The 53100-nt window shown below is 41.4% G+C and overlaps 1 protein-coding gene across 2 annotated transcripts; it reads right to left on the bottom strand.

Annotated features, from left to right (window-relative positions):
• Positions 1-7042: 7042 nt before the first annotated feature.
• LOC106573912 (homer scaffold protein 3) lies at positions 7043-51630 on the bottom strand. 2 transcript variants are annotated; one of them, XM_014149366.3, is made up of 10 exons: positions 51067-51630; positions 50393-50443; positions 44553-44709; positions 36334-36465; positions 36118-36225; positions 21453-21589; positions 19853-20009; positions 13547-13660; positions 10357-10437; positions 7043-10143 (listed from the first exon to the last, which is right to left on the bottom strand). In XM_014149366.3, exons 2-10 carry the CDS (start codon positions 50413-50415, stop codon positions 9958-9960), a joined length of 1095 nt encoding a protein of 364 aa, XP_014004841.1. In that variant the 5' UTR covers positions 50416-50443; positions 51067-51630; the 3' UTR covers positions 7043-9957. The 2 variants fall into 2 exon arrangements, with proteins under 2 accessions (XP_014004841.1, XP_082818872.1); XM_082962746.1 differs by lacking the exon at positions 44553-44709.
• Positions 51631-53100: the final 1470 nt, after the last annotated feature.

The following is a 53100-nucleotide window of genomic DNA, read 5'->3' as shown; positions in this document are numbered from 1 at the left end:
CGAGGGTGTGACGAGCTTGTGGAGGCCAAATCGAGCTCCATTCTGCCAACCCCAATTTTGTAACAATATGGAGGGCTCCATATAGCTCAGCATTGACTGGTTGACGGTAGGTGGGGGCGGTACATCACTTCCGTGACAACAAACATGGAGAACTTTGACAAAAGGCTATCGGAACAAGTTAAAAAATATCTTTGTGATGCTTCGTGTAGGGATTTAAAATACACATCAGTTTGAACTCCTGGGAAGAGAGTGGGGAGGTAATGGGGATAGAAGCGGTAAAGAGATCAATGGAATGCACAGTGGGATAGGATGCTGGATTGGCACACATTCAACAAATCTGATCTAACAAAGTGGATATTTGTCATCTGTCATGTAACAGGCCCAGAATGTGGTTACTAAAATCACTGCAAACCATTTAGAAGTTGTCCTTTTCAGATTTAGAAAGACAGTGCTAAACGTTAACTCCCATTTGTATAAACTGGTAGCATAGCTAGCATACAGAAATCTAGTAGTCAAAAGTACAATTTTAAAGAGTTACAGTTCATAAGGAAATCAGTCAGTTGAAATACTCATTAGGCCCTAATCTATGGATTTCACATGACTGGGAATACAGATACCAAAAAAAAAGGCCATGGATCAGAAAGCCAGTCAGTATCTAGTGTAACCACCATTTGCCTCATGCAGCGCAACATCTTTTACATAGAGTTGATCAGGCTGTTGTGGCCAGTGGAATGTTGTCCCACTCTTTGGCGGGAACTGGAACATGCTGTCGTACAAATCGATCCAGAGCATGCCAAACATGCTCAATGAGTGACATGTCTGAGTATGCAGGCCATGGAAGAACCGACATTTTCAGCTTCCAGGAATTGTGTACAGATCCTTGAGACATGGGGCCATGCATTATCGTGCGGAAACATGAAGTGATGGCTGCGGATGAATGGCACGAAAATTGGCCTCAGGATCAAGTCACGGTATCCCTGTGCATTTAAATTGCCATTGATAAAATGCAATTGTGTTCGTTGTCAGCTTATGGCTGCCCATACCAGAACCCCACTGCCACCATGGGTCGGTCACTCTGTTCACAATTTTGACATCAGCAAATTTCTAGCCCACGTGACGTACAATTGAAACCGGGATTCATCCGTGAAGAACACACTTCTCCAGTGTGACAGTGGCCATTGAAGGTGAGCATTTGCCCACTGACGTAGGTTACAATGCCAAACTGCAGTCCGGTCAAGACCTTGGTGAGGACGACAAGCACGCAGATGAGCTTCCCCGAGACAGTATCTGACAGTTTGTGCAGACCCACAGTTTTATCAGCTGTCTGGGTGGCTGGTCTCAGACGATCCCGCTGGTGAACAAGCCTGTTATGGAAGTCCTGGGCTGGCGTGACTACACGTGGTCTGTAGTTGTGAGGCCGGTTGGACGTACTGCCAAATTCACTAAAACAACGGAGGCGGCTTATGGTTGAGAAATTAACGTTAACTTCTCCCTCAACAGCTCTGGTGGACATTCCTGCAGTCAGCATGCCAATTGCACGCTCCCTACAAACTTGAGACATCTGTGGCATTGTGTTGTGTGACAAAACTGCACATTTTAGAGTGGCCTTTTAATGTCCCCAGCACAGGGTTCACCTGTGTAATGATCATGCTGTTTAATCAGCTTCTTAATATGCCACACCTGCAGGGTTGGGTAGGTTACTTTCTAAATGTAATCCGTTAGTTCCTAGTTACCTGGCCAAAATTGTAATCAGTAACTTAACTTTTGGATTACCCAAACTCAGTAACGTAATCTGATTGTTACTTTTAGATTACTGAACCCCTTAAGAGGCATTAGAAGACAAATGTATGTTACCAATTGAGCATCTATTTCTGAATAAATCAATGTTAAAGTTGACATAGCCATATATGGAGGTTACATTTTACTTTATGGGTTGGTTATGTAGGCTTCTTCTAACCAATCGCTTTCTACTACATAGACTAGTTTTTAATATAAAGATATTATATCAGAATTTCAGTCATTCCAATATGTTATACCCCTTGATCTTCAAGAATAGGACTTGGAAATATTGATTAGCCAAATTGTTTAACCTGAGCATAACCCCAAAACTAAGGATTTATTAGATTTGCACACACTATACAGACTTTTCTATTGTGTCGACGACTGTACGTTTGTTTATCCCATGTGTAACTGTGTTTGTGTCGCTTTGCTTTATCTTGGCCAGGTCGCAGTTGTCAATGAGAACTTGTTCTCAACTGGCCTACCTGGTTGAATAAAGGTGAAATAAATAATAATTGCCAGCTCTGTTTATGATTTGTCATGGATGACTGATTGGGGTCATTGATTAGAGTTGAAAAATAAATGCTGTGATCATGGAATGGCATACTTTCAGTACTACTGAAGTGCTATTTACATGTGAAAAATGAATATCATATGCTGGATTGTTTACCTTTTTATTGGTGAGACTTTGATATCTTGATAATATGCATATGTTTAAAGGCCAAATATACAGATGAAACAATAACAAAAACAGTCACCTCGCCTCTGTTTTGGTAAAAAGCTGAGGGATGGGCCTGGAGAAATGTAACCACTCAGATTAATAAACAGTGCTATGGATGCAAGGACTGACCATCCATCCCAATTATTGTTTTAACCATGTTATGAGGCTATACAGTGTTTGTTTACAAACAGAGAAAAACAAGTTTATAATTTGGGTTCTCATGGAGAGTGACTGTTGAACTAAGCTCATGAGGCATTAAGTTATATTCTTCAAGAATCAATGGCTATACAGTACCAGTCAAAAGTTGACACTCATTCAAGGGTTTTTCTTTATTTGTACTATTTTCTACATTGTAGAATAATAGTGAAGACATCAAAAGACATGAAATCATTTAAAAAAATCCAAATATTTTATATTGTTCAAAGTAGCCACCCTTGATGACAGCTTTGCACACTCTTGGCATCATCTCATCCAGCTTCATGAGGTAGTCACCTGGAATGCATTTCAATTAACAGATGTGCCTTGTTAAAAGTTAATTTGTGGAATTTATTTCCTTCTTAATGAGTTTGAGCCAATCAGTTGCGTTGTGACAAGGTAGGGTGGTATACAGAAGATATCCTTATTTGGTAAAAGACCAAGCCCATATTATGGCAAGAACAGCTCACACTTAAGCTATTGTTTGTGTATTTTACACTATGTTGAGGTAAAAATCTGAGTATAATGCTTGTATGGATGTCAACCCCAATACATGTTAATTTCGTCATCAATCCGGTGGCTGTACAGCATTTAATGCGATGCGGCCTCTGCAGAAGTCAGAGCATTCATACTTCTTGTGCTTCGCAGAGCTGTTGTCAAGGAAGTGAGTATGTGTTTATACAGGATCTCCTGACCCCACCTACCGTCAACCAATCATGTCAATGCGAAGCCATTTTTACCAAATATGGGAGGCGCACGGCGATGTGGTACAGAGCTTGATTTGGCCTGTGTAAACCTTCGGTAGCAAGTATAAATTGGCAGTCGAAACGGTTTGCAGGTATATTATGATGAAATTGACGATTTGGACTTTGGCAGGGGTTTTCGGGTGTTCGTGCACAGCATTTTTTCTTTAGGCAAGGCTTAAATTCGGTAGCCTAAGTATACGCCCCTTCATAGGTCGGGGTGCCTTGTAAGGATCCAATGGCGAGTGCATAATTCGCCTCTACCGTCAGTCCTATTAGCCAAAGTGCAATCATTGGATAATAAAATGGATGAGCTCCAATCAAGCCTATCCTACCAACGGGACATTAAAAACTGTAATAACTTAGGATTCAACGAGTCGTGGATGGACGACGATGACATGGATAACATACAGCTGGCTGGGTTTTCGGTGCCTGGGGTGGCAGTCTGTGTCCATTTGTAAATAACAGCTGGTTCACGAAATATAATATTAAGGAAGTCTCAAGGTTTTACTCACCTGAGGTAGAGTATCTCATGATAAGCTGAAGACCACACTATTTACCAAGAGAGTTTAAATCAACATTTTTCGTGGGTGTCTATTTACCACCACAAACCGATGCTGGCACTAAGACCACACTCAACGAGCTGTATAAGGCCAAAGCAAACAAGAAAATGCTCCAGAGGGGGAGCTCCGAGTGACCGGTGACTTTAATGCAGGGAATCTTAAATTAGTTTTACTTAATTTCTACCAGCCTGTTACATGTGCAACCAGATGAAAAAAATCTCTAGACCACCTTTACTCCACACACAGAGACAAGTACAAAGCTCTCCCTCACCCTCCATTTGGCAAATCTGACCATAACTCTATATTCCTGATTCCTGTTTACAAGTAAAAACTAAAGCAGGAAGTACCAGTGACTCACTCAATACGGAAGTGGTCAGATGACGCAGATGCTAAGCTACAGGACTGTTTTGCTATCACAGACTGGAATATGTTCCGGGATTCTTCCGATGGCATTGAGGAGTACACCACATCAGTCACTGGCTTCATCAATAAGTGCATCGATGACGTCGTCCCCACAGTGACTGTACGTACATACCCAAACCAAAAGCTATGGAGTACAGGCAACATCTGCACTGAGCTAAAGGGTAGAGCTGCCACTTTCAAGGAGTGGGACTCAAACCCGGACCCTTATATGAAATCCCGCTATGCCGTCCGACGAACCATCAAACAGGCAAAGCGTCAATACAGGACTAAGATTGAATCGTACCACACCGGCTCCTACGCTTGTTGGATGTGGCAGGGCTTGCAAACTATTACAGACTACAAAGGGAAGCACAGCCACGAGCTGCCCAGTGTCACGAGCATACCAGACGAGCTAAATGACTTCTATGCTCGCTTCCGGGAAGCAACACTGAAGCACGCATGAGAGCATCAGCTGTTCAGGACAACTGTGTGATCACTGTCTCCGTAGCCGATGTGAGTAAGACCTTTAAACAGGTCAACATTCACAAGGCCGCAGGGTGTGACGAATTACCAGGACGTGTACTCCGAGCATGCGCTGACCAACTGGCAAATGTCTTCACTGACATTTTCAACCTGTCCCTGGCCGAGTCTGTAATACCAACATGTTTCGAGAAAACCACCATAGTCTCTGTGCCCAAGAACACCAGAGTAACCTGCCTAAATAACTACCGACCTGTAGCACTCACGTCTGGAGCCAGGAAGTGCTTTGAACGGCTGGTCATGGCTCACAACACCATTACCGCCTCAAAAGATCAGAAGATTATGCAATCTCTATTGCACTCCACACTGCCCTTTCCCACCTGGACAAAAGGAATACCTATGTGAGAATGCTATTCATTAACTACAGCTCAGCGTTCAACACCATAGTGCCCTCAAGCTCATCACTAAGCTAAAGGCCCTGTGACTAAGCAACTGGATCCTGGACTTCCTGATGGGCCGCCCCCAGGTGGTAAGGGTAGATAACAACACATCTGCCATGCTGATCCTCAACACGGGGGGCACTCAGGGGTGTGTGCTCAGTCCCCTTCATGACTGCATGGCCAAGCGTGACTCCAACACCATCATTAAGTTTGCCGACGACACAACAGTGGTAGGCCTGATTATCGACAAGGATGAGACAGCCTATAGGGAGGAGGTCAAAGACCTGGCAGTGTGGTGCCAGGATAATAACCTCTCCCTCAACATGATCAAGACAAAGGAGATGATTGTGGACTACAGGAAAAGGAGGACCGAGCACGCCCCCATTCTCATCGACGGGGCTGTAGTGGAGCAGGTTAAGAGCTTCAAGTCCTTGGGGTCCACATCACTAAGGAACTATCATGGTCCAAACACATCAAGACAGTCATGACAAGGGCACGACAAAGCCTATTCCCCCTCGGGAGACTGAAAAGATTTGGCATGGATCCTCAGATCCTCAAAAAGTACAGCTGCACCATCGAGAGCATCCTGACTGGTTGCATCACCGCCTGGTATGGGAACTGCTCGGCCTCCAACCACAAGACACTACAGAGGGTAGTGCGTATGGCCCAGTACATAACTGGGGCCAAGCTTCCTGCCATCCAGGACCCCTATACCAGGCAGTGTCGGAGGAAGGCCCTAAAAATTGCCAAAAGAAGGCCCTAAAAATTGCCAAAGATTCCAGCCACCCTAGTCATAGGCTGTTCTCTCTGCTACCGCATGGCAAGCGGTACCAGAGTGCCAAGTCTAGGTCTAAAAAGATTCTGAACAGCTTCTACCCCCAAGCCATAAGACACAGCTAATCAAATGGCTACACAGACTATTTGCATTGCCCCCGTTATGTTATTTTTGTTATTTATTTTTTACTTCAGTTTATTTTAGTAAATACTTTAACACTTATTTGTAAGAAAGCATTTCACTATAAAACAAAGTATTTTATTTTACAAATATTTCACTGGATGTTTAAATGTGACGCCTCCTCTTAGTTTCCACTCACAACCAGAGAGGAAGCTCACTGGCGGGCAGTGGGAGAAGATGGAACGAGATGGATTTTGACCGACATTCTGCAAATGTTCTCATCAATTAAACATTTGATCTCAAAACAGTTGTCTGTTCCCAAAACTAGACTCTGTTAACAGAGTGCACTTTGTAAACCCTTTACCCTTTGTAAACGTTTTTTTTTTTAAACCGCGTTGTTTAGCAGTGCAAATACGAATTGAGTTGCACACGCGTACTTGCAGATAATGCGAGAATGTACCAATAGGATCTCGCTAGCTCGTGCTTGTTCTGCCCACTACTGCTAATTTGTTCCCATTAGACCACAGCCTGTCGTTTCCATCTTGGTGTTGTTATAAAAAATATTTGACAAAGCTATGCTAATGTCAATCTGATTAAATCTAGACCAAAATGTTTTCTTGGGACAGTCTATTGAATTGATGTTGACTAGACTAGAGAAACTTTTTGTTAATTCAAAATTCAGTCCTTCATCGGAGCATGGACTGCTCCAAAAACATTGATTAACAGATAAATCAAGGTGACAAACAATTCATGCAAAACAATTCATGCAAAGGAAACCAACAAGCTGACAAAAGGCCAATGCTTTTGTGCTTGATGATCTTGAGTGCAGTAGACATGATTTTTTATTAGAGATTGAAAAACAGGGCTCATGTTCAAAACTAAATGGAACATCTATCCCAAATTACTGGCAAGTCAAATATTCAGACCCCTAAGCTAAGGGGAAATCATAAAAAAATAATCTGTTAAATGACTGATGTGGCAGTCAGTGTTTGACTTGGACTGAAATAGTTTCTGGTACTCATTTTGGGTGCCGGTGCGGTTTATATTTAGGTGCAGGAGCTCCACAATACTTTTGAGCTAATATTCTATAAGAGGTGTAGGAGCTCTAGCAGAAGAACATTTAGGTGCCGGTACTCAGCTCCGGTGAGCTCCTGCCCAAGTCAAGCACTGGTGTCAGTCGATTATTTTCTCAAGATATATGTAGTTCATTGTTAATTGGCTACTACAACATAGCATTGAAAAATAGAACCACATTTTTGCAAACGTTTAATGTTGAACTGTACACAAAGATTTTAGTTCCACAATATTGTCAAGTTCCACATACAATAACTTCAATTTTCAATATTATAAACATGGATTCCTCCTATGCTGAAAGTAAAGTAAAATCAGGCAATTGTGTTGTTCAGTGAGATTAGTAAGGCCCTGTTTTAATACTGAAAAAACTATTACTTTACTCCCTTGTGAAATTACAGGAAAATACAACAAATATACACCACCTTTCACCTATCCAATAATGTTTCATGATTACTCCATGGGGGGGGAATGATCATTTTTACGGTATTTGAACACGCTCAAACAGTGGATGAATTAAGAAATCCGTTTGCTGAGGTATTAGTGGTGGTCAATAAAGCCCCATTTCCACTGGCACTTAAAATTAGGGCCAAATTCGAGCTGGCTCGAATGCAATTCTCAAATTCAAGCCGAGTCGAGGGAAACTCGGGCTAGCGCAGCCAGTTTCACAACTGGTACCAGCTCGACTAGAATTCAGGCTGAATGCATTACTATGCAACCACCAGCTGACCACTGCTGGATGCTGACACCAAGTTGAGCTAGTCTGGGCTTGTTCCTGTTAGCTAGCACATGGAAAAGCAGTACTACAGTAGTCAGACATGACACGCATTATCACCATATCTGTATCCTTCATAATGTTTTTGCACTACACAAACTTTCATGAGAACAATCAGCCCTCAAATGCTAGCGACTTAATGTTAGCTAGCAAATCAGAGTTGAAACAAGCTAGCTAGAAACTTTAGCTGGCCAGGTCGTATTTAAAGCTACATTATATCTAACCTGTCGTCTGGTTTGCTAGCTAGCTAATTGCCAATGCCATTGTAAGCGAGGTAGGAATTCAGCTAGCTAGCCTGTTATGCTAGCGATGACACTAACCATTTAGCTAGCTAGCGTTAGCAACCTAAATACAAGGCAGAGTCTGGCTGGCACTGGCAGGAGTATGGTGAAACGTTAGTTACAGCATGGTGAGCATTAATTAAATAATTCAACATCTTGCTAGGTAGCACGGTGAGCATGAATACAATTATTCAACATCTTGCTAAAGCTAGCAACATTAGCAAAGCCAGCTGCACAGTCAAACATTGGCTACCTAGCAACATGGCACCATTTCGAATTTCTGGAGGCATGGAAACGCAATCCGAGCTAGCACCGTTGCCAATGGAAAACGGGGCTTAAATAACTTGTGAATATTAAGAGGATACGAACACTACAGATCCTAAACTCAATTTTAATGACAGAAAAATTCCATAGGCAATTCAAGTTATTTTATTTTTTTCATTATCTTAAATGTATTGTGCAGTCCAGTCAGTACAGAACGAGTGTGCTACGTGGGTAAGAAAAGTAAGTGCATCTTTGGTACTGCATTTTGTATTGTTAAAAAACATTTTATGGCCACTGTTTTCTCCAGAAGGTTAGAGATGGGCTAGTAAAATGTAAAACGACCATGTTCCAAAAACTAAGAATATAGGCATCATGACGTACACAGAGCATGTGAAACTTTCCGATTATCCACATCAATTGTTAGATTAAAACTGATAGTCAGTAACACTTCTAGGTAGTCAATGTGCATTTGAAGCAAAATGAGAAACCACATTGTTCAACAGAATACAATTGCAGTTTGTATAAATTAACAAGAATATGCTTTGATGATGCTACATTACCTACAGAGTACTTGTCAAAAAATAGTATTGCTAATTCAACACTGATTTAATTTTATTTGTATTTAATACCAAGAAAAAATGCCTCAAAGTCGAGGTCAGAAGAAAATCACTTGGTGTACATCAGTGAAAGTTCAGATACCAAGTTAGCTATATGTATTGACTCAAGTACAGGAGATATTTACTAATAACACTACTTGTGCTTTTAATAAATCTATTTGTAAACGATTGCACATTGGATAATGCGCATAACTCACATTACTGTACTTGGCAAGGTTCTTTGCTGAGTTCATGTAGTTTTGGTGATAAGTCCTCTGCAGCTCATCATTCTGCAGTAACGTCTCTGTAGGATCACCAAATCATTATCATGGCAACTGTTGCTGTAATACAATACATAAGACAATAGAAGTTAACTTATTAATCATTCATAATATTGACAAACGTAAACAATAATTAGGCACCTACATTTTTAAGTGCAACCGCAGATTCAATTCAACTACGTTTGAAGTTTAAGAACCTCTATAAAAGGACAGAATCAAAACCTAACTACATTTACATGAAATGGTGTAAAGTTCAACAGAACAACATTTAAATAGAAAAACTGACCCTGTGGGTTATGCTCCCAGCCTCCCACCTAACAATATAACTGGTTCTTATGTACAGCTGCAACAGGTGAAGTCAAGGTGCTACTCTCATTCACTGCAGTTATGTGCTTAAGAAAACATTGTTCTGAAAGAGCTTAATTTTCCTTCCTTGTCCATCGCCCTCAAAACTTCTATCATTGTGGTGCGCTATTTGCTGATGAGCTTGGCCAAGCTCTGTCGCAGGTCATTCAGGTCGTATATCTTGACTTCGAGGACGTCGACGACCCGCTGAACCTCACTCTCCGCCCGTTCCCGCTCCTCCAGAGTGGAAGCTAGAGTCTGCTCGATGCTCTCCACCCGTTGCTCCAGTTCTGCGTTTCGTGTCTCCAGATCCTAGAAAGTCCACAAGTGACAGAGGACTACAGATCAATTCATGTTAAAATGGTCAATGTCATATCAATTGTTCCCCCCCCCCCCAACCTGCTTTTTTGCATACCATTTGAAAAATCTCAGTGCCCCTAAAGCGGTTGATAATCACTGGTGTTCAGTATTCACTAGTGTAGAGAAGCCAAAAATGCATGTTCTACCCCAATTCCCCAAACTCACCTGAAGTCTCTGAACAGCCTCTTCTCTCTCTTTCTCCAACTCATGGATATCTGATTTCCTGCTATGTAGATTGTGGATTATCTAAAAAAAAAAAGAGACCACAAATACAGTAATCCTTTGGTTTTTTATTAGGATACCCATTAGCTGTTGAAACCAGCAGCTTGGGCTAATCATTAGCCAGATACCAAACAGATCCCAAATGTGATCTTTTGACTAGTTACAACCAGGAATACGACTTTCCCAAATTGGATCCTTTGTTCGTACTCCCCTGGGCAATTGAACTGATTCCAGAGGCTGACCCAAAACATCGCCGGCAGAGGTACTCGGAGTGGACTTCTAGTCCGACTCAGGAGACCCGCACACCGCCCACCGCTTCCGAGTATATTACTCGCTAATGTTCCGTCTCTGGATAAAGAAGTTGACGAGCTGAGGGCGAGTTCACCCGACCTAGAATACCTCACAATCAAAAAGCAGCAGCTACTGTTGAAAGCAGCAGCTACTCTTCCTGGGGTCCACAAAGGACCCCAGGAGTGTAGTGGTTAGAGCGTTGGGCCAGTAACCGAAAGATAGCTGGTTCAAACACCCAAGCCAACAAGGTGTACAAGCTGCCAATGTGCCCTTGAGCAAGGCACTTAACCCTAGTTTGCTCCAGTGGTGCTGTAATACTATGGCTGACCCTGTAAAACAACACATTTCACTGCAACTACAGTGAGGGGGAAAAAGTATTTGATCCCCTGCTGATTTTGTACGTTTGCCCACTGACAAAGAAATTATCAGTCTGTAATTTTAATGGTAGGTTTATTTGAACAGTGAGAGACAGAATAACAACAAATATATCCAGAAAAACACGTCAAAAATGTTATAAATTGATTTGATTGAACGCCACAAGGAAACGGATCAATTTAGATACAGTGCCTTCAGAAAGTATTCAACCATCTTGAGTTTTTCAAAAGTTTGTTGTGTCATGTTCTTCCACACCGATCTCGACAAACCATTTCTGTATGGACCTCGCTTTGGGCACAGGGGGCATTGTCATGCTGAAACAGGAAAGGGCCTTCCACAAACATTTGCCACAAAATTGGAAGCACAGAATCATCAAGAATGAAGCGTGATTCATCACTCTAGAGAACGGGTCTCCACTGCACCACTCCAGCCGACGCTTGGCATTGCGCATGATGATCTTAGGCTTGTGTGCAGCTGCTCAGCAATGGAAACCCATTTCATGAAGAAACAGTTATTGTGCTGACGTTGCTTCCAGAGCCAGTTTGGAATGCAGTAGTAAGTGTTGCAACCGAGGACAGACAATTTTTAAGCGCTACGCGCTTCAGCACTATGGGTTCCCGTTCTGTGAGCTTGTGTGGTTTACCACTTCCCGGGTGAGCCGTTGTTGCTCCTAGATGTTTCCACTTCACAATAACAGCACTTACAGTTGACCGGGGCAGCTCTAGCAGGGCAGAAATTTGACTTGTTGGAAAGGTGGCATCCTATGACGGTGCCACGTTGAAAGTCACTGAGCTCTTCAGTAAGGCCATTAATTTGTCTATGGAGATTGCATGGCGGTATGCTTGATTTTATACACCTGCCAGCAACACGTGAGGCTGAAATAGCCAAATCCACTAATTTGATGGTGTCCACAATCACTACATGGCCAAAAGTATGTTGAATAAACCAGGGAGGTTTTCCAATGCCTTGCAGAGAAGGGCACCTATTGGTAGATGGGTAAAAACATTTATCAGACACTAAATATCCCTTTAAGCAGGGTGAAATGATTAATTAGGCTTTGGATGGTGTATCAATACACCCAGTCAATACAAAGATACAGGCATCATTCCTAACTTAGTTGCCGGAGAGGAAGGAAAACACTCAGGGATTTCACCATGAGGCCCATAGTAATTTTTTAACAGCTACAGAGTTTAATGGCTGTGATAGGAGAAACTTGCTAATGGTTCAACAGCATGGTAGTTACTCCACAATACTAACCTAAATGACAGAGTGAAAAGAAGGAAGCCTGTACAGAATACAAATATTCCAAAACATGCATCCTGTTTGCAACAAGGCGCAAAAGTAATATTGCAAAGAATGTGTCAAAGAGATTCACTTTTTTTCCTGAATAAAAAGCATTATGTTTGGGGCAAATCTGACACATTACTGAGTACCATTCTTCATATTTTCAAGCATAGTGGTGGCTGTATCATGTTATGGGTATGCTTGTCATCAGCAAGGACGAGGGGGATTTTTTTAGGATAAAAATAAATGAATAGAGCTGAACATAGGCAAAATCTTAGAGGAAAACATGGTTCAGTCTGCTTTCCAACAGACACTGGGAGACAAATTCACCTTTCAGCAGGACGGTAACTTAAATCAAAAGGCCAAATCTAAACTGTTATTGAGTGGCCTAGTTACAGTTGACTTAAATTGGCTTGTAAATCTATGGCAAGACTTAAATTGTTGTCTAGCAACAATCAACTTGACAGAGCTTGAAGAATAAAAAAAAGGGGTAAATATTGTACAGTCCAGGTATGCAAAGCTCTTAGAGACTTACCCAAAAAGACTCACAGCTGTAATTGCTGCCAAATGTGTTTCTAACATGATTAAATCAAGATCAGTGTTTTATTTTTCATTAAGTTTTTAAAATTCTTCTTCCACTTTGACAGCGTATATATATATATATATATATATATATATGACCATTTTTTTTTTTAATGCAACAAAATGTGGAATACTTTCCGAAGGCACTGTAAATGTGATGCCCTATTTTCAGATCGTTTTGGGCGTTGTCATTACTCATAGCACTCTTGAGCAGTAGACCAAGTTTGTAGCTGCTCCAAAATAATACTGGTCTTTCTCAAAATCGAATAAATCTGATTGTTTGGATGACTGACAGTTTTTCATAATGCAGCTGGGATTCATTTAATCCACCCAATATAGATATACCTAAAGCAATTTCCTTTGAACAAGAGGTGGAATTTATAGTATGCAAAATACCTCTACCAAGACTTTCTGCTTCCAGATGGGAAGTGCTTTAAAAAAAACTCAAGAACAACTAGTTTCTTGAGATTCTCAAGCAAAAACCTTTGTTTATACCTCACTAGTTTCTTTCAATGGCACTGTCTAGAGAGACTAGAAGCCTGGCTCCTTGAGGCTAGCAGTACCTGGTTGCCTAGAAGAGGGTCAGAGCCCTGAGCCTTACCTCGTCTTTTGCTTTGAGCAAGGCTTCCAGCTCCTCCAAGGACTGGGTCAGCTCATCCCTCGTCTCAGACCCACTGGGACCAGGCCGTCCACTCTGAGCCTCCAGCTCTGCCACCTGCAAACACACAACAACAGAAAGTGAGAGACGGAGGGAAAGGAAGAGAGAGAATAACACTAAATAAGGAGTTTTTCAACCCTTGTGTACATGCAATGACAGTGGATGGTTGAGCATCAGTTCCTCTCGGCGGTCAGCTATGACGTGTTAAAGGATCACAATAACACAGAATACATCACTATGCAGACATTTTACTAATTGGCAGAAGGGTTTTAAATTAAGGTTTGCAGATGTAGACATTAATTTGACCTGCTTGTATGTGTTTAGCATAGAAATTGACTGAAAAGGTCTGAATTCCACAATTACTCATGTGGTGAGTTGTGATTTAAAAAGGGAGGATAAACCATTTTCCCCTTGAAGTCATAACTCCACAACCATTCCCCCCCCCCCCCCCCCCCCCAATTATTTTGACTTTAACAGATAAGAACATGGTTAGAATCGTACAACAACAAACTGACTTGTTTATTGAAAACTGACTAGAACTTTCATGGGTTTGTGCTCAGCCTTCGCAATTACCATCTCTTTATTTGCATCTCCTCTGCATATTCATAATGGCCCTTTAAGATTCCATATCATGCCATCCATCGGAGCTCAAGAAAACTGCTGTAGGGGTATCTTGAATTCCTATAGGACCCAACTCCATCCTATCAAATCCATGTCACAATAACTCCCAGAGGGAATGATGTTACTGCTTGCGCACAACTGCCCTCATACCACCGCTGACAACATAGAAAACAGACCTACTGATAAGATTTCTAAAACAACTATCAGTTGCCTTGCAGGAAAATTATTAGGAGCCTTTACCCACCTAGATAAGAGCAATACCCATGTAAGAATGCTGTTCATTGACTACAGCTCAGCGTTCAACACCATTGTGCCCTCCAAGCTCGTCACCAAGCTTAGGACTCTGGGTCTGAACACCTCCCTCTGCAACTGGATCCAGGACTTCTTGATGGGCCGACCCCAGGTTGTGAGGGTGGGCAACGTCACCTCCGCCACGCTGATCCTCAACACAGGTGTTCCACAGGGGTGTGTTCTTAGTCCCCTCCTGTGCTCCCTGTTCACCCACAACTGCGTGGCCACGCACAACTCCAACACCATCAACAAGTTTTCTGATGATACAACGGTGGTAGGCCTGATCATCGGCGATGAGTCAGCCTACAGGGAGGTCAGTGACGTGGCAGTGTGGTGCCAGAACAACAACCTCTACCTCAACATCAGTAAGACCAAAGAGCTAATCGTGGACTACAGGAAACAGGCTGTAGTGGAGCAGGTCAATAGCTTCAAGTTCCTCGGTGTCCAAATCACTAAAATGGTCCAAACACACGCGCATAGTCGTGAAGCTGGCGTGACAGTGCCTCTTCCCCCTCAGGAGGTTGAAGAAGTTTGGCATGGGCCCTCAGATCCTCAAACAGTTCTACAGCTGTACCATTGAGAGCATTTTTACCTGCTGCATCAGTGCCTGTTATGGCAATAGCACCGCCCTCGATCGCATGACGCTACAGTTTGCCTTGCAGCATTGCCTTGCAGAGGCAGTTGCAGTGCGTTCGGTGTGGTGCATTTGTTGGATTTATCGAACGTGTGTGTCAAACTGTATGCGTAGACAGCTTGACAGAAATGGTGAATGTTGAACTTTTGTTGCATACATATCCAGATGATGCTGCGTACTATTTTGCGCAATGATGCTGTCGGTGTGTTCGAAGCGTCACTGGGGCCGAGCTCCCTGCCATCCAGGACATCTATATCAGGCGGTATGGTAGTAAGGCCCGGAAAATCGTTAAAAATATAAGGGTAAGGTGGCAGGTACCAACCAGAATCAAACCACCCAAGCATAGACTATTCTCTCTGCTTCCGCATGGAACGCAGTACCGGTCAAGTCTGGCGCCAAACAGGCTCTTGAACAGCTTCTGTCCCCAAGCAATAAGACTGATAAGTAGCTAACAAGATAGCTACACAGACTGAGTTAACCTTGTATCTTTATTGACATTTTATTTTTGCACTGTCTCTACGCACACTCACTGGGCCCTACACACTCACTCCATCATCTGCTCACTCTCATACATTTATAATGACTCTACACTCACGCACACCCACTCACATACAAGCTGCTGCTACTCTATTTTATATCCTGTTGCCTAGTCACCTTACCCCTATACATACTATATCTACCTCCATCAATCCAGTATTCCTGTACATTGTAAATATGGTACTGGAACTGACCCTCTACATAGATAGTATGCTTACTTACTTATTGTGATCTTAATATTTATTGTGTGTTATTGCATTGTCGGGTTTTGAGTTTGCAAGAAAGGGATTTCACTGTACTTGTGCATGTGACATTGAAACAAGTAACGAATACAATATGGTAAAATGAGCAGAAAAGAGCTTGTATGGCCATTGTTAGCATTGTGAGAGAACCAACAGATGGGCTTTTAAAACAGTGTGTGCTCTACCATCTCTTGAGATCGTTTGTCTTTACAGAGGACGTACGCCTTCGCTCCTACCGCGTCTCAGCTACAGAAGTGCAAGGCAAGACATGAGAGAGCAGGCTGGGGACCAGAGCATCCCTGCAGTGTCAGAGAGAACCCCGAAAACAAATCACCAGAGCCCTCATTTAACAAAACTAGTCTACTGTTTCGAGAGCCTGGAGAGGAAAGGGCTTACTAGCCAATGGCTTCCATAGCCAATGGCTTCTCTGTTCTTCCTCTCTGGTGTTTTGTCTTTTCCTCCCCAACTAAGGCAAGGGAGAAGTAGGGTGTCCTGTCCTAAAACTGCCTTCCAGCCCTGGAGAAATGGTCTAATTCCAACCACCTGGTTGACTTTGTTACAAAAGGCGATAACCTTCACTTTGTTGGACTGAGATGGATGTTGTTCCCCTCAGTGCCTGGAGCTAAAATATGACTGTTGACAGCCATTTTTTCCAGGCAGATTTGTTGCCGTGGTACTTTAATCTGCCACATGAAAGAACCTCATTAAGCTTGACCAAGGGCACATTTCTATTTTTTGAATTAAATTATGCAAAACACATTTCACCCTCTGATTATCGAGGCACGTCAACAGTGATATCCCAGGAAGGAATTAACATTGTATCAAACCAGTGGTGTCCACAGCTCTGATAGGAAAAACATTGGATGCCACGGAATGAAGGGTACCGTAACAGTTTTCCTTGGGTTGGGTTCATTTCAATCCTGCCCACATGCCCAGAGCTGGCAGCACCCAAGTGATCATCAATTCGCTCATGGTCAATATGTTTTGACATTCGATATCCCTATGGGACTAGTTAGGGACCATCAGTAAATTACACAATGTACATAGGACAATATTTTAAAATGTCAATACAAACTATAAATTGTCAAAAATATACAAATATTGAAAGCATTTCATGAAACTACTAAAAGTTGTGCAACATGAAAATATTGGCCCCTAACTTGCCCCAGAGATAGGCCATCTAATGTTAAACACATTCTGCCATGGCCCCACACACCAGCCTGCTGAAGCTAATTGGTGAAAGAAGTTGGCTAGCATTAGCTAGCCTAGGCAACTTCAAGACCAGATGGGTACTATAAGCTTGTATCCTCATTGACCTTTTTATTTTTTGTCTCTATGCACACTCACTCCATCATCTGCTCACTCACACAACCTGCACATACATTTATACTAACGCTACACACATGCACACCCACCCACTCACTCACATACAAGCTGCTGCTACTCATTTTATCTTATATCCTGATGCCTAGTCACCTTACCCCTATATCTCCCGCCATCACTCCTGCACATTGTAAATATGGTATTGGAACTGACCCTGTATATAGTATGCTGAGTTACTTGTTGTGTTCTTCATATTTCTTCTTATTTCTTTTTTTTCCCAGTATTACGTTGTTATTGATTATTACATTGTTGGGTTTTCAGTTTTGAGTTTGCAAGAAAAGCATTTCACTGCATGTGACATTAAAACTTGAAGTTGATTTCCTTGGTCCTGTACTGTGATGTCTTACAAGGGTCTTATGAGATCAGCTTCAATATTGAAGATTGTGGGTTCTATCAATCAATGTAATTTTTTACCATAATTTTAATCCCCTTTATTTATTTTATACCCCCCCCCCCCAACCTGATTGGTGTAAACAAACAGACGACAACACTTCATGTACACAGGACATGTAGTTAAATAATTATACATACATTCCTAATTTCCTCTTTCTGCAAGAGTCGGATTTTCACCCACAGTGGCCAATCCACCATTTGTTGTGATCTTAAACTGATATTACCCTAAAAATAAATGCATTACCCAAGGGTATAATGATATTTCCTGTTGACTGATTGTGGTTTTTCACATCCCCTAACAATACAGTTTGCAGGTCCATCTGAACCCTGACATTATGACATAACAACCATTCCGGGACCAGACTCCAAAAGCAATTCACCGATGAACAGTACCAGAAAATATGTTCTATTGATTCTGTTTCCTTGTAGCAGGCTCGGCACAAGGCTGACTGTTCAATGCCCCATATATTGAACGTTCTTTTTGTAGCAAGTATTTGTTATAATAGCTTAAATTGAAAGGAAAGGATTGATGTGTAAATTGTTGTTTGATATTGTCTCTTCCAATTTTGTGGCAGAGCCACGATGAATTGGATATAATTTTGTATTGAGCATACACCTCCACACTATTAGTTGCTTGTGTGACAATTATACTATCCCTGTTTACAATGTCCTTTATAAATATTATACCGTTCTAGTACATGTTTTCCAAGAAAGACAAAATAAATACTATCAGTACATTGGAGTTTAGCCAGTGGGCTGTAATACTAGATATCCCTTTTCTGGAGGATGAAATTTCATTTTTTGCCAACTCTGTATGACTTTAAAAAGGAGGATACTTTAAACATTGGCAATCTACCGAAAATGTAAAGGTTTTAAATCGGCAAAAAGGCAAAGAGCCCACTCTTAAACATAGGATGGGCCTCTCTTAGTCCCTCTTTTTGTGTCTGACAGTTTGCCATTTATATATGAGTAATTAAAGCATGATAGTAATGGATCTTTCAGTAGTTAATCAAAAGTTTGATACATCTCTATTGGAATGCCATTAAAACAAGGGGTTTCCCCCTTCTAGATCTGAAGGATTCGTTGCCATAGAAATGTAACTGGCTAAAAGATGAGCCATATTTGTGGTACCGGTTATCTCAGATTTGACCAAAGTTATCTTGCTAACTCCTCAAACTACATTCATAGCAGTTGCGGTCGGTACCGTTTAAGATGAGAGGACAATTTTTTATGACCATGGCCTTTTTTCTATTACTGCATATTGGACAGTGGAGGCTCCTCAGAGGAGGAAGGGGAGGACCATCCTACCCAGTGAATTTCATTTAAAAAAAAAAAATGAAACAAAGAAAGTTAGCCTTTTTAGATATATATATATATATATATATAATATATATATATATACTAAATACACTGAGCATACCAAACATTAGGAACTCCTTCCTAATATTGAGTTGCGCACACCATAGTCTTTCTCTCTCTTTGAGTCAACATTTTACGCAGTGCTAGCTAGCTGTAGCTTATCCTTTCAGTACTAGATTCATTCTCTGATTCTTTGATTGGATGGACAACATGTCAGTTCATGCTGCAAGAGCTTGATAGGTTGGATAATTGTTCCGTAGTCATCATAATTACTGTGCAAGTCTATGGAAAGGGGTGAGAACCATGAGCCTCCTAGGTGTTGTATTGAAGTCAATGTACCCAGAGGAGGAGAACGGAAAATAGCTGTCCTCCGGCTACACCATGGTGTTACCCCAGAGAGTGCTGTTGAGGCTACTGTAGACCTTCATTGCAAAACAGTATTTTAATCAGTTATTTGGTGGTGTGATTATATTTAGTATAGTTTTATCTAAAAAGGATAACTTAAATTTTCCACTATTTTTTAAAAATTCACTGAGAAGGACACCCACATTAACCCCCCCAATCAGGAAATCTAGCCCCTTTAACTGCCACGGGACCACTGATCTTAAGTAGATCATCTGCTGTTGCTTTGAGAACAATCTCTCTCATGGTCAGGATCCTACTTCTAACACCAACGTGGCAAAAGGTTACCCATTCTTAAACCTAATAATCAACCATTATGCATCTAGACCTTTTGTAGCTGAGACGCAGACAGCCAGAATAGCAGTAGCCTGTCGCCATAGTGCTTACCTGATCTCGGAGCCTCTCAGTCTCTTCCTGATACTCAGCCAGCTGTTTCTTCCACTCCACCACACCAGTGTTAGCCTCGTGAAGTGCCGCCACTAGCTTAGCGTTGCTATCCTGCAGGGTGAACAGCTCTGCCTCCAGGTTAATCTCACATATGGACCTGGCGGAAAAAAACAATCAGAAGATAAGTGTACCATGATTAGACAAATCAGGTCATAGTCAGGTTTAAAGTATTGCTCACCAAGTGATATACAGAGCTATTCAGGGGCTTTAGCATGCCTGAATGTGGGACTATTAGATTCAACGGACAAGAGCTTTTAAATAACATGAGGGAGATGGGAAAGTTACACCAGTCTTCTAAGACCACCATCTATGGCCACAGGCAAAAACACCCTCCATACCGTTTCTAACCGCCTGCCAACTACCAACCAACTCACCATAGCAACAGGCACTAAAAAACATACAAGACTCATTACATGCAAGAAAACGACAAGGAGGGGCTGCCAGAGAACATGGGGTGTCAAATTGTGTTTTTGTGTGCTTGTGCGGGATGGAGGGCAGGCTGGTGTCTGAAATGCTCTGTGGTAGAGCCTCATTAATGACCTTGTTTTAAGTACACATGACTCAGCCTCATTCAGTAGTCAGTGGGATCCTGTCAGTGGGTTCAACCTCCCACTGATAACAACCTCCACAATAGGAGAAACCGTACCGCCTTGAGCCATGACTTGATTTAGCTAGTACATTTCCACAGCTAAAACACAGCCCATTCTGTACATCCTATATAGAAGTTATTATCTAATGGTTTGCTTAAAGCAGTAATCTGCTTTTCTCCTGCCATGCATGCTCCAGCAACGTGTGTGTGGAGTTCCAGCCACTTAGGCCTCATATACTGTATATATCCAATGTTGTAAAAAGGCTTTGCATCTGCCATTGTGATCACATTTATGCTTTCGCATCACAAGTCACTGAACTTTTACCATCATTTGACACGTTAGCGCAAACGCTGCCCTAGAAATCAGATGGGGAACGCATACTATGCCTGGCGACACAATGTGATATCTGCTCAGTGACTCACTAGGCAACGCAACAGTTGCATGACAACACAACACAGTGGGTTACAATAGGCTACATTAAACTGTTACATTTAATAAAATGTCACACTATGCCACAATTACAATAAAATGTCACATTCTGGCGCCAGCTAATATGGGTTTAAAGGTAATTTGAAGAGACCAATGTGACTTCACAGAGATAGTGGCACATTATTAACATTTGGAGAAAGATAGTGTGTACAGTATGCTTTTGTCATTCATATACAAGACATGGGAAGTCTACAGTATATTTATTTAACCTTTATTTATCCAGGAAGTCAAATTGAGGTCAGAAGACCTCTTTCCCAAGGGGGACCTGGGGAAAATCTCAATTGCATACTCCTCGTGTCCTCTCTCCTGGGTTTTGAGAAGGAAGTGAGGAGAGAGGACGCGAAGAGTATGCAATTTTGATTCTCCTCTGGCCATCGTATAGAATGAGTATGGTGGCACAATGGAAGTAGACCTGACTAAGAGCTGTTTGGATATCATTGAGCCTTGTTCCATAACATTACCCTTCAGACAGCATCTTCTTGATGCGCTCCTTCTCTGACGTCAGCTGCTCCATGTCGGCGCTCTTGCTGCGGAACAGCTTGTCCTCGGGCCCATTGACAGTCAGCAGCGGCGGCGAGTGGCGGTCCTCTGACAGCTCCTGGGGTGCAACCAGGACATGGTTAGTGACATGGGTTACCTGTCAACTCCAATCCTACTGCATGTCCAACTCTTCTTTGTTAACTTGCCTCACAATGAAGCTGACCACAAGTACTCTACATTATGAAGGGTACGGGTGGCCAATCAGCCTCCTGGAGAGCTACTGGGTATGCAGGTTTTTGCTCAAGCCCTACCATCTAACACACCTGCTTCTACTAATCAGTGGCTCATTAAGACCCTGATTAGCTTAATCAGGTGTGTTACAGCAGGGCCAGAGAAAAGGCCTGTGTACCTCAGGAGGATCCTGTGTGACTCAGTTGGTAAAGCATGGCGCTTGCAATGCCAGGAGTGTGAGTTCCATTCCCATGGGGGACTAGTACGAAGAAAAAAACAGTATGAAAATGTATGCACTCACTTCTGGATAAGAGCGTCCGCTAAATGACTCAAATGTAAATGTAAGGAGGGTTGGCCACCCCTGATACAGGGCATCACAGAGTTAACAACCTAAGGATTGGTTTAGACAAACCAGGTCTCACATGAATATGTTTTAAATAAAATTGTAACCGCTCTATTAAAGTAGTGAATGAACAAGTAATGTGTCCATCTCATGTGTCTTTCTGAACTAACACAGACAGCACATAAATAAAGAGAGAGAGAGATCTCCCTATCTGGTACATTGGTGCACCTGTTAGGGTAATTAAGAAGCCATAAGTGCTTAAAATAAAAAGATGGAGCATATCCTAGTGTTCCCATTAAAATCGAATAATTTGTTGTGATCTGAAATGGGAGAGAAATGACTTAATGTATATTTGTCATAGCTACTTCCCTGCCAGTTGGGGTATGACTGGTTCTGTAATATGACAGATACAGGGTATCTCAGCGTTTGTGTGGTGAGCAGACATGTATTGTTCTTGAGGAACATTGAAACTTAACCCCTCTTGTTAGCAGAATAAAATGACAGCAAGAAGATGAAAGGCTGTCGCTATACTGTACATTCAAACACCTCATCCAAACGACAGGGTGGCAGCAGAACTCAATCTGCCAAAATTAATTAGGTCATTCTCAGCCACCATATCCGTGGCACAGGTTCAAAGTTGAACAGCCAACCACGTGGAGCCACACAGCTGCTAAACGCCTTACTTTGTAGAGCATGGAGCAGCATATGGCTCTTTCCTTTTAACGTGATTTAAATTCGAAGGAACAATCACTGAGTTACAATGATTCCTTTCATTTGCTTGCCAGTGTATATTGGAAGACAATTCTATGTACTGTACATAAACAAAGCAGTTTACAGGAGGATTGCTTTGTTCTACTACAGATCTCACAATTTGCAACAGAAGAGCTAAATGTGATATGACTAAACAGACGGAGAAACTTCTAGCCTATTGTGAAGTTAGCTTTTTTTCTTAGTAGACCAGCTCTCATGTCTCTTTTTGTGTTGGCAAAAATTAGCTATGGCTTAATTACACTCAAGTTTGTGAAACCATTTTCCTCAACATAGGCTGAGGAACAAAATCCAACGAGCTCCAAGCTCCCCCCAACAAAAAAACGGAGATAAATTGGTTCAAGTCCATCTCTCTCTGTTTTTTTCTCTGTGGACAGATAGAAAACCAAACCTGTGCTCGACAAGTGCGGAGTGCTTCTGTGAGGCATTGCACCCCTACACTCAGAAAAGCTTGTATTATTAATTTGTCTCAGAGTCAGCCTGTCTGTATTCCCCCACAGTGTTCTATTGTTACGGCCTAGCCACTGTCTCGCTATCCTTACAGTATCCAGTATATGGATAACAAAATGCACAAGGCCAGCATTCAAACGGAGCTGGCGCTAGCTAGGTCCAGAAGAGAAGCGCAAGAAATCAAAGCTAAGACAACTCCACACACCAAAGTATATGGCTAGGGAGCACAGGTCTCTAAATTATTCATACTGTGGATCATGTTTCGGTAATAATGGATTACAAATTTCCAATACTTTTCCCTCATCATTGACTAACGCATTCCAATTGGAGAAAGCGCAAACATAAGACAGTGATTCATCCTTATTTTTAAAAGGTCCATTGCAGACGTTTTTATCTCAATATCAAATAACTTTTGGGTAACAATGAAGTACCTTAGTGTAATTGTTTTCAATTAAAATGTTCATTAAGAAACAATAATAACTTAGAAAATAGCAATTTTTCAAACAAGAATTTTGCTAGGACACTCTGGGAGGGGTCTGAGAGGTAAGACTGAAAACTATCTGTTATTGGCAGAGAGGTTTGGAACCCTCTTTCTTATTGGTCTATTAACTAATGATTGTCCTGACTGAAACATGGCTTAAGCCTGATGAATTTACTGTGTTAAATGAGGCCTCACCTCCTGGTTACCCTAGTGACCATATCCCCCGTGCATCCCGCAAAGGCGGAGGTGTTGCTAACATTTACGATAGCAAATTTCAATTTACAAAAAAAAACCTGACGTTTTCGTCTTTTGAGCTTCTAGTCATGAAATCTATGCAGCCTACTCACTCACTTTTTATAGCTACCGTTTACAGGCCTCCTGGGCCATATACAGCGTTCCTCACTGAGTTCCCTGAATTCCTATCGGACATTATAGTCACAGCAGATAATATTCACATTTTTGGTGACTTTAATATTCACATGGAAAAGTCCACAGACCCACTCCAAAAGGCTTTCGGAGACATCATCGACTCAGTGGGTTTTGTCCAACATGTCTCTGGACCTACTCACTGCCACAGTCATACTCTGGACCTAGTTTTGTCCCGTGGAATACATTTTGTGGATCTTAATGTTTTTCCTCATAATCCTGGACTATCGGACCACCATTTTATTACGTTTGCAATCGCAAGAAATAATCTGCTCAGACCCCAACCAAGGAGCATCAAAAGTCGTGCTATAAATTCTCAGACAACCCAAAGATTCCTTGATGCCCTTCCAGACTCCCTCTGCCTACCCAAGGACATCAGAGGACAAAAATCAGTTAACCACCTAACTGAGGAACTCAATTTAACATTGCGCAATACCCTAGTTGCACCCCTAAAAACTAAAAACATTTGTCATAAGAAACTAGCTCCCTGGTATTCAGAAAATACACGAGCTCTGAAGCAAGCTTCCAGAAAATTGGAACGGAAATGGCGCCACACCAAACTGGAAGTCTTCCGACTAGCTTGGAAAGACAGTACTGTGCAGTATCGAAGAACCCTCTGCTGCTCGATCATCCTATTTTTACAACTTAATTGAGGAAAATAAGAACAATCCGAAATTTCTTTTTGATACTGTCGCAAAGCTAACTAAAAAGCAGCATTCCCCAAGAGAGAATGGCTTTCACTTCAGCAGTAATAAATTCATGAACTTCTTTGAGGAAAAGATCATGATCATTAGAAAGCAAATTACGGACTCCTCTTTAAATCTGCGTATTCCTCCAAAGCTCCGTTGTCCTGAGTCTGCACAACTCTGCCAGGACCTAGGATCAAGGGAGACACTCAAGTGTTTTAGTACTATATCTCTTGACACAATGATGAAAATAATCATGGCCTCTAAACCTTCAAGCTGCATACTGGACCCTATTCCAACTAAACTACTGAAAGAGCTGCTTCCTGTGCTTGGCCCTCCTATGTTGAACATAAAACGGTTCTCTATCCACCGGATGTGTACCAAACTCACTAAAAGTGGCAGTAATAAAGCCTCTCTTGAAAAAGCCAAACCTTGACCCAGAAAATATAAAAAACTATCGGCCTATATCGAATCTTCCATTCCTCTCAAAAATGTTTGAAAAAGCTGTTGCGCAGCAACTCACTGCCTTCCTGAAGACAAACAACGTATACGAAACGCTTCAGTCTGGTTTTAGACCCCATCATAGCACTGAGACTGCACTTGTGAAGGTGGTAAATTACCTTTTAATGATGTCAGACCAAGGCTCTGCATCTGTCCTCGTGCTCCTAGATCTTAGTGCTGTTTTTGATACCATCGATCACCACATTCTTTTGGAGAGATTGGAAACCCAAATTGGTCTACACGGACAAGTTCTGGCCTGGTTTAGATCTTATCTGTCGGAAAGATATCAGTTTGTCTCTGTGAATGGTTTGTCCTCTGACAAATCAACTGTAAATTTCGGTGTTCCTCAAGGTTCCGTTTTAGGACCACTATTGTTTTCACTATATATTTTACCTCTTGGGGATGTCATTCGAAAACATAATGATAAATTTCACTGCTATGCGGATGACACACAGCTGTACATTTCAATGAAACATGGTGAAGCCCCAAAATTGCCCTCGCTAGAAGCCTGTGTTTCAGACACAAGGAAGTGGATGGCTGCAAACGTTCTACTTTTAAACTCGGACTAAACAGGTCCCAAGAAACAAAGAGATCTTCTGTTAAATCTGACAATTAATCTTGATGTTTGTACAGTCGTCTCAAATAAAACTGAAGGACCCCGGCGTTACTCTGGACCCTGATCTCTCTTTTGAAGAACATATCAAGACTGTTTCAAGGGCAGCTTTTTTCCATCTATGTAACATTGCAAAAATCAGAAACTTTCTGTCCACAAATGATGCAGAAAAATGTATCCATGCTTTTGTTACTTCTAGGTTGGACTACTGCAATGCTCTACTTTCCGGCTACCCGGATAAAGCACTAACTAAACTTCAGTTAGTGCTAAATACGGCTGCTAGAATCCTGACTGGAACCAAAGAATTTGATCATATTACTCCAGTGTTAGCCTCCCTACAGTGGCTTCCTGTTAAGGCAAGGGCTGATTTCAAGGTCTTACTGCTAACCTACAAAGCATTACATGGGCTTGCTCCTACATATCTTTCCGATTTGGTCCTACCGTACATACCTACTCGTACGCTACGGTCACAAGATGCAGGCCTCCTAATTGTCCCTAGAATTTCTAAGCAAACAGCTGGAGGCAGGGCTTTCTCCTATAGAGCTCCATTTTATGGAATAGTCTGCCTACCCATGTGAGAGATGCAGACTCGGTCTCAACCTTTAAGTCTTTACTTAAGACGCATCTCTTCAGTGGGTCCTATGATTGAGTGTAGTCTGGCCCAGGAGTGTGAAGGTGAACGGAAAGGCTCTGGAGCAACGAACCGCCCTTGCTGTCTCTGCCTGGCCGGTTCCCCTCTCTCCGCTGGGATTCTCTGCCTCTAACCCTATTACAGGGGCTGAGTCACTGGCTTATTGGTGTTCTTCCATGCCGTCCCTAGGAGGGGTGCGTCACTTGAGTGGGTTGAGTCACTGATGTGGTCTTCCTGTCTGGGTTGGCGCCCCCCCTTGGGTTGTGCCGTGGCGGAGATCTTTGTGGGCTATACTCAGCCTTGTCTCAGGATGGTAAGTTGGTGGTTGAAGATATCCCTCTAGTGGTGTGGCGGCTGTGCTTTGGCAAAGTGGGTGGGGTTATATCCTTCCTGTTTGGCCCTGTCCGGGGGTATCGTCGGATGGGGCCACAGTGTCTCCTGACCCCTCCTGTCTCAGCCTCCAGTATTTATGCTGCAGTAGTTTATGTGTCGGGGGGCTAGGGTCAGTCTGTTATATCTGGAGTATTTCTCCTGTCTTATCCGGTGTCCTGTGTGAATTTAAGTATGCTCTCTCTAATTCTCTCTTTCTCTCTCTCGGAGGACCTGAGCCCTAGGACCATGCCTCAGGACTACCTGACATGATGACTCCTTGCTGTCCCCAGTCCACCTGGCCGTGCTGCTGCTCCAGTTTCAACTGTTCTGCCTGCGGCTATGGAACCCTGACCTATTCACCGGACGTGCTACCTGTCCCTGACCTGCTGTTTTCAACTCTCTAGAGACAGCAGGAGCGGTAGAGATACTCTCAATGATCGGCTATGAAAAGCCAACTGACATTTACTCTTGAGGTGCTGACTTGTTACACCCTCGACAACTGTGAATATTATTATTTGACCATGCTGGTCATTTATGAACATTTGAACATCTTGGCCATGTTCTGTTATAATCTCCACCCGGCACAGCCAGAAGAGGACTGGCCACCCCTCATAGCCTGGTTCCTCTCTAGGTTTCTTCCTAGGTTTTGGCCTTTCTAGGGAGTTTTTCCTAGCCACCGTGCTTCTACACCTGCATTGCTTGCTGTTTGGGGTTTTAGGCTGGGTTTCTGTACAGCACTTTGAGATATCAGCTGATGTAAGAAGGGCTATATAAATACATTTGATTTGATTTAATGGTGATGTCACCAGGCTGGCCAAAACTACATCCCACCACAACAGGCTGAAATTTTAGGCAGTATTTGCAGCTCTTAAACTAAAAGGACATTATCATAATTCTCACAATATCACATTATTATTCCAACCTCATAGTGTGAAATATAGCTATATAAAAACACAGGAAAAATTTAATTTTCGACTTCACTAGAACTTAAAAAAAAAAATGCTTTAAAAGCAGGATAGCTAATTAGGGTTGGTGTTCAAAGGATGATATCTCAAGTGGAATATTTTCCATTTAACTGTACAGACAGATCATATTTGACCATGGGAATATATCCTTCCTTCTGTTCCCTATGCTCTCCAAATCTGCCCTCACCATACTGTAACTGCATTATTGAGAACAATGGCTCATTGAAACACTTGAGGTTTTCTAGGACAAGAGGCTCTGAACTCCCAAGTCCCATTGAAAATGCATCATGAAGTAGGCCATCTGGGGGACGTGATGGGGACAATGCCTTTGGAATAAAGAGCAGTGAGTGTGCTCTCTCTGTCAGTCGGCAGCAGATAGAAGAGCGGTGTAATAGACATGACACTCACCTGAGAGATCTGTGAGATCAGCAGTCCCATGGTGCATCAGTGGCAGAAGGGGGGGGGGGGGGGGGGGGGTTAGAGAGGTGAGAAGAGAGAGATGTGTGTTTCATGAACAGAGCATTAAAAAAAATCTACCTATCAGCAATATTTCAGTGTAAAGCTTGGTTTGCTCCACTGCACACCATTTTATGCTAATAAAAACAACAAAGATAGAGTTGCTGGTTATGCTTTACTTCAGTCTGCTATTCACTTGATATGTAAAATGGTAGTTACTTTATACACTGTGAGATTCCTTGAAATAAACACTGCTATATTTAAGCAATAAGGGTGTGGAACAGTATATGGCCAATATACCACGGCTAAGGGCTGTTCTTAAAAATGGAGTATGCTTTCTCTTGCACACTCATCTTCTGCACATCTATCACCCCAGTGTTTAATTTGCCATACTGTAATAATTTTGCCACTATGGCCTATTTATTGCCTCACCCCCCTTATCCTACCGCATTTGCACACACTGTATATAGACTTTCTCGATTGTATGTTTATTTATTCCATGTTCCATGTGACTGTATGTTTGTTTATTCCATGTGTAACTGTGTTTTTGTTTGTGTCGCACTGCTTTGCTTTATCTTGGCCAGGTCGCAGTTGTAAATGAGAACTTGTTCTCAACTAGCCTACCTGGCTAAATAAAGGTGAAATAAATAAAAAAAATAGGCAATTCCGCCATTTTTCAACCTAATATTCATTATCTCCAGCACCAAACCAGTGTACATACAGTATGTGAAAACAGCGTGTTTCTATGATCTGTCGTTAAAAAGATAAGCTCCAAGAAAATGCTTCTCTGTGACATCACAGGTTAGGATTAAAAGTTAAACATTTTTTAAAACTGTGATTTTCTAAACCCGCCAATGAGTTTCTAGCCAGAGGGATGGTATTTTCTTGCTTCCCACACTTTTTAAAATGTAACTTTTGATGATGTCATATGATAGACGTTAACTTAATATTTTTTTCTACAAAATGTTGTAATGCGCCATTTTCACATACTGTACACTTCATGGCCAAAGTACCTGGTCACCTGCTCGTCGAACATATCATTCCACAATATCAAATCAAATTTTATTGGTCACATACACATGGTTAGCAGATGTTAATGCGAGTGTATGAAAATTCTTGTGCTTCTAGTTCCGACCATGCAGTAATATATAAGTAATCTAACAATTTCACAACAACTACCTTATACACACACAAGTGTAAAGGAATGAATAAGAATATGTACATATCAATACATGGATGAGCGATGGCCGAACGGCATAGGCAAGATGCAGTAGATGGTATAGAGTACAGTATATACATATGAGATGAGTAATGTAGGGTATGTAAACATTATATAAAGTGGCATTGTTTAAAGGGACTAGTGATACATTTATTACATCCAATTTTGAATTATTAAGTGGATAGAGATTTGAGTCAGTACGTTGGCAGCAGCCACTCAATGTTAATGATGGCTGTTTAACAGTCTGATGGCCTTGAGATAGAAGCTGTTTTTCAGTCTCTCGGTCCCAGCTTTGATGCACCTGTACTGACCTCGCCTTCTGGATGATAGCGGGGTGAACGGGCAGTGGCTCGGGTGGTTCCTGTCCTTGATGATCTTTTTGGCTTTCCTGTGACATCGGGTGGTGGAGGTGTCCTGGAAGGCAGGTAGTTTGCACCCGGTGATGCGTTGTGCAGACCTCACTACCCACTGGAGAGCCTTACGGTTGTGGGCGGAGCAGCTGCCATACTAGGCGGTGATACAGCCCGACAGGATGCTCTCGATTGTGCATCTGTAAAAGTTTGTGAGTGTTTTTGGTGACAAGCCAAATTTCTTCAGCCTCCTGAGGTCAAAGAGGCGCTGTTGCGCCTTCTTCACCCAAGCTGTCTGTGTGGGTGGACCATTTCAGTTTGTCCGTGATGTGTACGCCGAGGAACTTAAAACTTTCCACCTTCTCCACTACTGTCCCGTCGATGTGGATAGGGGGGTGCTCCCTCTGCTGTTTCCTGAAGTACACGATCATCTCCTTTGTTTTGTTGACATTGAGTGTGAGGTTATTTTCCTGACACCACACTCCGAGGGCCCTCACCTCCTCCCTGTAGGCTGTCTTGTCATTGTTGGTAATCAAGCCTACCACTGTAGTGTCATCTGCAAACTTGATGATTGAGTTGGAGGCGTGCATGGCCACGCAGTCATGGGTGAACAGGGAGTTCAGGAGAGGGGTGAGAATGCACCCTTGTGGGGTCCCACTGTTGAGGATCAGCGGGGTGGAGATGTTTCCTACCCTCACCACCTGGGGGCGTCCCGTCAGAAAGTCCAGGATCCAGTTGCACAGGGCGGGGTCGAGACCCAGGGTCTCAAGCTTAATGACGAGTTTGGAGGGTAGTATGGTGTTAAATGCTGAGCTGTAGTCGATGAACAGCATTCTTACATAGGTATTCCTCTTGTCCAGATGGGGTAGGGCAGTGTGCAGTGTGATTGCGATTGCGTCGTCTGTGGACCTATTGGGGCTGTAAGCAAATTGGAGTGGGTCTAGGGTGTCAGGTAGGGTGGAGGTGATATGATCCTTGACTAGTCTATCAAAGCACTTCATGATGACGAAAGTGAGTGCTACGGGGCAATAGTCGTTTAGCTCAGTTACCTTAGCTTTCTTGGGAACAGGAACAAATAATGGCTATTAATATGGAGTTGGTCCCCCCTTTGCTGCTTTAACAGCCTCCACTCTTCTGGGAAGGCTTTCCCCTAGATGTTGGAACATTGCTCCGGGGACTTGCTTCCATTCAGCCACAAGAGCATTAGTGAGGTCGGGCACTGATGTTGGGCGATTAGGCCTGGGGCGCAGTCGGCGTTCCAATTCATCCCATAGGTGTTCGATGGGGTTGAGGTCAAGGCTCTGTGCAGGCCAGTCAAGTCCTTCCACACCAATCTCGACAAACCATTTCTGTTTGCTTTGTGCACGGGGGCATTGTGCTGCTGAAACAGGAAAGGGCCTTCCCCAAACTGTTGCCACAAAGTTGGAACCACAGAATCCTCTAGAATGTCATTGAATGCTCTAGCGTTAAGATTTCCCTTCACGGAACATTCCTCCATTCCACTTGGCAGTGTTCAAAACTACACGGTTTCTGGCAGGGGGTATGCGATACCATATCCTCAATCCACGGGGTTGCATTCCCTTTAGACCCGGAGGTCTGTCTACTGGGTAACTATACTAACACCAATCTTAGGCAAAGTCATACTATAAAGCTAACAGAAATATTGCTAGCGATTGCCAAGAAATGTATTGCTTTGAAATGGAAATCGGATTCCTTCCTGCCAGTTGCAATGTGGCTATCGGAAGTTAATAGTTGTATCCCACTGGAGAAAATCACTTACTGCTTGAGGAATAAGTTAGACATTTTACAGAATTTGGCAACCTTTTATTGACTATATGGAGAATCTCCCCTCACATCACATTGATTGAATCTCTATATAATTCTTATATAATGTTTCACACGTAATGTATAATATGTAGCTTACGGCAGGTATGATTCAATGTCTCATTATTATTTTTTATTTTACTCTTTATTATGACTTATGTATCATGTATGTTTTTTATGTATTATGTACGTCCGTATATATAATTTAAATTTTTTTATTGCGCTCGTTTGTTACCGTCACTTTGTCCTTTGTTGTCTAACATATTTTCACTTTTGTTTTGAATGTTCTTAATTGGAAAATGCAAAAATAAAATACTTTAAAAAATATATATATATTTCCCTTCACTGGAATTGGAAGCCTGAGACCATTATTCATCCTCCACCAAACTTCACAGTTGTCCCGATTCATTCGGGCAGGATACCGTTCTCCTGACATCCACCAAACCCAGATTCGTCCGTCGGACTGCCAGATGGTGAAGTGTGATTCTTTACTCCAGAGAACACTTTTCCACTGCTCCAGAGTCCAACGGCAGCGAGCGTTACACCAGTCCAGCCGACGCTTGGCATTGCACGGCTGCTTGGCCATGGAAACCCATTTCATAAAGGTCCCTGATGAACAGTTCTTGTCCTGATGTTGCTTCCAGAGGCAGTTTGGAACTCGGGAGTGAGTGTTGCAACCAAGGACAGACAATGTTTATGTGATACGCACTTCAGCACTCTGCGGTCTCGTTCTGTGAGCTTGCTTGTGTGGCCTACCACTTCGCGGCTGAGCCGTTGTTCCTCCTAGATGTTTCCACTTCACAATAACAGCACTTATAGTTGACCGGGGAAGCTGTAACAGGGCAGAATTTTGACGAACTGACTTGTTGGAAAGGTGTCATCCTATGACGGTGCCACGTTAAAGTCACTTAGCTCTTCGGTATGGACCATTCTACTGCCAATGTTTATCTATGGAGATTGCGTTGCTGTGTGCTCGATTTTATACACCTGTCAGCAATGCGTGTGGCTGAACTAGCCTAATCCACTAATTTGAAGAGGTGTCCACATACTTTTGGCCATGTAGTGTATGTAGACAACGGTATTGTGCTGGAGATAATGAAAATTAAGTTGATAAGTGGTGGAGTTGCCCTTTAAATGCCAGGATGTCATAATCAATTCGACTTCATTTAGTAGAATTCGCTGCACATTATTGAGGAAGAGACTCGTCTTTCGAGACCCACGTATATTTTACAACGGCTGATAAATCAGCTGAGGGGACACACTGTACCAAAATGAACGAATGGCAGGAATCAACACAATAACGTATTAGATGACACATTCTCAGTAGGATGAGCATAGTATGTTGATATGTTGCTTACTGCATTAATCTTTTTCCAAACAGTACATTCTAAATAGTATGTAGTATGATTAGTTCACAGTATGTAGTTTTAGTAGTAGTAGGTAAAACAGATTTTGGACACATCTATAAAGCTTTCATAGTTATGCCACAGACGTGACAGAACATCTGCCATAACCTTAATGACTGTCAAGTCAATTACCATCATCCTTCCATGATGTGGTAACATAATAGGACCGCTGTGTCCATGCTTAATGTTAGCAGATATTTCTTACATTAACGGGCACCACTTGTGTTTAATTCATAGAACACAAATCAATACGCACTGTCATATCTACAAATTAATGCAAGAGGTGCTGGAGTGGATTCATTCTGCCTCTGGCTAGTCAGCCATAGCCAGGCTCTGTGTGCGTATGGCTCAAAGTATAGGGATGAGTGCACTCTAGATGGAGGAGAGGAATGGGTCAGTGTACTGTACAAAGAAATGCCCAGCACTCCAGACAGTTTCCTAGGTGACCCCATTGCAATTACATTAATCATTCCCACAAGAGCCAAAGGAATGTTCCTCCTGGTCACAAAGGACACGGGGGCATAGTTTGTGGAACTAATGTGATAAAACAGGGTGAAATCAGATCACATCCAAATAAGCATGGCTGTAAATAAGCACGGCTGTAAATAAGCACGGCTGTAAATAAGCATGGCTGTAAATAAGCACGGCTGTAAATAAGCACGGCTGTAAATAAGCACGGCTGTAAATATAAATAAGCACGGCTGTAAATAAGCACGGCTGTAAGACGTGCAGTTATAAAACGTGACCCGAGAAAATCACAAACAGGTGTGGACCAGGAACGCTATGGGGAAGAATGCAGAATTTTTTCGGTTGTATTGTTGGAGTTATGTCACATTTATGAATACCCCTACAATGTCGTCTCTGGGCTATTTATTTCATACTGACCATTGTTTATAGCACATAAAAAATAATTTATGTCAATAAAATGCCTTTACAATCCCTTACACTTGTGAGATTTGGCCTATATGGATAGGGCTGAATTGAAATCTTTCTTACAGAAGACATATGGAAAGCATATACATAACCATGGTAGCAATTAAAAGGAAACCATTTGGAGATTATGGGAAAATGATTAGACTAAAAAGGTGAGAACACAACAGTTCACCTGACAAGACTGAGTGCAAACATTTTTCGTGAATTTTACATTTAAATTGAATTTTACATTTACTGTCCTTTGTTTGTTGATAACGAACTCTGGATACATTCAGTAACATGAGAAGAATATTCTTGGAAGATTTGGGGTATGTGCAACATAACACAAAAACGTGTGTGAGAGGTCTAGCTGGTGTTTCCAAGTGGCCACACACACACACACACCTCTCCAACGTGTGCACAGTTACTAAGGAATTTCAATGCACTTTTATGACTCAGAAGAGTGTCCTCAACTATAAAGTGCTTTTTTTGTTGTCCTAGCTGTGCCGTTGAGGAACTAGAGCAAGCACACTTGTAGTTGTTTTGATCACAGCCCTACATCTCCACCTTTACACCATATAAAAATGGCCCATTTTAAATCGCAATCTGTGTCACGTAGGCATAATTTGAAAGCTTGTTCTATTGCCAACATGAATTATCAAATACGATCTTATAGTGTTAGGCTTTCACAAGACAATTCAGAGAAGCAGATGGTAATTTTGCCACGCATAGAATGGAGTCATGAGCGCATTCAGATGCGTGGTCCGTGGCAAATATCCTTGACAATACAACAAACATAGGCTCATTCTGTTCAGGACAACCCAGGGTATAACGCCATGTCATCTTGTAGCTGTACATCAAAACATAGTGATCATAAAGGACTGTAGACAGTATGGACACTGCTTCCAGTTTACTAGTTCTTTTCTGAGGGAAAAAAATGGCCTTCTACTCTTGGCAGCTACTCATGTTCAATGGCTTCACACCTACACACACACCCTCCCTGCTCTCGTGAAATGCATGTTGCTGCAACAACGAATAATCAAAATGGCCCTAACAAGTTTATCAAACAATGGATTCCAATTTGCTGAAATTAATTGGACAAGCGATTGATTCAGGTCAGCTCTGTAACAATGAGCTGTATAACAATGTGATTTCCAAATGCAATTAGTTTGTATTTACATAGATTGCATTGTATCTCCCACCCACACTGGCTCAAGCTGTCATTATTGATACAGCAAATACCTCAAATGTAATCCAGTGATAATATATCCCATATTAATTCCCCATTCCCAAGAAGCAAACACCATAGTTCCTTTCAGCACACAAGAACATCTTTTGAGGAGTTGGAAATTATTTTGGAAAGTGTCCATTAATGAACTTAAAAGTTATTACACTCAAACTGATATCACCCAAAGGAGGCTATCTGGTCATTTCAACAGTTAGTGCCGTAGATATCCTAGAAAAAAAATCCCTTTATATATGACTCCGCCCCTCTCACACTTCCCCATGAGGAGGCGGCATTACAGTCACTCCGTTTAAATTGAAACCAGCCTGTTTCCACCTACCATCCCCATTTTTCATGCATGAAATCCTTTAATAGGGTTAACCAAATGGGGAAATAATAGAATGGTCAGACAGAGCATCTATCTAATCCCAAGAGAATCCAATGTGTCTAAAATAGATTGTGTGTGTGTGTGTGTGTGTGTGTGTGTGTGTGTGTGTGTGTGTGTGTGTGTGTGTGTGTGTGTGTGTGTGTTAACATTCATATGGTCCTGAGGGTAGCACTGCTAAGTCCTGTGCTTATCTGTCATGCCTCAGCAGTTAGCTTATGGGGCTAATTGAGCAGCTGCAGTTCCAGACCTCACCTGAGGGGCAGCGATATTGTGTGTGTGTGTGCGTGTGTTAACATTCATATGGTCCTGAGGGTAGCACTGCTAAGTCCTGTGCTTATCTGTCATGCCTCAGCAGTTAGCTTATGGGGCTAATTGAGCAGCTGCAGTTCCAGACCTCACCTGAGGGGCAGCGATATTTAGCGCAGGGTTGATCAGTTCAAACTTCTCCTGGGATTTCTCCCTGGCAAGACGTGCTGCCTCCTTCACTTCCTTGAACTGGTCTGAAAACTACAGATAAAAAGGAAATACAATTATCAGAACGATTAGTCAACAACTACATTAGAAATGTGTTTCTTTTGAATTTTCAACAAATCTAAAACATTGGCGGTGACTAACCTGCTGAAGCTGTTGCTCGGTAGCAAAGCCCAGTCCGTACACAGTGTTGGCACGGCTGTCAGCCCACTGGCCAAACTTCTGGGATGTTTTGGTGAATGTCATGTTGGGGGTGATGGTGCTGTTGATGATGGCCTGTGATGTATGTCAGAGACCGAGGCATAAATCAACTGTTTATTTCTAATCAGCAAAGCAAAACTTCACACGTCACTGTATGATTCTGCCACCTTGCCTGGGGCCTACTGATAAGGAATCCACAGAGAATAAACAAAAACCATTACCAACAGATCAGACAAAGGCATTATTGTGCAAAATGCACTGAATTGCAGACATATCAAAAGTTCAGTTTCCCTCTATAACCAGGTCAACCCTTTCAGTGAGCAAGAACATAAGACGTTTTGAATTCTCATTGAATATTCAAAGAAAAAGACAGAAAGAATACATCCACTCGCTCCAGAATTGTCAGAAACCTTAGCAAAAGACTAATAACGTGGTTTTGCTCACTACCATTGAAGCATCCTTTGTAGGACAAGTTATCGGGGGGGGGGGGGGGGGGCATGGCTATAAATGTTACATGCTCATTAGTCATAATCAGCCTAGCTACCATATAATGAGAGTGTGTGTGGTGTGTGTGTGTGTGTGTGTTGGGAAGCAGCCACTGCCCCCAAGTTATCAAGTTCAATACCCTACCCCATCCTGTCAGTCTGCCCTGTACGGAGCTCATGTGTGCACAGTTGTGTCTTCTACCCACTCTGTCATGTATGGATATTACATGCGCCATGTATCCAAACACGCATGGCGAGAAGCGGTCACCGGGTCGGTGGGTGTACTGCCACAGCAGCATAACATTTGATTAACACTTGATTTACATCATCAATTTTCGGTCTTGTTGGCTGATGGCCTAAACACAGCAGCACTGCATTTATTTCCTTACAGAATCATAGCAGTGGGAATACATTTGTCAAAGTTATAGAATTACTGCCGTCTGTTCAGAAAGAAATGAAATAATTCAGAATAGGCTACTACATCATGAATAGGCCTATAATTTAGCCACAGAGGTTCAATAGCTTCTTTAAAAAAATTGCCCAGCTCTGGATTGTTTGTAGCCCAATAATAAGGCACGTGCAGCAAATCTATCAGTGAACAGTATGAAGACAAAACAGGCCTTTCGCAATATTTCAAATACAATCGCAGGAAGGTTGGAAAAGAAATGTCTCCTTCTGAAAAAAAAAAACTCTTATTTGTCTGCTGTAGACTACCAAAATATTGTATCAATAGGCCTATTGAGCAAACATTGCTTTACAAAGTAAAACAAGAGAGATAGGTTTTTGGTACAAGCGCATCGGCCATCTCCGGCGAGTGATCAGCGCATCGTTGGGTGAGTCATTGAAATTGGAAAGCATTTTTAGGATTATAATTCCTCCTCATATTGTAGCCTACAATATGTGTCTCCACACACTTAGGCCATTGATGGATTCAAGACAGGGTCGTTTTTATTGATCTCAGATTCCCAGTTTGTCAGTGTGAAGTAGCCTTCCATTTCGATCATTTGTGCCGCATTAAAAAATATTCTCCAGTCATTTGTGCGGCATTAAAAAAAAGAAGTCTCCAGTCATGAAAAATGACGTAGAATTGCATGAAATGTGTTTATAAAAAAAGCCATATTTTTCCCAGACCCTAGGCTATAAAAATATTTTCCCATGTGTGCAACTTCTGTAAGCGCCTCTACTCTACTGCTCTATGTCACACAATGTTTTATTATAAAAAGGTCAATTTTTTCTGTCTCATGTGAACAGGTGTTGTGCAGAAAAGCTCTCGCTTGACAGAATTCCCCCCCCTTCGCAGGAACGCGCACGCACTCAATTCTTCATTGCTGCTGCTTGCTTGCTAGTTGAGATTTCTGATCACGTAAGGCTGCGTTTCATTACATTTATGTAATTTTGATCGCGGGGGAGGCACTAGTGATGTCTGCAGTTTTAGATTTGGCTATTTGTTTCAAGTGTATTAGTCTATAAATAAATATCTTTTCCAAAATACGTCATCTCTCCCATGTCTTATTGGACTAGTAGTTGTTCTGAAATGTTTATTGCTTGCCTACATTTTACTCCCTCATCTATATTTAATATAACACACAAATTAATTATTAATTTCGGTTGCCTATCCTGACGTGAATTAAGGAAATTAGAAGGGGGTGGGGGGGGGGGGGGTTCGGCAGGGCTATCTTCTTGCCTGCCGGAATAGTGTTCTCTCTACCCATCCCTCAATCCCCCATCCCATCGTGCTTTTCCCTCTTATGGCTTTTCTTACATTTATTTTTTACACTTTTTCTGTTTGTTTTTAAAAATGTAGGTACAGTAGTAATAACAATAATAAATCAATTGGGCAAAAAAGAAAGTTAAAATATATATGTCAACATGAGTGCATATCCATAATCACAGTAAAATTATAGTAGAAAAAAGAAAATAAATATATTATACATTTATTTAAACAAAACTATGACTGAATGTGCCGCCATGAATAATCCCCTTCCCAATAGGACACCACAAGCACCTCCACCATCCCCATCAACAAAACACAATAATGATAATAGAAATGTAAATAAATAAATAAACAAACAAAAAAATCTCTATTTAGCGGACGGCTACAACAGGAGTTTCAGTGTCTGATAATATATGCATGGGAAAATACTCCTACTGACCTGAATGGGCACACTTGTTGTAGGGATTGCATTTGTATCTATCTATCTATCTATCTATCTATCTATCTATCTATCTATCTATCTATCTATATATATATATATATATATATATATATATATATATATTTATATATATATATATATATATACTATATATATATATATATATACATACACACACTTGCCTAGCTAAATAAAAAATGAAAATCGGTGTCCAAAAATACCGATTACCGATTGTTATGAAAACTTGAAATCGGCCCTAATTAATCGGTCATTCCGATTAATCAGTCGACCTCTACTCTACACCATCTACTGCATCTTGCCATCTTGATGTAATGTATCACTAGCCACTTTAAACAATGCCACTTTTATATGTTATCATATCCTACATTACTCATCTTATATGTATATAGTAGAGGTTGACCGATTAATCGGAATGGCCGATTAATTAGGGCCGATTTCAAGTTTTCATAACAATCGGTAATCGGTATTTTTGGACACCGATTTTTTGTACATATTTTTTTTAATTTTTTTTATTTAACTAGACAAGTCAGTTAAGAACACATTCTTATTTTCAATGACGGCCTAGGAACGGTGGGTTAACTGCCTTGTTCAGGGGCAGAACGACAGATTTTTACCTTGTCAGCTCGGGGATTCGTTTTTGCAACCTTCCGGTTACTAGTCCAACGCTCTAACCACCTGCCTTACATTGCACTCCACAAGGAGCCTGCATGGCAGGCTGACTACCTATTACGCGAGGGCAGCAATAAGCCAAGGTAAGTTGCTAGCTAGCATTAAACTTATCTTATAAAAAAAACAATCAATCTTAACATAATCACTAGTTAACTACACATGGTTGATGATATTACTAGTTTATCTAGCGTGTCCTGCGTTGCATATAATCGATGCGGTGCCTGTTAATTTCTCATTGAATCACAGCCTACGTCGACAAACAGGTGATGATTTAACAAGCGCATTTGCGAAAAACGCACTGTCGTTGCACCAATGTACCTAACCATAAACATCAATGCCTTTCTTTAAAATCAATACACAAGTATATATTTTTAAACCTGCATATTTAGTTAATATTGCCTGCTAACATGAATTTTTAACTAGGGAAACTGTGTCACTTCTCTTGCGTTCCATGCAAGCAGTCAGGGTATATGCAGCAGTTTGGGCCGCCTGGCTCATTGCGAAACCATTTATTCCTAACAAAGGCCGTAATTAATTATGACATAACATTGAAGGTAGTACAATGTTACAGCAATATTTAGACTTAGGGATGCCATCCGTTAGATAAAATACGGAACGGTTCCGTATTTCACTGAAAGAATAAACATTTTTCTTTCGAAATGATAGTTTCCGGATTCAACCATTTTAATGACCAAAGGCTCGTATTTCTGTGTGTTATTATGTTATAATTAAGTCTATGATTTGATAGAGCAGTCTGACTGAGCGATGGTAGGCACCAGCAGGCTTGTAAGCATTCATTCAAACAGCACTTTCGTGCGTTTGCCAGCAGCTCTTCGCAATGCTTCAAGCATTGTGCTGTTTATGACTTCAAGCCTATCAACTCCCGAGATTAGGCTGGTGTAACCTATGTGAAGTGGCTAGCTATTTAGCGGGGTGCGCGCTAATAGCATTTCAAACGTCACTCGCTCTGAGACTTGGAGTAGTTGTTCCCCTTGCTCTGCATGGGTAACGCTGCTTCGAGCGTGGCTGTTGTCGATGTGTTCCTGGTTCGAGCCCAGGTAGGAGCGAGGAGAGGGACGGAAGCTATACTGTTACACTGGCAATACTAAAGTGCCTATAAGAACATCCAATAGTCAAAGGTATATGAAATAGAAATCGTATAGAGAGAAATAGTCCTATAATTCCTATAATAACTACAACCTAAAACTTCTTACCTGGGAATATTGAAGACTCATGTTAAAAGGAACCACCAGCTTTCATATGTTCTCATGTTCTGAGCAAGGAACTTAAACGTTAGCTTTCTTACATGGCACATATTGCACTTTTACTTTCTTCTCTAACACTTTGTTTTTGCATTATTTAAACTAAATTGAACATGTTGCATTATTTATTTGAGGCCAAATTAATTTTATTGATGTATTATATTAAGTTAAAATAAGTGTTCATTCAATATTGTTGTAATTGTCATTATTCCAAATAAATTGTAAAAAATTCGGCCGATTAATCGGCATCGGCCTTTTTTTGGTCCTCCAATAATCGGTATCGGCATTGAAAAGTCATAATCGGTCGACCTCTAGTATATACTGTACTCTATACCATCCACTGCATCTTGCCTATGCCGTTCTATACCATCACTCATTCATATATTTTTTTTATGTACATATTCTTATTCATTCCTTTACACTTGTGTGTATAAGGTAATTGTTGTGAAATTGTTAGGTTAGATTACTCGTTGGATATTACTGCATTGTCGGAACTAGAAGCACAAGCATTTCACTACACTCACATTAACATCTGCTAACCATGTGTATGTGACAAATACAATTTGATTTATATGGATCTTTCAAGGTTATCTTTGATCCAACTTCTGACTAGATGGCCACTAAAACACATGTATTTAAATAATTATGTTAAAAGAAACCTGTACTATTCCCTTGTTCCCTGTTCACTCAGAAAAATACTTGTAAAGATGTATAGACTACTTGACATTATGTTTTGCTAGATGACCTGAGCCAAATGTGCCTCTTCTGTGGGGAGGTGGACAATAATGGAGGAAGACACTAACTGGGTAATTGCTTGTTCACTACTAAAAGCACATTTTTAGGAGTACGAATTTGTATAAGCAGTAATATTTCTAGAGGTAGTATCATCCTCTTTGTCTGATAATTAAATAATTGTAATTCAAGAAAATATATTTAAAACATTAAATACATTAACATTTAAGTGTGCCAAGCCTTGCAGTGCCAAGATAGATGGGAGGGGAGAATTTCAGCAGGCCTTGACGAAATCCCCTCCCCCTTCTAATTTCACTAATTTTGTGGCTAGAGACAAATACTTTATGTGGCACACATCAGAATCAAATACTTTCTATAGAACAAACTTCAAGTCAGGACCGGCAACCAAAATGTATCTATGTGTGTTATATTAAACATAGAGGAGGGAGTAAAATGTAGGCAAGCAATAAACATTTCAGAACAACTACTAGTCCAATAAGATATGGGAGAGATGACGAATTTTGGCAAAGAGATTTATTTATAGACTAATACACTTGAAACAAATAGCCAATCCGAAAACTGCCAAATAGCCAATATCAAACCGACATAAAAATAAATACAAATAAATGCAGCCTAACGTGATCAGAAATCCCAACTAGCAAGCAAGTCGCAGCAATGATGAATTGAGTGTGTGCATGTTCACGCAAAGGGGCGGGATAATTCTGTCAGGAGGGAGCTTTTTGGCACAACACCGGTACCACAGAACTCCCCAAGTCACACCCTTCTCGTGCTCACTTTCTGTTCCGGCACCTCCCAATTTACAAATTAAGCACTGAAAACTGGTAGTCTAGACTTAAGCTAACCACCATATACTAAAATATCCACACAAGTCACTAGCCAGATATCATGAGTTAGAAGATTAGGCTATATTATGAAGTTATTACTTAACCTGTTATGGCTAGGGGGCAGTATTTTCACGGCTGGATAAAAAACGTATCCGATTTTATCTGATTATTACTCCTGCCCAGAAACTAGAATATGCATATAATTATTAGCTTTGGATAGAAAACACTCCAAAGTTTCTAAAACTGTTTGAATGGTGTCTGTGAGTATAACAGAACTCAAATGGCAGGTCAAAACCTGAGAGATTCCTTTACAGGAAGTGGCCTGTCTGACCATTTATTGTCTTTCTTTGACATCTCATTCCATTACAAAGGATCTCTGCGGTAACGTGACACTTCCCACGGGTCCAATAGGCTCTCAGAGCCCGGGAAAAACCTGAATGTCGTCATTCCAGCCCCAGGCTGAAACACATTATCGCCTTTCTCAAGTGGCCGATCAAGGGACTGTGGGCTTAGGCGCGTGCACTGGCCGCCCCCGTCTTTGTGTTTTTTCCTCTGTTTACCGAAAAGGAGATTCCCGGTCGGAATATTATCGCTTTTTTACGAGATAAATTGCATAAAAATGGATTTTAAACAGCGGTTGACATGCTTCGAAGTACGGTAATGGAATATTTAGAATTTTTTTGTCACGAAATGCGCCATGCGCACGACCCTGATTTACCATTTCAGATCGTTTCTGGAACGCACGAACAAAACGCCGCTATTCGGATATAACGATGGATTATTTTGGACCAAACCAACATTTGTTATTGAAGTAGCAGTCCTGGGAGTGCATTCTGACGAAGACAACAAAAGGTAATCAAACTTTTGTAATAGTAAATCTGATTTTGGTGAAGGCTAAACTTGCCGGGTGTCTAAATAGCTAGCCCGTGATGGCTGGGCTATGTACTTAGAATATTGCAAAATGTGCTTTCACCAAAAAGCTATTTTAAAATCGGACATATCGAGTGCATAGAGGAGTTCTGTATCTATAATTCTTAAAATAATTGTTATGCTTTTTGTGAACGTTTATCGTGAGTAATTTAGTAAATTGTTAGTAAATTCCCCGGAAGTTTGCGGGGGGTATGCTAGTTCTGAACGTCACATGCTAATGTAAAAAGCTGTTTTTTTATATAAATATGAACTTGATTGAACAAAACATGCATGTATTGTATAACATAATGTCCTAGGTGTGTCATCTGATGAAGATCATCAAAGGTTAGTGCTGCATTTAGCTGTCTTCTGGGTTTTTGTGACATTATATGCTAGCTTGAAAAATGGGTGTCTGATTATTTCTGGCTGGGTACTCGGCTGACAATCTAATGTTTTGCTTTCGCTGTAAAGCCTTTTTGAAATCGGACAGTGTGGTTAGATAAAGGAGAGTCTTGTCTTTAAAATGCTGTGAAATAGTCATATGTTTGAAAAATTGAAGTTTTTGTATTTTTGAGGAATTTGTAATTTGCGCCACGCCTATCATTGGATATTGGAGCAGGTGTTCCGCTAGCGGAACGTCTAGATGTAAGAGGTTAAGAGCATTGAAGATAAATCATTAAAAAATATATATTGAACTAGCAGATTTACATCAATCATCAACATTAATGATCAATTTGTGATGAGTGAGTGTGTTAACAATTGTTGCAGAAATAAATAGTCTTATGCTCCAAAATGTTAATGTTCGCTTCATTAGGAATTTTGAGATATGAATTCTGAAAGTTGTTTCTACTCTTAGCAACATGTCCTCATTGCAGTAAGATTGAACAGCTGAGTAGCACCAGTGCTGTGCACAGACCTTCTATTTTTTTCGGAGGGGGCAGGGGTGGCTTTTTGGATTTTGAGCACCTGCCCCCTCCGAAAAAAATAGAAGGTCTGTGCACAGCACTGGTGCTACTCAGCTGTTCAATCTTACTGCAATGAGGACATGTTGCTAAGAGTGAGCCAGCAGGGTTCATATCTCACCTTGGTGCCCCCCACACTGATGATGCGATACACAGTCCGGTTAGCATCGTAGAAGAAGGAGACGGTGACTGCATGCTTGCTGGCAGGGAGCCAGTTCCTCTTGGTGGCCGGGTCTATCTGGAAGACGTGTGCTCTGGCACTGAAGATGGGTTGTTCCCTTCGGGGGAGACACACAACGGTAGTTAGCATTAGCAACACAAGACTGTCACTCACTGTCATTCCCTTCCAAGACAAGTAGGTGAAATGGAGGATGTACGCCAGAGGGGTATACTACAACCAAAAATAACTATTGATTTTCTGGCTCATTAAGAAATCTAAGTTTAGATATGTGTTTTTGGTTGTTGAGTCAATTAGACCATGCCCATTTCAAGCTCTCTCAGACATTCCAAAATGGATGATATTTAATTATTTTTGGCAAGCCTCTGGGTATTGTTGTGGGTTTAGGTTAGGAGAGAGGCCATCTGTTAAATGAACCATCAATGGATTGTGGTTGGATATTACAATGAGATGTTGTGGGTAGATTCAAACACATTAAAAGAGAACGCAACATTACACAACTAATAGAGTTTATACAATGCTATTATATGTAATGTACTGTTCTCCCAACAGTTCAATTAGCTAGCTATATTGACTTTAATGAACACAATGTCCAAAATAATCTTTGTACTTTGTGAAAGGAGAAGGGAAAACAAGGGAAAATATAATAAATTAACAGTTCAGTGCCCTGTTCCATTTCACTTGGATTCCATTGAAACCAGGATATAGGCATAGTAATGAAGTCAGGATGTAGCTGGTGTTTTCACCGATGACCCCAAATACAACAACCCGTATGCTTAGCAAAAACAGCCCTTTGTAAAACTATGGTCAGATCTAATTCCATTTTATGTTCAAAATATCTGAGGAATGGTTCTGACAACAACAAAAACATTTTAAAATTGAAACAAATCACAGATTAATGACAAACCAATCTTGATTTCAATCGAGGTTCTCACTTGGCTACTTCTTATTTGTTTTTGACAAGGAGGAATAACTGTTTGGATGATTATCACAACATGGAATCATTACAGAATTGATCTCCTACTAGGCCTTTCATCATATCACTTTTAGTCTTTTTGAGATAATGACAACTGTCATTGGATCTCAGGAGGGATATGTGTATCAGTCATGTTGCATCAGGTTGAGACTTGATGATATGCATAGATTAACATGGATTAACATGGTGCCCAAACCGAGGCCTCGGAAGGGAAGGCAAAGGACCGTGGAGAGTCGGAGGCAGGAGGAGGAGGGGTGACAGTGATACACATTGTGGGGCACATTCTGTGCAGCCTTGCAAGGTTAAGGAGGAACCTGGGTGGAAGTGAGAACCTCAACCCACCACAATGTATTCTACTGAGACATTTACATTATGTTTGTATTCTTATCTTGTCCTATTTCTTATTGTTGTTGCACTGTCGAGAAGGAACCTGCAAGTAAGCACTTCATTGGACGGTATATACCATGTGTATCCTGTACATATGAATAATAAAACTTGAAACATCCTTTCCATGCTCCGCCAGTGTTGTACAACGCTCTATTAGCCTCTGCGCTGCCATGTCGAACCAGCCTTACAGTGTTGTGCGCAAGTATCCTAAAGACGAGGTAAATATCACAATGACATTTTCAATGCAACATGGCTCCGCAAAGGTCTTAATACATCCAGGGTTGTCCGGATAGATTATAAACCTACTCCAGATCATATTCACCCCCCTCCCCTTTTACACATAGGCACACCCTCACTCATACATGAACTGAATGGCATGTGTGTACAGTATTACATGAAACTGATTAATGGAAAAACAAGTGTATACTATATAGCTAGATACAATACATTCCAGAAGCATGTTGGCATTGACTAGCTTATACATAGTGTAGTCTATTAATATGAAACATACAGGGAATGACTGAAACAAACAAGTTGGAGCTGTATGATCAGCAGGGACAGTGAGGAGTGGATGGCTAGCAAGGTGAGTGGGACAGCAGCTGCTGTTAGACAGCTGGATGAAGGAGGGAACTGCAGGAAAATACTATTCTCTTGGCTTGCATCCCAGGCTGACATCCCCACTTATCTATATTTCATCACCTTTCTCGTGCTGTACGCATGCCTATATCCTATAAATTCATCTAAATGTTTCACAACAATTAATTAATCATGGGCGTTGTATCTGGCCAAATCACTTCTGTGGGAATCAGTGACATTTCGGGCAAATGGAAAAAGGTCCATCATGAGCCGAGGGTTAATGCTGGCATAGTTCCAGACCATCAGCTTTCAATCAGTGTTTTTACCTCAGGTGTACTTGACAACAGAATGTAAAATTCTATATCAATAGCCAAACACCCTCTCAGCGAAAAACAAGTGCATGAAACAAAGAGCATTGTGGTAAAATGATCCAACTCTCAATCAATATTACACCTCATTATTACACTGACTGTTCAAATGTAGACTTCAAACGTGTCACCTTGTTAACAAGCCTGTACAACAACAAACCAAGTAGATTTCAAATATAATAAGTATTGCAATTGCATGTTCTCTGGTGCATATTGAAGACTTGTCTGTAAAGAAGTCCAACTCTGAACCTTTTGCAGTGAAGGCAAGTGATAGATTGTTTCTTTCTGGAGTCAGTTTCTACATTTACATTTGACATTAGCTTCTTGCTCAAATTCTGAGTTCAGCTTTAAAACACACTTTCCCAGTGACCCCTGGGTGTGTGGGTTCACCCAGAGACACTGGGTGTCATCACTGGCTAATCCCCCTCACTTGTCTCTTCATCTCGCGCTTAAACTCTCAGCGGTTCATCTCCCAAAGCCACTGATCTGAAAACAGCCCCCTATGTAAATCAGCTGCCTAAAATGCCCATGAGTTAGTTATTATATAGTCTTTGAAAGCTTCAAACTGTAAAAAAAAGCTCTCTGTATGCAATACCTAAGAAATATAAAAGCATCATGTTCCAAACTACACTCCATGTGGTATGGAGATCTACTTAATGAAACAAAGGACATCTTCCATGGGGAAAATAGATTGCAGAATACTACAGGTAAACTATTTTAAACAATGGTTTAATAAGAATCCAAATGACCTACTTCATGCCAAACGTATAAAATGTCCTCAATATATACTGCTCAAAAAAATAAAGGGAACACTTAAACAACACAATAAAGGAGTGGTTCTGCAGGTGGTGACCACAGACCACTTCTCAGTTCCTATGCTTCCTGGCTGATGTTTTGGTCACTTTTGAATGCTGGCGGTGCTTTCACTCTAGTGGTAGCATGAGACGGAGTCTACAACCCATACAAGTGGCTCAGGTAGTGCAGCTCATCCAGGATGGCACATCAATGCGAGCTGTGGCAAGAAGGTTTGCTGTGTCTGTCAGCGTAGTGTCCAGAGCATGGAGGCGCTACCAGGAGACAGGCCAGTACATCAGGAGACGTGGAGGAGGCCGTAGGAGGGCAACAACCCAGCAGCAGGACCGCTACCTCCGCCTTTGTGCAAGGAGGAGCAGGAGGAGCACTGCCAGAGCCCTGCAAAATGACCTCCAGCAGGCCACAAATGTGCATGTGTCTGCTCAGACGGTCAGAAACAGACTCCATGAGGGTGGTATGAGGGCCCGACGTCCACAGGTGGGGGTTGTGCTTACAGCCCAACACCGTGCAGGACGTTTGGCATTTGCCAGAGAACACCAAGATTGGCAAATTCGCCACTGGCGCCCTGTGCTCTTCACAGATGAAAGCAGGTTCACACTGAGCACATGTGACAGAGTATGGAGATGCCGTGGAGAACGTTCTGCTGCCTGCAACATCCTCCAGCATGACCGGTTTGGCGATGGGTCAGTCATGGTGTGGGGTGGCATTTCTTTGGGGGGGCCGCACAGCCCTCCATGTGCTCGCCAGAGGTAGCCTGACTGCCATTAGGTACTGAGATGAGATCCTCAGACCCCTTGTGAGACCATATGCTGGTGCGGTTGGCCCTGGGTTCCTCCTAATGCAAGACAATGCTAGACCTCATGTGGCTGGAGTGTCAGCAGTTCCTGCAAGAGGAAGGCATTGATGGTATGGACTGGCCCGCCCATTCCCCAGACCTGAATCCAATTGAGCACATCTGGGACATCATGTCTCGCTCCATCCACCAACGCCACGTTGCACCACAGACTGTCCAGGAGTTGACGGATGCTTTAATCCAGGTCTGGGAGGAGATCCCTCAGGAGACCATCCGCCACCTCATCAGGAGCATGCCCAGGCGTTGTAGGAGGTCATACAGGCACGTGGAGGCCACACACACACACTACTGAGCCTAATTTTGACTTGTTTTAAGGACATTACATCAAAGTTGGATCAGCCTGTAGTGTGGTTTTCCACTTTAATTTTGAGTGTGACTCCAAATCCAGACCTCCATGGGTTGATAAATTGGATTTCCATTGATTATTTTTGTGTGATTTTGTTGTCAGCACATTCAACTATGTAAAGAAAAAATAATTTAATAAGATTATTTCATTCATTCAGATCTAGGATGTGTTATTTTAGTGTTCCCTTTATTTTCTTGAGCAGTGTACTACCTCTGATTGTTTGAAAATATCTGATGATTGGGAAAACACTACGTATTAGAGAGAAACAAATTTTGACTGTAGTTCTCCTTTAAGGGTTGGGCAATTCCACACTAACAGAATATTTCACTTTATGCCAAACAAAAAACAATAATTGCAAAGTTAAACAAATCATACAACTCCATGCACAAGGATGACTTTAAAACATGTCTACTAAAAATTGTACAAAAACACATTTATGTGTTTTTCAAGTATTCTTTTTAAATGTTTTACTTTGCAATCATTTGACATACATTTTAAAGTGACAAATCTGAGTCTTGGCATCATTCTGTTACAGTGGAGTAGCCCAGTTTCATTCCCATGACCCCCGGGAGTCGAGTGAGCCTCATGTCGACATTCCTGAGCCAGCGAAAGTGTCCGGCCCAGTTCAGCAACATGACACTGCACAACTAAATACCAAAATAGCACAGTGGAAACGCTAACTCATAACTACTCATCAAGAAGTCGACATCTCAGCTCACATATTGTCTTCTATCAAGGTGCTGAAGTTTCTCATTCTTTAATTCACACATTCTTCTCCAGGGACCAAACTATGGGTTTTCATCAAATGGAATTCTCAACAACTCACAAAAATGTTAACAATACAACATTGCCTTTCGCTAAAGAACCAGGAAACTTGCCAAAACTTTCTTAGCATAATCTTCCTTGTATTAACTTCAGGCTCTTAACTTGAAAGTCATTAGGCTCTAGGAATACATGCATGTCTGATAAATTGCTGTAGTCAAGAAATAAAGGTGATTGGGAGAGAGAATATTGCATGCAAAAGCAATAGCAAAAACAGCAATTAGGCAGCACGTAATTCTCCTTGAGCATTAGGTTATATGCCACAAAAGACTACTTCATTGCATATACAGTGGATCATCTTTTTCTAATTTTTCTCAAGGTTGCGCAATACAAAACATTTCGTATTTTTGGGACAATTGTTTTAGGCACAATGCCTTAGACACAATGCAGTAATTTATGAGGACAATTTCAAGGTAAATGCATCCTAGTGCAGAAACCAAACCTGCAGATTACGACAGGCAAGACAAATCCAGTTTGTACTTCATTATGTACTGTAGGTGTTATAATACCAATGTTTAGCAATGGATTATAATATCACAAGAGAATTGATGTGACAAGATGGGGGAATTGGGGGGAGGGTTGTCGATGAGGGGGTACTTTTTGGGGACAGAGTAAATAGACAATGAATAAGCACAATAATACCTTTCTCTGTGTGATGGATACATTTTTACAGTTCAGGGAAGGTTCCTTTTTCTGTGATGGAAATAAAAGAAAACACATCAAATTAGACTTTTTATTGAAGTGGCATGAACTTCAAGACTGCTTTTTTTTCAGGACAAATGAAAACAGAATGAGTTAGTAAGTGTTTGACAGTGTGGAACAATGTGGCCATAGTCAAGGTGAACCTTTACATGGTCATGAGTGTAGGCTGAGGGCTGTTATCAAGGTTGATGACATTGAAATTAGGTCAGTTGAAAATAAATATAAGATTAAACTTCTCTTTTAAATAAGATCATTAAGAAAATAATGTAGGTATTTTATGAACAAAACATTTATGGAAATATTTGTGGGTCAATGCATGCATACATACATACATACATGCATGCATACATACATACATACATACATACATACATACATTACACCCTAGCTTGAGTTTAGATCCCTGTAATATGGATATAGTCAGCTAATTACATCCATACATTAGGGCGATAACATGTCCAAGTTTACAGCATATTTCAAATCAAATTCATGCATTTGGGTCATTTACATATACCACCTTTAACTCATCCCAAACTTCACTTTTTGTCCTGGCCTTTTCAAAAGATTGTAGAGAAAGCGCAACTTGGTTTGAGAAACTAGAAAGCTGCACTCACCCCATATTGTTAAAATCTTCCTGTCTCCTTGCAGGATATAACTTCCAGTCTTATTTCATTCGATAGGTAATGTCTTTCTCTATTATTTTCTCTTTCTTGTCACTCCGAATAGAATAACAAATCGTATCGGATGTCACTGTAAAGTGAATTCCTTTATAATTGTAGAGTAGGCTACGTTGCATTTCATTTCTGGAACACGGAAACCAATAAACGTTCTGAAGGAAAAATAACTTGAAACCATTTCAAATGTTCCCAATTGTAGTAGTTCGGTTGTTTAAAATCAATTGTTAGAATACAGCTTTCCTTTGTCCGTATAATATATCCAGCGAATCCCGTTCTTTGTCACTCTTTCTTTGTGGTTGCAGAATAATCTTGTGATTTAACGCCTCTCAAAATGCAAGGGAACTATTCGAAATTCTACAAAAGTACAAATATGTAGGCTGCTCCCCCTGATGAGTGTCAGCCCACAGTAATTAAATTCCTTCTGCAATCTGCATTTTGTTGTTCTGCCTGCTCTGTCCATTCTGATCTGGATTAACGTTCAACACTTCCATGCTCAATTTGAATTTGAGACCCTCTCTAACACCACCTGCTGGTTGCTATTTGGCGAATCAAATTACATTGCCTAACCCACTTTACACCATTTGAAACGTGAAATATAATATTCCAATGTCTTGCAGGCTGACTTGAAAGCACACTCTCCACTTGTAATGAGGTTTGATTGAAATAATGGCATTAAAATAAGTATATTTCAAACGATTGATATCTGAAATCAGGAATACATTCACATTATGGGTGTAATAGATCATTGCAATTGCTGCTTGGAATAAAAATGCTCTGGCTATAAAGGTAGACTTCAATGAGAAGGAAATCAATTGCTGGACTAGGTATGGGTTTTTTATTTGATTGTACTTTATTTGCAAGAACTCTCCCTGAGCGAAGGTTTCTGAAGCATTTGTGTTTGTTTTTATCTTATTGGCTTTTTTTATTGTGCTGGAGAACAATGTCTTTCTTCAATCTCTCAATCTGTGAAACCACAGATTTTAAACTCAATATATTCTCAAAATAAAAAGGCATTAATACAATAAGTCAGTTTATAGAAATACATCTCAGACAGAAAACAATGCACAGTGGTGAGGCTTGGCATTGGAGCTTGTGCACACTAATTATGTTGTGCACTGGCCTGTTAAAGACAATATTCAGCTGACTGACTTTTTGTGCTGTGCAGAAGGCTCCATGTTCATTTTCTCACCTGTTCCAGTGCAATTTGCAGGAGAGAAGGCCATATTGTAGTTGCACAATCTGCACATGCATAATTTCCCAGCCCTTATCAGAGAGACATAAATCAAATATGGCATACGGGCAGAGATACATAACCAAAACACAGATGGTTCATCTAGAAATGTCTCTCGAGTCAAGGATCTCTGACCTCAATGTGCAATGCAAGACCATCAGCTGAAATGCTCCCAGATGGGGCATCTACAGTATCTATGGAAAAACAATATAGCAGGCCCTTCACTTTATATGACTATTTTACCTACAAGAACGTTATGCCACCATGCCATCATGGATGTTAAAGGTAAAATACAGCATAGCCTACATGAGGCATGTTGCAGACACCTGCTGCCAGTGGGAAATGCCATAATGTTCTAGAAATTTTAGAGAATTGGAACAAGAAAATGCAAAGTATGAAACCTAGTAGACCACCGCAGTCAAATTAACTATGACAAAGCTTGAATCCAGCCATTAGATCAGTGTACAGAGGATAGAACAACAGGAAAGAAAGGAAAGAAATGAGTGCTATAGTGCCCTCAAAGCTCATCACTAAGCTAAGGACCCTGGGACTAAACAACTCCCTCTACAACTGGATCCTGGACTTCCTGATATGCCGCCCACAGGTGCTAAGTTTAGGTAACAACACATCTGCCACGCTGATCCTCAACACGGGGGCCCCTCAGGGGTGTGTGCTCAGTCCCATCCTGTACTCCCTGTTCACTCATGACTGCATGGCCAGGCATAACTCCAACACCATCA

Source organism: Salmo salar, chromosome 16 (genome assembly GCF_965601325.2).
Source record: "Salmo salar chromosome 16, fSalSal1, whole genome shotgun sequence".
Taxonomy (NCBI): domain Eukaryota; kingdom Metazoa; phylum Chordata; class Actinopteri; order Salmoniformes; family Salmonidae; genus Salmo; species Salmo salar.
The sequence above is the reverse complement of the archived record's forward strand: the minus strand, read 5'-3'. Positions and strand labels throughout refer to the sequence as shown.

What these genes read in the sequence shown, in the direction of transcription:
- LOC106573912 (XM_014149366.3), bottom strand. Translation starts at nt 50,415, where the DNA reads ATGTATCCATCACACAGAGAAAG. An exon ending in TAAATATCGCTGCCCCTCAG is followed by an intron (nt 21,590 to 36,117) that starts GTGAGGTCTGGA and finishes GTTGCACCCCAG; the next exon opens with GAGCTGTCAGAGGACCGCCA. An exon ending in AGGCTGTTCAGAGACTTCAG is followed by an intron (nt 10,144 to 10,356) that starts GTGAGTTTGGGG and finishes TGGACTTTCTAG; the next exon opens with GATCTGGAGACACGAAACGC.